The sequence below is a fragment of the Lepidochelys kempii genome, chromosome 1 (assembly GCF_965140265.1).
Source record: "Lepidochelys kempii isolate rLepKem1 chromosome 1, rLepKem1.hap2, whole genome shotgun sequence".
NCBI lineage: Eukaryota > Metazoa > Chordata > Testudines > Cheloniidae > Lepidochelys > Lepidochelys kempii.
The window spans coordinates 64,150,519-64,222,607 of NC_133256.1; the positions used below are offsets into that span (position 1 = coordinate 64,150,519).

Consider the following 72,089-nt stretch of genomic DNA (forward strand, 5'->3'; position numbering starts at 1 on the left):
ATGAAATATACATATATAACAAATATAAACTTTATAAGAAGTTGATAGTAATGAATATAAATCATTTTTTGGGAATTATAGAAAACTGATAATGGAAACAAAGGGGCACTGAAATAAATCTATGGCCAGCAGAGTTACAGACAATAAGAAGTAGTTTTTAAAAAATATATTAGGAACAGAAGGAATCATGGAATATCAGGGTTGGAAGGGACCTTAGGAGGTCATCTAGTCCAACCCCCTGGTCAAAGGAGGACCAATCCCCAATTTTTGCCCCAGACCCCTAAATGGCCCTCTCAAGGACTGAACTCACAACCGTGGGTTTAGCAAGCCAATGCTCAAAACACTCAGCTATCCCACCCCCACAGTGGATTGGCCTGGCCTGTACCACCCCGCACCGCTTCCTGCAGCTTCCATTCTCCAGGAACGGCGAATCGTGGCCACCAGGAGCCGTGAGTAGCTGTACTTGAGGTCGCCCAGGTAAACAAAGCATCTCGCGGCCTGCCAGGGGCTTACCCTGAACAAGCTGTGAACCAAGTTTGGGAACCCCTTATCTAGATCATCCTCGACAGCTGTTTGTCTAACCTGGTCTAAAAAATCTCCAGTGACCAATACCTCTCTAGGCAACATTTTCCAGTGTTTAACTACCCGCACAGCCAGGGAGTTTTTTCTAATGTCCAACATAAACCTCCCTTGCTGCAATTTAAGCCAATTGCTTCTTGTCCTGTCCTCAGAGGTTAAGGAGAACAATTTTTGTCCTTCCTCCTTATAACAACCTTTTATGTACTTGAAAACTGTTATGTCCCCCTCAGTCTTCTCATCTCCATACTAAACAAACCCAGTGTTTTCAATCTTCCCTCATAGATCATATTTTCTAGACCTTTAATCATGTTTGTTGCTCTTCTCTGGGCTTTCTCCAATTTGTCCACATCCTTCCTGAAATGTGGCGCCCAGAACTTGGCACAATACTCCAGTTGTGGCCTTCTCAGCGTGGAGTAGAACAGAAGAATTACTTCTTGTGTCTTACAACACTCCTTCTAATATATCCCAGAAACATGTTTGCTTTCTTTTCCACAGTATTACACATTGACTCATATTTAGCTTGTGATCCATTACGATCCCTTTCCACAGTACTCCTTCCTAGGCAGTGATTTCCCATTTTGTATGTGTGCAGCAGATTGTTTTTTTCCTAGGTTGAGTACTTTGCATTTGTTCTTATTGAATTTCATCTTATTGATGTAAGATCATTTCTACGGTTGGTCCAGATCATTTTGAACTTTAATCCGATCTTCCAAAGCACTTGCAACTCCTCCAAGCTTGATATCATCTGAAAACTTTATAAGTGTACTCTCAATGCTATTATCTAAATCATTGATGAAGATAGTGAACAGAACCAGACCCAGATCTGATCCCTGCAGGACTCCACTTGATATGCCCTTTCAGCTTGACTGTAAACCATTGATAACTACTCTCTGGGAATGGTTTTCCAATGCATTATGCACCTACCTTATAGTAGCTCCATCTAGGTTGTATTTCCCTAATTTGTTTATCAAGTTTCAGAAGACTGGAAGAAAGATAACATTGTGCCAATTTTTAAAAAGGGTAAATGGTAGACTCAGGTAAGTATAGAGCAGTCAGCCAAACATCAATCCCAGGCATTAAAATTTAGAGGCTGATATGGAATTTAGTTAATACATAATTAAAGGATAATGTAATTAATGCAAATCAGCATGGTTTTATGGCAAAATGATCCTGTCAAACTAACTTGATACCTATTTTTGATTAGATTAAAAAATTGGCTTATTAAGATGCTTGACTTGGTTCTGCACCACTTTTTTATTACAAAACTTGAACAAAATAAAATTAACATGGCCCACATTTAATATATTAAAACTGGCTAACTGATAGGTCTCAAATTGTAAATGATTGTAAATATGGAATCATCATCAAGCATATGTGTTTCCAGTGCAGTCTGTTACCCATTCTTGGAACAAGCCAAGAAATAACCACAAAGGTGAACTAGAACAGCACTGAGGGCTGATTTATTGCTTCCCATATTTGTGCAATTATACTCACACACACACACAACTTATTAATTCTGGCAGGCTGCAGGAGTGGATGTTCATTTCGATTTTACAAGTGGCTGGGACTGGCCAGGCCACAGCTGCCCAGAGATCGGCTGTGGGGCAACAAGAGTCCCTGAAGTACTTCCGGATCTGTAGGAGGGCTCTGCTGCTTCCAGGCCTTGTTGTTGTTACATTCCCTTGTTGGTAACCCACCTGGCCACCTGTCTCGAGATTTATACCTTCACCAAGATAATACCATCGTTCCATAAAGGCGATATTTGCTTCTTTGCTTTGCCATTCGCTGTCACTCACACTATCTCACTCATTCCTTACATAAATTGATTACATGTTTGTAAGCATGAATACAATTGGTGATATAGTGCAGTACAGCTTTAAGCAAGCATCTAACATCATTGGGGACTTCCGCTGCTTGTGGCTTTGTAACAGCATAAAAGGAAACTGTGCAAAGTGCACTTGAAAGGGAAACCGTGCAGGCTGTACTTGAAAGGGCAAATGGGAGAAGGGGGGTGTGTCTAGCTACAGGGTCCAGTAGGGATCAGTTCTTAACCCTAATTCTGTTCAACAATTTTGTTAATGACCTTGAAAAAAACCCATAAAATCATCACTAATAAAGTTTGCAAATGAGCCAAAAATGGGTCAGTGCTAAATAACAAAAAAGACAGGTCACTGATTCAGAGCAATCTGTGTCACTTGGTTAACTGGTTGCAAGTCTACAATATGAATTTCAGTAGAGCTAAATGTAAATGTATACATTTAAGAAAAAAAAATGTAGGCCAGGCATACAGGATGGAGAACTATATCCTGGGAACCAGTGACTTTGTAAAAGATTTGTTGGTTGTGGAGGATAATCAGCTCAGCATGAGCTCCCACTGTGATGCTGTGGCCAAAACAGCTACTTGCATTCCTGGGTTGCATAAACAAAAAATCTTGAGTAGGAATTGAGAGGTTATTTTATCTCTGTATTTGGCACTGGTTTGATTGGTGCTTGAATACTGTGTCCATTTCTAGTGCTCATAATTCAAGAGGGATGTTGGTAAATTGAAGAGGGTTCGGAGAAGAGCCCTGAGAATGATTAAAGGCTTAGAAAACATGCCTTTTAGAGGTAGACTCAAAGAGCTCAATTTTATAGCTTTACAAAGAGAAGGTTAAGGGTGACAATTACAGTCTTTAAACATCAACATAGGGAACAAATATTTCAGCTTTTTAATTTATTAGAGAAGGTATAACATGATCCAATGGCTGGAAGGTGAAGCTAGAGAAATTCTCACTGGAAACATGGTGTACGTTTTTGATAGTGGAAGTAATTAATATTTGGAATAATTTCCTAAGAGTTGTGGTGGACTCTCCATCACTCACAATTTTAAAATCAAGATTGGATGTTTTGCTACAAAATATGCTCTAGGAATTATTAAACTTGTGATCCACTTTCGGGAAGTGCTATGTTCTGTGTTATAGAGGAGGTCAGACTAGATGATCATAGTGGTCCTTCTAGTCTCTGTAATCAATGAACTTATGAATCAATGAGCAGGGTTATACAGTGAAAACATTTTGTAATTTTCCCTGGTGTTAGCTGCGGGTTTTTTTAACAAATCACTAAAGCCAACCATGATAACAGAAACCTACTGAAGATGGAAAGAGATCAACTGAAGGGATATATAAAACACATGTACAAAGTTATACAAGCTTGGGATTTTTTGGTGGGGAGAGGGTATTTTTCTTTTTGCTTCCGTCATAATTTACTTTAAATGTGCAGCATTTTTTTCTCTATCATTGGTTTATATACGTTAGGCTATAATTTTACACTACTGACAATATTTTTCAACTTAAAATATATTTAACAAAAACTAATTTGTTTGTTTAAAAATGATCTGTCTTAATTTCCTTCATTTCTCCTGTTTGAGGAGCTTGCTTGTTTTCAGGCAGGTGCTTTTCTTGGCAAGGATTGATGAGACCTGCTACAGCCAAGCAAGAAGCCCTAGGTGACTAGTTTACCCTTCCCCAGTAGAGTACCAGCTGGCAATTGCCCCCATTCTGCGATGGCTTGTCCTTCTTTTCACCTTGTCATCAAGCCAAGATTGTACACTGTAGGAGTACAGGTAAGCATCTGCCTCTATAGTCATTGCCAACAGTTCTCCATTATCAGCTGCCGGGGTGCTTCAAAGAATCATGCACAACTTCCTCCAGATGCAGATCCTGACTGTTTTATGTCTGCAACTAACCCTGCCTTTGCTGGCTGGGGAATCCCAAATGTCAAATAGTTTCCAGAGTTGCATCCCAGCTCACCCTTAAACATAAAGCGTGTTGGGGTATCTTTTTTATTGGCAGGCATTCCAGGCTGGACTTTGTACACATGCTTCATCTAAATAATAGAAATATTTCCTCTGATGAGACAATCTCTTACAATGCAAAATTAAAGGGAAACTGTTAACTACCTTGGCCACCCTCACAACTTGTCAGTTTTGCCTGTGATAAATCGATAAGGTTCCTGCACTCTCTGCACTGCCCCTTGTACTTACTCTACAATTTACCTAAAATACGGAGGCAATTATTTAGTTATCCAAGTTGTTCTTTGGGGTCACGATTTGGCAAGTAGATGAGCTAGTGCAGTGTCCCCTCTCATGGCTTCACACAGTCCCATTGACTCTGTTAGGGTCTGTACTTGTGCTTGGGGATGCCTTTGCAGGCTGGAGACTTTTTTGGCAAGATTTTAAAGGCACATTTTAGGCAGCTACTGCTGTTTGAAAAATAACCAGCAGCTGCAATCAGACATCCTCAATTCTCCCTTTTGTTGCTGCTGCTGGCATTATCCCTCTGATGACTTAGAGCCTTGTATTTCAAACCTTGCTTATGGAAATTCTCACATTAAGATTTTCAGGGTCAGCCTTATAGATAGAACCTCTCAGCAGAGGGGTGGGTCTTCCAGGGAAAAGCCTAATAGTCAAATTAAAATAATAATCTAATTAACCCTTATTTAATTTGTCTGCAGTATGCTAGCAACTCCTGAAGGATAGAAGAGAGCCCTTTAGGAGGAAAGGGAGATGGAGAAAACACTGATGCAGGAAAAGAAGCTGTCAAGGTTCCTCCGCCACTCTGAACTCTAGGGTACAGATGTGGGGACCTGCATGAAAAACCTCCTAAGCTTATCTTTACCAGCTTAGGTCAAAACTTCCCCAAGGTACAAAGTATTCCACCCGTTGTCCTTGGACTCGCCGCTACCACCACCAAACTAATACTGGTTACTGGGGAAGAGCTGTTTGGACGCGTCTTTCCCCCCAAAATACTTCCCAAAACCTTGCACCCCACTTCCTGTACAAGGTTTGGTAAAAAGCCTCACCAATTTGCCTAGGTGACTACAGACCCAAACCCTTGGATCCTAAGAACAATGAACAATCCTCCCAACACTTGCACCCCCCCTTTCCTGGGAAATGTTGGATAAAAAGCCTCACCAATTTGCATAGGTGACCACAGACCCAAACCCTTGGATCTGAGAACAATGAACAAGCATTCAGTTTCTTACAAGAAGACTTTTAATAAAAATAGAAGTAAATAGAAATAAAGAAATTCCCCCTGTAAAATCAGGATGGTAGATATCTTACAGGGTAATTAGCTTCAAAAACATAGAGAACCCCTCTAGGCAAAACCTTAAGTTACAAAAAAGATACACAGACAGAAATAGTTATTCTATTCAGCACAATTCTTTTCTCAGCCATTTAAAGAAATCATAATCTAACACATACCTAGCTAGATTATTTACTAAAAGTTCTAAGACTCCATTCCTGGTCTATCCCGGACAAAGACCAGCATATAGACAGACACAGACCCTTTGTTTCTCTCCCTCCTCCCAGCTTTTGAAAGTATCTTGTCTCCTCATTGGTCATTTTGGTCAGGTGCCAGTGAGGTTACCTTTAGCTTCTTAAGCCTTTACAGGTGAGAGGAGCTTTCCCCTGGCCAGGAGGGATTTCAAAGGGGTTTACCCTTCCCTTTATATTTATGACAGAAGCTCTGTCTTCTGTCAACAGAAAATCGCTCACAGATAAAGAAACCCGCTACATAAGAGAGACTCTCCCTCACAATACAGCTTAAAATAGCCTGATCAACAATGTCATGGGTGGCATGAAAAATGTCAAAAAAAGACTTTCCCATCAGAATGTGGGTTTTCATCAAAATTGATTTTTTTCTGTGGGAAAAGGTAGATTTTGGAAGATTTTTCCATTCATAAAATTGAAACAAAAACATTTCAATTCAACTCGGGTTGACTTTGATCTCTGCCTGCCTGATCCGTCAGAGTGCCTCTTGGGAGCTATAGTCCTGGGCCCCTCATGTCCTCATTATCCCTTGTGGGTTCTGCTCTTCTTACAGATTATATCTCCCATGATACACTATGAACTCTCCCTGTGTCTGAGCTACCGACTCCCCTGATGCCCAAGGTCTATGAACTGAATTTTTATGTTTGTCAGTATTCATTTCAACATTTCCAAACTGAAACTGGCTGTGATTCTGTGATTTCAACTTTCCATTCCACTGTGTGTGTGCGGGGGTGAATCCAAATGTAAAGATATTGGAATTTCCCAAGGGAAGAAAATTCCATTTTTCAATTGGCTCTATCCAATGTGCATTTAACTTGTGTTCTGATGTCAGCACTGAACGTTTGCTACTGTTCCTGCAGTGATAGCTAGGGTTTGTGCTTTACAGGGAGATTACTTTCCTGTGTGTAGTGTGTTTCCTTATCTGTTGGAGCAGAAAAAAACACTTCTTGTAACCTTTTGAAATCTGTCAGTGTCAGTAGAAATGACGTGTGGGCGTGAATATATGGTTAAGAGATGTCTCTAAATTTGGTACTGGTTTATTGCTTCTTATTATGGGGGGCGGGAAATTACTTATTTAACCAACTTCCATCTTTTAAATAACATTATTGGTTATAATTGTAAAAGCAGTTTTGTCTGCAGAACAGGTAGAATGGTACTGTGCTACTAGGTTATGTATTAACTATTTTTATTTCCCATTTGGTTAGATAGTGAAGTGTGTCTTTTTTTGTAAAAGCCTCACTCTTATATATGCCAGATAATGAGCCTTTTTATTAGAGTGTCCCCAAACCCTTGTCTCAACTTGTGCTAATATCCTGTAAAAAATCATTTGTATGGATTGGTAGCCAGGTGCAATGTCTCTGCTGGAAATATTGATAGCAGGATATATTACTCCCAACTAGACATTTCAGTTTGTTCCCAGGGGACAAAAATGGAGTTTGGAAACAGCTGGTCCGTCTTTGTTACTTCTGTATTCCCTGGATGAATTGTTAGAGTTCTCACCACCTTCCATTTTCTGAGAGCTCTGCATAAGCTTTAGTCAATTGGGGAAATAAAGCATCTATTATATTGGCCTTCTTGAGAACCATCTTTTGTATATTAATCACATTACGGATAAAGAGATAAAGAGGCAGAGGGATTCACTGTTTCTATTTTGTTCACTGGAACAGAGTTAAAGTGTGAGCTGTCTAAAAGAGTTTTCTCTGACTACCCTGCAGGCAGTGGGAGGAAGTATTACCTGCCAGCTATGGTAGCCCAATGCTAATGTGTATCTCTGTGGTGACCTGGTCCCTACAAGAACATACTGTTCATTCCTCCTTGGTTGGTGTAGTTCATAACACCCTCTATGAGTCAAATGGCATCTTCTGATGTGTACATGTTGCTCCCAATGATGTAATTTGTCTCTAAAATGTTATTCCTAAGGGCTAGTAAATTATTCTTATTTTAGCGTCCTCTGAATAGAGTAGAATATATCTGGTCCTGCTATACTACCTCTTCTTATTAAACAGAATGATAGGGATATAATACAAGAGGCATTAACCAATATCATGTAACAGATTATTTTGATCTTTGTGACTGTGATGGGTTGGATCACAGAAATCCCCTTGGGCTTGCCAACTGATGTGCTAAGTCTACTTCTGCCCCTGCTTTCCCTACCAGCTTGGGACTCCAGCACCCTGTCTTGCTGAGCCAGACACACCAGTCTGCTCCAACAGAGACCCAGAGTCTGAACCATGTGCCCCAAAGCTGCAGACTTAACTGAAAGCAACTTAAGAAGTGTTCCTGTCTTTAACACTCAGATGCCAAATCCCAATGGGGTCTAAACCCCAAATAAATCAGTTTTACCCTGTATAAATTTTCCACCCTCTATAACACTGATAGAGAGATATGTACAGCTATTTGCCCCTCTCCCCAGATATTAATACATACTCTAGGTTAATTAATAAGTAAAAAAGTGATTTTATTAAATACAGAATGTAGAATTTAAGTGGTTCTAAGTAGTAACAAACAGAACAAAGTGAATTACCAAGCAAAATAAAATAGAACATGCAAGCCTATGTCTAAGAAATCTAAATACAGCTAAAAACCTCACCCTTAGAGGAATTCCAGTAGGCTTCTTTTTACAGACTAGTCTCCTTCTAGTCTGGGTCCAGCAATCCCTCACACCCCCGTAGTTACTGTCCTTTGTTCCAGTTTCTTTCAAGTATCCTTGGGGGTGGAGAGGCTATCACTTTAGCCAGCTGAAGACAAAATGGAGGGGTCTCCCATGGGCTTAAATAGACTTTCTCTTGTGGGTGGAGACCCCCTCCTCTCTCCTATGCAAAGTCCAGCTACAAGATGGAGTTTTGGAGTCACATGGGCAAGTCACCTGTCCATACATGACTCAGAACTTACAGGTAGCAGCCATTACCCACATGGTATCTTGAATGTCTCCAGGAAGACTTCTTATGTGGATTGGAGCCTTCCAACATCCACTGTTTGTTAAATGCTTCTTGATTGGGCACTTACTTTGCACATTCCTTTCTCAAGAAGCTGACCCAATGCTTTACAAAGGCTACTTAAAAATCAAGCCAGTACACAGCCAATATTCATAACTTTGAATACAAAACTGATACATGCATGCAAATAGGATTAATAGATTCAATAGATCATAACCTTTACATAGATATGTTACATGGCATATGTAGCATACAACATGTTCCAGTTATGGCAGTTATGGAAATATGGAAATATATATGCAAACGCATAATTCCATAAAGCCTTATAGGGGGTACCTTCACAGTTACTCATACCCAGTTCTTGGCAGGTGCTTAAAAGGTGACAAAGGAACATTACATTGGATAGTTTAGCCAGGCAACATTCCATGATATCAGGAGAGGTGGAGAGTCTGGCTAGTTACACTCCAGAGGATGGATACCGGTGCCTGGGGAGGAGAACAAATGTGTGTCACAAGATCAGAAAGGCAGAAGGGCAGTGTTAGACAAAGCTTGGTGAAAGAAATTGCCATGGCAGGGAGGCACTGACTTACTTGCGTGAGGCACAGGCTGCGTTTTTTTGGCTTCCGTACACGTTTCAAATACCTGGTGCCCTTGTGAAGAAAAGCAAACAGAAGAGAGATCACAAATGCAAAACACAATTCATAATAGGAATGAAGTGAGAAATTTTGATCTGGGAAATGCCGCTTCTCTGTTACATGATTTAGAGAGCATATTTCTCTCCATTTGTACCTCTGCTGGCCTTTTTTTTTTTTTTGGTGTGGGGAGGGAGACAGGGGAGAACTATAGGGATAAGAATAGCCTGTTTGTTTTGTTCCATTAGTCTCTGAAGACCATCCCAATCCCTACCTATTTGCTTCTTTTCATTATTCATTTACTCAGTCATTATTGATATTACCATAGCACACAAACTCCTAATCAGACGGGGTCCCCTTTACCCTAGGTTCTGTACAAACACATATAAAGCACATCCCCTTCTCTGAAGAGCTTACAGGCTACAGATCAGACAGACAAAGGGAAGGGGAAGGAAATGGGACATATCTTAGCTCATTAATCAGTTAAAGGGGGAAAAAAGCACATTAAAAAGTGTTGCTTTCTGAAAAGATTCTCGCCATTGCATGAGTGCGAATTATTACTTGCCCGGTTTTTTGGACACAGTATAAAAACCTGTTTCAGTTCCCATAGGCTGCCTCATTCTGGAAGGATACTACCAAGAAGAAATATGAGTGCAGTCAGTAGCACCTGGGCAGATAGGAGCTGATCTATGTTATAAAATTCTCCCATGTCTTGCTGTAGATTTTCGAATAAGACTTCCTACACAGTACCTTTTCCAATGTTCTACTCTGGTTTTATGTTTGTTCTCCCTTTGTGGCAAGGCTATAAAAATGTTTATGTATTGACAATTTACATTTTGAAAAGGAAATAAACAGGTTTGCAATTGTTTTTTTAGAGAGTTTCTTTCATTACACAGATCATCAAAATAAGAATCTCCCTTCCCCGCCCTTCCCCCCTCCCCAAAAAAAGACCCTCATTTCACTTTTCATAAGAAATTTTTAGCTGTTGATTGATATTAGGTTATTGTATCTCCTAATAACTATGTCTGTGAAAAGAAATTGTTGCTAATCTCAGGCCTGAAGGTTGTGGCTTTAAATATAGATATAGATATGCAAGCATACTTATCACTGAAAATCTGAGCAAAGACAGTGGGATCGAGCCCAAAAGAAATATAGAAATGTATTATGGGAGGGAGGGATAGCTCAGTGGTTTGAGCATTGGCCTGCTAAACCCAGGCCCAATCCTTGGGGGGGGGGCATTTAGGGAACTGGGGCAAAAATTGGGGATTGGTCCTGCTTTGAGCAGGGGGTTGGACTAGGTGACCTCCTGAGGTGCCTTCCAAATTTGATATTCTGTGATTATGCAACAGGACCATGCATAATCATTATCCCCTTCAAGAGAATATCAGAGGGAGTTAATGGGCAGTTGGTGTGTTGTGAGTGCTGCGGACCATACCAAACACAGTTGTTTCACTGTTGTCTTGCTCTCCCCCATCTCCTTGTTTTTTAGTATTCACCTGTTGTGTCTTGCCATAAGCTAAGGCCCCAATCCTACCACTTGTTATGCCTGAGAACTCCACTGACCTCAGTGGGGTTCCAGACAGACACAAGTTCCCAACCATAATGGAGCAATTGAAGGACCAGGGCCTAGGCTTTTTGGTGCTGGGGCTGGCTTTGTTGTTGTTGTTGTTGTTGTTATATTTGTCTTCAGTGCCTGGAACAACTTTTAAATTTTGAAAAGAAAATAAACAGAAATAGTCAGAGAGTATTGATCTCTGACTGGGAGCTCCACTAATAAATAATAGAATAATACATTCTTTCTAAAGCAGTAGAAAATTTGGTAAGGGGTGATGAGATACCTGAGTAATGTCTATATAGGAAGACCTTCCTCAATAGGATATCAGATGAAAATAGAAGAATTGTGCCCTTCCACCTATTCAGAACCAACTCCCCAAACAACAGCTTGATCCAAAAGCAATTCTACTAGAGAAAACCTGAGCAAATAAAACCTATTATTTAGTCCTGGGTACTGTGGCAACGGATCTATGATGGAAATGTTTAAGATTACAAGTGACCCTGGTACTGATAACAATGGAACCTGTTCCAGTTCCCATAGACTATCTTATTCTGGAAAGATGCTGCCATGTGGAAAAAAAGAGTGCAGTCTATAGCAACCGGGACAGATAGGAATGGGGCCATGTGATAAAACTCTCCCATGTCTTGCTGTTAGTGATGCTTTAGTAATGATATTACAGAATAACAATGACTAACCTTTCCTGCCAATTGCACTCAGAATCTGCTATATGCACACAGATTTCAAATGCTATGGTTTTCACAGCTGGCTCTCTGACAGAAGCTGTTGTCAGGACCTCCGGGCAAAAACCTCCAGACAATAGTGACAGTAACCGCTACAGAAATGGCAGTTACTCGTGCTTTATGCATGTGTGACTCTCCACCTCACCAGGTTTCTCAGAAAGCTACACCCTATACCCTATTCTAGGGATACAGTCAACTTGCGTACCAATCACAGAGTCTGTGGGCCTCCTCTCAGTGTGAGCTGGGTTGTTGCGACTGTGCCCTTTGCTCCTGCCAGTTTGTCGCTGGCTGCTGTATGTAAAATAAGGCATTGCAGAGGAGCTGGTGTTGGCTGTTCACCTTGCTAAGGCAGCTATGTCCCAAATTTCTAGTGCAAATTATTTGAATCCCAAATAATTAATGCCTAGATGTACCCCTTGGAAAATTCCATCATGGGTACATTTCACACTCTGCTCCTGTCAGGCTCCAAGTTTTGCAGGCCAAATTCCTTTGCTCCCTAGTTGAAACTTCTTTTGAAATTGCAACTATTGTATTTGCTATTAAGTGTGCAAATATTTAATTTAGGGACTTCAAAGACTTTGAATAAAATATAACCCTAATTTGCTAGCCTTTTTTCTTTTCATTAAAACTGTTATTGTCACATTTGTTTCCAAAGCTGTTTCTTCTAAGCTGCTAATGTGCCCTCTCACCATCCACTTCCATCCTCTTCCTGAAATCTCATCAAAGAGCACTATGTTCTACTTTCTATTAAGCACCACAGTAGGTCACTTTGACAGATTATTCTTTTCAACTTCTGCACAAAAATAAATTTTCTATAGTCTTAACATTTTCAATCTTTGCTCTTCCTAAGTTACAAAAGTAACTTTAAGGAAAACGTGAAATTGAACTTGGCATTCTACAATTATTTCCACACTTCCTTGTCCTTGATGAGTGACTGAAAAAAAGGATGTCACACGGGATTGGTAATGGGATATAAAGTCTTCAGCTTTAAGTTACCAGTTCCAATTTACCAGGGTTTGGTAGTGAATACAAGCTGTTAATTATAACTGGCTATTTCACTTCCTGTGTGAAGTTAGTTGACTGTCTGAGTCCTAGTGGGCAAGTCTCCTCATCCATGGTATGCATACATGCACAACAAATAGGACCATGTTTCTCCTGTGCAATAGTGTACAAACCTTTGCATAAAAATGACCATACTAGGTCAAACCAATGCTCCATCTAGCCCAGTTTCTTGTCTTCTGACAGTGGCCAGTGCCAGGTGTTTCAGATGAAATGAACAGACAGGGAAATTAAAGTGATCCATCCTGTGTCATACAGTCCTGTGATTAATATGAACAAAAGTATTGTCAAGATTAAAATGTACAAAGGTATTGTCAATGTTAGGCCTCAAACTTCCGGAAGCTTCAGAAAGCAAGCTTTGCAGAATTAAACTGAAACTTGTGGTCAGGATGCGCTACAACTAGATAACACTTTAGGCTGGCTCATATGTATGAAGATAAACTATGCACCCGTGCATAGCTTATAATATTAAAGCAACCACATTTGAGATAATTGGCTACATGAAGATAAACTATGCATCCATGCATAGTTTATAATATCAAAGTAACCACCCTAACCACCCTAAGAATTTGGCCCACCCTGATTGGTTGGTCTGTTTTAAAACATGGCCGATAGAAAAGATAAAAAGTACGAAGGCACAGGACTAAGGTGTGTGTGTTTGATCATAATGGGACCCCTCTTTGATCAGAAAACCTGACTCACACCCCCTGAACCGAAGGGATGTGCACTTCTTGCCTGTCTGTACCTGGCCAGTGTGGAAAATGGCCGACTGAAGGATAACGTATTTTCAGACGAATACAGGGTAAGATTATGGAGTAAAGAAGTCTGGTTGCTCGAGCTGAATTGATCTGAAGTTTGTATTGATACTATAGTGTTAAAAATAGTAGCAGGTAGTTGATGAATAACTTTACATGTACTTGTGCTTGTCTTCAGTATAACTTGCCATTTATAAAAAGAAAAGGAGTACTTGTGGCACCTTAGAGACTAACCAATTTATTTGAGCATAAGCTTTCGTGAGCTACATCGGATGAAGTGAGCTGTAGCTCACGAAAGCTTATGCTCAAATAAATTGGTTAGTCTCTAAGGTGCCACAAGTACTCCTTTTCTTTTTGCGAATACAGACTAACACGGCTGTTACTCTGAAACTTGCCATTTATATTAATCCTTATTCAGTGCTGGTCTTTAATCTTTCTTTTCTTGTTTTGTCTGTGTTGCTTTTATAGCCGGAAGTAATTAAAAACCTTTTTGGAGGAATAATTAGTAGTTTTCTTTTGTCTTACATGGGCACTACTCAACCTCATTACATCTGTGTTGGGGTGGGAAGTAGCGATCACCCAGGGCATAGTTAGGGCCCTGATGCATGTCCCCTTCTTCCTTCGTCTCTGCAAGTCCCAGATTCTAATGGTTGAATTTTTAGAGACACCAGAAGCATGGGATTGTGTCCCTAACCACTTTGGCTAATAGCAATTCATGGACCTATTCTCCATGAATTTACCTAATTCTTTTTTGAACCCAGTTATACTTTTGGCCTTCACAACATCCCATGGAAACAAGTTTCACAGGTTGACTCTGCATTGTGTGAAGAAGTACTTCCTTTTGTTTGTTTAAAACCTGATGCCTATTAATTTCATCGGGTGACCCCTACCTCTTGAATTATGTGAAGAGGTAAATAATGCTTTCCTATTCACTTACTCCATACCATTCATGATTTTATAGACCTCTATCTTATCCTTTTTTAATCATCTCTTTTCTGAGCTGAACAGTTTCAGATTTTTAATCTTTCCTCATGTGGAAGCTGTTCCACACTCCCACTCATTTTTGTTACCTTTCTGTTTACCCTTTCCAATTCTTATATATCTTTTTTTTTTTGAAATGGGGAAACCAGAACTGAACACAGTATACAAGGCGTTGGAGTAGATTTATATAGTGGCTCTATGGTATTTTCTGTTTTATTATCTATTCGTATCCTAATGGCTCCTAATATTTTGTTAGTTTATTTGACTGCTGCTGTATGTTGAGTAAGTATCTGCAGAGAACTATACACTATGATTATAATATAGAAATAATTTAGGCACCATAATTTTGTGTATAGAGTTGGGATTATTTTTTCCAACGTGCATTACTTTGCGATTATCAACAATGAATTTCATCTGCCATTTTGCTGCCCAATTATTCAGTTTAGTGAGATCCTTCTGTAAATCTTCACAGTCAGCTTCTGACTTTAGTATCTTTAGTCATTTTGTACCATCTGCAATTTTTGCTAATTCACTGTTCTCCCTTTTTTCCAGATAATTTATTAACATGTTGAACAACATTGATCATAGTACAGATCCTTGGGGAATCCTGATATTTACCTCTCTATCCACTAGGAAAACTGACCACTTATTCCTACCCTTTGTTTTCTATCTTTTAACCAGTTACTGATCCATTAAAAGACATTTCCTCTTATCCCATGGCTCTTTAATTGGCTTAAGAGACTTCAGAGAATGTGTCAAAGGCTTTCTGAAAATCCAAATACATATCCACTGGATCACCCTTGTCCATATGCTTGTTGACATCCTCAAGGAATTCTAATAGATTGGTGAGGCATGATTTCCCTTTAGAAAAGCTGTATTGACTCTTCCCTAACACATCATGTTTATCTATGTGTCTGATAATTCTGTTCTCTATTATAGTTTCAGCCAATTTGCCTGGTACTGATGTTAGGCTAACTGGTCTGAAATTGCTATGATCACCTCCGTAGTCTTTTTTTAAAAATTGGCATCGCATTAGTTATCCTCCAATCACCTGGTACAGAGGCTGATTAAAGTGACAGGTTACATACCACTGTTATTAGTTCTGTAATTTCCTTCCTAAATTTTGGATGAATACCATCTGGTCTCATGACTTATTATTTTTAAATGTATCAATTTCTTCCAAAACCTCATCTATTGATACCTCAAGCTGGGACAGTTTCTCAGATCTGTCACCTAAAAAGAATGTCTCAGGTGTGGGAATCTCCCCAATATCCTGTGCAGTGAAGACCAAAATAAAGAATTTATTTAGCTTCTCCACAATGACCTTGTTTTCCTTGAGTGCTCCTTTAGCACCTCAGTAGACCATACCGACTATTTGTCAGTCTTCCTTCTTCTGATGTACTTTAAAAAGGTGGGGGTGAGGGTTTTTTTGTTTTGTTTGTTTTTAACTAGCTACTCCTCAAAGTCTTTCTTGGACTGCCTTATTATATTTCTACACTTGACTTGCCATACTTTATGCTCCATTCTATTTTCCTTGGTAACATTTGACTTCCAATTTTTAAAGGAGGCCTTTTAACCTCTAACCACCTCTTTTACTCTGCTGTTTATCCATGGTAGCATGTGGGGGAGGTAGTGCTCTGTTTTAAATTTGGATTATACATTGAGATTGAACCTGTATTAGAGTGTTTTTAAATAGTGTCCATGCAGTTTGCAGGCATTTCACCCTTGTGTCTCTTCCTTTTAATGTCTTTTTAACTAGCTTCCTCATTTTTGTGCAGAAACCCTTTTTGAAGTTAAATGCTACTATGGTGGACTTCTTTGGTATTTTTTCCCACAGAGATGTTAAATTTAATTATTAGGGTTGCTGTTACTGAGTGGTTCAGCTATCATACCCTCTTGGATCAGAACCAGGCTTACACTGGCCAGTCTCTACCACATGGGATTTTTACTTATAGCTGATCAAAATTTTACATACAAACCTTTGTTTTAAAACAAAAAAAAAATGTTTTATTCAAGCCTAAACACTAAAGTGCAAAAACTTTTGGGTGGTTTCTTTTTGTTTTGTTTCAGAATTCTAGATTTTGGTTACAACCAAAAAAATTCAAAATTTGGAAAAAGCAAAAATGAAATGCTATCTCTGCCATTCTCCAACTTTTCCAAGGTTGGAGAAGTTTTGAAAAACTACAGAATTGCAAAATGAAAAATGAGTGAGAACAAAACAAAAAACAATAACAGAAAAACCTCACGAATATCTCATTCATCTTATTGCACTCGGAGGAAAAAAAGAGGAAAGGGGAAAATGCCAAAAAAATCCAAACTTTTGAAATTTTGATTTTTTTTCAAAGAAAATCATAAAACAATGCATGTGTTTATTTCAAACCCCAAGACACAGAAACCATACTAATTGTAACAGGATTTTTTTTTCAATTTTTTGACCAGTTCTATTTTTACCCTTTAAAATTTTGGGGAAAAAATGTCAAGTGGGTACTGTAGTCAATGTGGGTATTAAAAGTATCCAATGGTCTACAGGAGAGCTGTGTAAAATATTCAGTAAAAATTAAATTCCCTTACAATTTGTCAATATTTAAATTCACCCGCCTTCCAAAGTCCCAGGGGAAAGTCCTGGCTCCAGTGAAACTAATGGGAATTTTGCTAGTGATTTTGATGGAGCCAGGATCTGACCTCCAGTGCTTTGGATAAAATGTTTATTTTCAGTGTTTTCCCCCCAAAGATTGGCATTACATTTCAGCACTATCTGAGTGCTCATGGGAATTTTGAGGCAGCTTTTTTATGGTGCATTTCGGTTTCAAACTAGGATAGGTTCTACGGTGGAATTTGAATAGCTGAAGTCACATGATATTTCTTCTAGTTAACTTTTTGAATGATTAGATGAGCCTTCTCATATGCTCAGAAGGATCAACAATTTTGACTTGTTTTTCTAGGGAAGTTGCATTTGGTGTTCTCCTTCTGAGCCAATCCTGAATTCTGGGATTTCCCAAATTGCCATTTATAGGACCTGTCTGGGTACATTTCTTCTCTACATCTCTGAGAGCTTTCAGCTGCTTCAGAGAGTGGATCTTTGCTGTTCTCTGCTCTAATGGGGGGCACAGACTATCAGTGACTTGTCTGGCAGACCCTCAAAATACCAGAGGATAAAACAAGCCTGCAGCCCACCAGAAAATCCAGGAAAAGGGAGATTGGGCCATTGTTCCACTTCCTTGAATTTAAGGAAACAGCCCCAGGTTGGAGTGATGTGGGAGTCTGTCATAAGGTCACTATGGAGGGAAGGATTTTGTAATGATAGAGTTCAGTCCAAACTCCAAATCTGCAAATATTTCCCCATTATTTTGTTTGTTCTGTGGTTTGCTATATTGAGGCTGAACTTAAGAATCTGTCCATACAAATCCTTACCTATTCAAGCAGACCTTACTACAATAGGTCAAACTGTTCATAACAAATTATTTAGCCAAATAACTTAGCTTTTCTATTTTCACAGTGTCTACAGAGAGGATTTACAAAATTATTGGTTATTCATATCTAAGAAAATGCTTTGCTATGGAGTGTTTGCTAAATGATTCAGTCTGTGTGACTGGTTTCCTACGTTACATAGTATTGTTTCTGTTCCTTATTGGATGAACTGCATAAACATGCATGGTGCAATTGGGACTGAGAAGGCAAGTAGGAGAAGGGAGCACATTAAGAAGAGGGAGAGTGGGGTCAGGAGCTAAGCAGGTCGAAGGAATTGTAGATGATTTTCAATGTTTTGGACATTAAAGAGTATTATATCAGAGTATGTACATGCATCCAAGCCTTTAAAATATTTAGGTTTCTTCCTGACAGAGGGAGAGGGAGAGATACAAAGACCAGATTTATTTTCTGGTTAGCAGATTTAACATTCCAGTTTCTCTTGAAATTTCATTTGCACAGAAATGTGTAGTGTTTTTTGTGAACACAACAGCCAGATCCTTGACTGGCTCATTTAGTTGCCTGAGTGTCAAGCCTCCAGCCAGGGAGTCATATACAACCACACATACTATTTCATATGTTTGGCAACAGCATGAATTGAAATTTACCATTTTCTATTAATCATGTAATAATTCTCAAACTGTTCACCATGGTCATTAATGAGGTGTACATATGCAGTACACCTTGCAAAGGGTGCATTCATGTACCTTTCTCTGTGTAATCTTATTAACTCTGACAATGACAGATCTTTATAATTTCTCTCTTTATAGTCACTGTCAGTCACTCCCTTCAATAGATATGTGTGTGTAAGCCAATAGCCAGAAGCTCCAGAGGTCAAAGAGCTCTTTACTCTATTGATGAACAGGGAAAAGCACTGCCACAGAGAGCTTCATATGCATAGGCTTCCTCTGGTGACAATTGGGGGTGGTGGTGGGGGGATTCACCATAACTATAAATGGACTTGGATTTTCTGGCATATTGGGCTTATTGGAGGAAATGCTCATGCAAGGGTATGGAATGGCTTCCACATGAGGAGAGATTAATAAGACTGGGACTTTTCAGCTTGGAAAAGAGATGACTCAGGGGGAGATGACAGAGCTCTATAAAATCATGACTGGTGTGGAGAAAGTAAGTATTATTTCCTCCTTCTCATAATACAAGAACTAGGGGTCAGCAAAGGAAATTAGTAGGCAGCAGGTTTAAAACAAACTAAAGGAAGTATTTCTTCACACAACGCAGAGTCAACCTGTGGAACTGCTTGCCAGAGGATGTTGTGAAAACCAAAACTATAACAGCATTCAAAAAGAACTAAATAAATTCACAGATGATAGATCTATCGATAGCTATTAGCCAGGATGGGCAGGGATGGTGTCCCTAGCCTCTGTTACCAGAATCTGGGAATGGGCAACAGGGGATGGATCACTCGGTGACTACCTGTTCTGTTCATTCCCTCTGGGGCACCTGACATTGGCCACTGTTGGAAGACAGGACACTAGATTAGACAGAGCCTTGGTCTGACCCAGTTTGGCCATTTTTATGTTCTAAGGATCCTAAATGTTCTTTTAGCTTATGCCCAAATAAAATTTTTAGTCTCTACGGTGCCACAAGGACTTCTCATTTGCTGATACAGACTAACACAGCTGCCACTCTGAAATCTAAATGCTCTTGGCTCCTGTCAAGGTTCCTTCCCCACTCTGAACTCTAGGGTACAGATGTGGGGACCTGCATGAAAAAAACCCTAAGCTTATTTTTACCTGCTTAGGTTAAAACTTCCCCAAGGTACAAACTATTTTACCTTTTGCCCTTGGACTTTATTTCTGCCACCACCAAGCATCTAACAGACATATAAAAGGGAAAGAACCTGCTTGGAAATGTCTTTCCCCCAAAAATCCTCCCCAAACCCTACACCCCCTTTCCTGGGGAAGGCTTGATAAAAATCTTCACCAATTTGCATAGGTGAACATGACCCAAACCCTTGGATCTTAAGAACAATGAAAAAAACAATCAGGTTCTTAAAAGAAGAATTTTAATAGAAGAAAAAGTAAAAGAATCACCTCTGTAAAATCAGGATGGTAAATACCTTACAGGGTAATCAGATTCAAAACATAGAGAATCCCTCTAGGCAAAACCTTAAATTACAAAAAGACACAAAAACAGGAATATCCATTCCATTCAGCACAGCTTATTCTCTCACCCATTTAAACAAAACAGAATCTAACGCATATCTAGCTAGATTACTTACTAAGTTCTAAGACTCCATTCCTTTTCTGTTCCTGGCAAAAGCATCACACAGACAGACCCAAACCCTTTGTTTCTCCCCCCCTCCAGCTTTGAAAGTATCTTGTCTCCTCATTGGTCATTGTGGTCAGATGCCAGCGAGGCTATCCTAGCTTCTTAACCCTTTACAGGTGAAAGGGTTTTTCCTCTGGCCAGGAGGGATTTTAAGGTGTTTACCCTTCCCTTTATATTTATGACAGCTCCCCTCCTGTGGACTTTGAGAGAAGCACAAACTAAGACTTTGTGATGAGCAATGGTGCGGAGAGCTGCAGATCTGAATGACTCTGGTGAGGCTCACCTACCCAGTACCTTAGTAAAACAAAGCCACTAAGCTTGGTTGGTTGGTGGTACCTCCAAGGCTCCCTTGGGACCAGGGACAGAGCTGCATGGAGACACTTGGACTGCTGCTACTCACTCATCCAAATCATGAACAGAGTTGGTGGAAGGGTGAAATTGTGCAGCTGAAAGACTTTTACCATGGAACATTCTCACTACCAGGAAGGAAGTTAGACAGACTACTGCCAAAGTTACTGGAAGGAGGAGGGTATTTTACTCTCTATTCAACTGTTGTTTTTTTCCCAGTTTATGACTGTGGTTCCCTTCCCCTAATAAAGATGTCTCTGTTTGTACACAGTCTCAGAGTACTTGCAAGTGGGGATGTTCTGCCTGTTAAGTGCATTCAGGGAATGTGTGTTTAGTTTTCCCAGGTTCCTGGGTGACGGCTCAAACTGGTTTTATTATTTGTTAAGAGGAACCCTAGATATATTGAACTGGGCCTTTTTTGATGTCATGAACCACCTGTGAAGGCGGTAGTACACTAGTCCTGTTTGGTTAACTATTAGTGTGCAAGATATTAGCCTTGTGGTTTGGGGGACTGCTCTACCACTGATTAATTGTACCATAATACCAAGGGTATTTCAGAATTCTCTCACACAAGCACACTTATTGGATATACCTGTTTCTATCACCAAAGTCATTTTGTCACAGTAACCAGATGACAATTCTGGGCTTGGGGGTGCAGTGGAGGAATAGCCCAGATAATCTCATGGACAGCTGAAAACCCGGATGGTCCAGGCAGGTGGCTGGTCCACAACCGAGGCCCATGACGCCATGACCAGAAACCTAGGGGAAGGCATATGTTTTGAGCTGATTGGCATGTGCCCATTTTAGTTTGTCTGGTAGCTGAAGCTGGTACACTACCAGGGAGATGTGATTCACAATGGAATACGGACCCACTCACTCGGTGTCCAGAGTGTGGGCCGCCTTCCCCCGCATTTGCAACATTACCATATCTTCAATTTGCCATCCCTGGATGTCTTTAATGATGATCCCCTTACGCTTGGCCCTTTTCTTATCTAAAGCAGTCTCTACAGCTTCATGGGTGTCACATAGCTCCTCCCTCAACTGGGCAAAGCTGAGATTTTTTGGTTGTGGCAAATAGTAAATGTGATTATTGGTAAACACAGTACGTACATTACATTTACATATGTCTACTAGTGGGTTGCTAATGCTTCCATCCTCCCCAAAACACTTTTCCCCAGGAATTAAAACATACACAGTGCACATTATACAGTACTTTGGTCTCATTATCCAATTCATCCCAAATACAGGATTCTAATGAAATGTCTTTACTACAGGGCTCTGGAGCAACAGGCAAGGACAAGCACACCCACTTTTGAGGAGTCCACTTGGTACAACCCTTGGTGTCCAATAGTTTCCCTCCCTCCCCAGCCCACTGGCTCGAGCTCTGGGGTAGCCAGAACGATTCCATGTGCCATATGAGGAGTGGGCTAACTTTCCATATCCTTGCTTCCAGAGCTTGTTGGTGTGCGTTTTTAACAACAATTTCCCCAATTAAAAGGTCTCTCCTTACTATGCTAGAAACATACGGCATCCATTCATATTTATAACTATCAAACGGTGATCTTTTTCTTTGCTTTAGCAAGTGTATCAATACCATAGTGTTTCCTGATATTATGCAAAACATTTTGTGTTCCAAATTGAACAAAACAATTATCTGCATTTCAGTACATCCCATAGCTATAGCAGTATGTTTTTTTTTTATTTCCATTTGTTTCTGTATTAGGCTGTCCTGTAGCTGGGACAGAGAGCTTAATTTATTCTTAATCACCTCCAGGTCTACAGTATTTATAATCCCTGCTCCAAAACTAATTTCTCCTAATATGGTGTCTGCTACCTGAGGAGGTTTTCCTACAACTTTTGATACACAACAGTGCTAGCAACAAGACAAACAACACAAGACAAAACATACATAGAACACAAAACACAATTTCTATTGTCACAGTGGATTAATGGTATTCTGGTTGCTTTTCAGCTGGCATCAGTTTTTCCTGTTGTTTTGAAAGACAAGAAAAAAATATTTCTACCCCTTTGGGGTTGGCAGATTATTGCTTAAAATATTCCTTTTTTTTACAAATACCCTTGCTGGTTGCAGGCAAGCAGAGGAATTACCCCCATATTTTCCTGTGTTTGTTCTATAGGCAGGCCAGATTTCAGTGGTGTCTACCTTTATCAGTTAGGTAATTTACATTAACACAGACGCTTTCTGGCTTACTTTTGGATTCAAAGCCATTAGCAGCTCAGCAATTCTTTTTTACAAGGGACACAATCAACTTTCACCAGAGTTCTGATTACTGTTCACTTTCAACTCCTGCTTTTAAAACATACAGAAATCTGAAAAAGAAAACACAACCTATTGTGGCTCCCTTTGGAGCCCTAATAGGATTTTATTTAAGTAGCATAGTATGTTTCCATTTCTTTTACCCCTTCTACAATATACACTGCTCTGTTTTTACATAACTGCACCAAATGTATAAAGTGAATGTAATTTATATACAGCTAAGTTCCAATGGAACCCCCTTATATTCTTTTTGCAAATTTGATTATATTGTCCATAATCAAATGATTTCAATTATATAGTCTCTTTGCCTGGATTATTTACAGACATTCCTTTGGAAAAGGGCCCATTTTTCCTTCAGAATGGCTGCAAAGAAACCAAGAATTTTCTTTCAATAACACCTATCCTTTTAAATGCTGTTACAACATTTAACTGCTTAATTCCCTCCAGCATCTGCAGAGTTAACTTCTTACTCTCTTTCCTTAAATCACTTGCTTATTTCCCAAAATGACACCTTCATCAACTCAGATTTTACCATTCCAAGTACTATTTCAGGGATCTGAATTTCCCATGTCTATACTTACTACTTCCCTTACTCCTGCCACTATGCCCTTAGGGCTTCCAACCTGTTTTCCAATTTCTTTACCTGCTGCCTGCCTTCTTGTCTGGGCCCAATCCCTTTTTTCTTGCAGCACTGTCCCTTTCCATGGGCACAGGCTTTGTTCCATTACCAATTTAGCAAGGAAGGTGCGCTCCTTAATTAGCCCCCACCCCTCCTGGTCCTTTTCCTCTGCATAATCACCCCACAGGGTGCTCTCCTTGTAGTTGGGAGTGCCGTACATAAGACCTTCTCCTTCTTCACCCCCTGGACTTCTCCTCAGTCTTAATGAGGGCCGCTGTAGGGGTGCAACAAGGTTCCACCCAAAATTGATCATCCCCTGTGAGGCTCGCCACCTGGACTGAACGTACGGCCAACCGACATTTTAACTGTTCAATTTCCTTTTCATGGTGGGCACACTGCCGTTGCAGCTTATGCTGAGCATGAATGGTCAAATCTTTGACAAGCCCCTGAAGGACCGCCACTTGCTTAGCCAGTGGTTCCAGGTAGGTACATTCTGCTTTTTCCGCCTGGAAGTCCTGTCTCAAGGCCTGCAACTTGTCCTGGACATAGGCTTCGGTTGCTGTTTGGTTAGTAATTTGTGCTGTCAGTTGCTCAATTTCCACCAGCTGTCGGGTACTTGCCTCATCCCTTCTCCCCAACTCCTCTTTCAGTCCTGACAACATTTGATACCACATGGCCACTGCAGTCCAAATTAATTCCACAGCTGCCCCTAGGTTCTTACCCTTCTGCTTTTCATACTCGGCATATAGGTTTAACAAATCCTGCCACGTCTGCACTCTTTTCTGAAGCTCTGCCACCAAACCCTAGAGATTGTATCCCACCTTGGTGAGAGCCTTCTCCAGCTGGGAGAGGTCTTCACCCGCCTGAGAAGGAGGCAGCAGCTTCCCTTCCCTCTTTGCTGCCTCCCCAGTGGCTCGGCCATCAAGTCCACCAGCCTCCCATGACACCAGCGGGCTGGGCAGCTGGACTTCCACATCTGCGCTCCCTAACTCCATGTGTACAGCCTTGAACCCATCACTGATGCCATTGCCCATGACTGCAGGACTCCTGAGTCTGCAGCTGTACCCTTCTGTTTCCTGAACATGCTGACACAATCCCCTAAGGTCTTTTAATCACTTGAGATGTCACGCTCCCCACACCGGCACTGGGGCTTACAATGTTACCCTCCTGGGCCAGAGGGAGGAACGCTAAGCCACCCTCTGTATTACTCAGCCTCTACCACTGCAGGCCCATACACCCAATACAAACCCCTCTTTCCCCACAGAGGCAGAGCAAGAAACTCTAAGTTCTCCTCTTCCACTCAGTCATGCTGTGGTTGAGGGTGTATGCACAGAGGATTTTTCCTTTCGCTTGGAGCGAGGATCTCTAAGTCCTCCTCCTTTTGCCCAGCCCTTCTACAATGGGGGATATACCCACCTGCAACTGTGGCCCCCGCCGCCCACCATGGACCGGGGTGGGGAGAGGAATGCTAAACCCCCCTCTGTTTCTCAGCCCTTCTACAACTGAGGGTGGGCATACCTTTCTCACAAAATCCTCAACATGAAAGGCACAGTGCCAGGCAGGTCAACATGAAAAATCTAGGACAGAACAGTTGGTATGCTCCGCAGGGCTCCCCCCTTCCACAATTCACCACCAAAACTGTGACAGATTTCTGTTACCAATCTGCCTGAGGTGTCAGGTGATCAGGCTGAGGCCACAGGATCGTTAAAGAAAGAGATGATGGAACACACCAAGAGTCTAAGTTTTAAAGCTTTATTGATAAAATAATAAAATAACAGTGGAGAGTGATGGGTGCTCCTCACGTTACTCATGGGAAGGAAGAAAGTGTTAGTGCCCCAAGCCCTAACCCACTTTCATACTCACACCTGCACTACCCAAGGCTGGCAGGGCCTGGGTGTAATGTAAGAAGAGGGGGAGGGGTGGACAGGAGTTCTGTTCTGTGCGCACAGGTCATTCAGGGTCCGCTGCCAATCTCCAATTTGCTTCAGATCTCAGGAGGGTTTTAAACCTTAGGGTCCTTTGGGGGCATCTCGGTCTGGGACTTCTTCCCCCCTTGCTCTTTGTACTGGTCCGAGCTGGCCTTTCACGGCTTCTTTGGTTTTCCCAAAACACCCTGGCTTTAGGGACACTACATCAGTTGTTTTCCCCCTTGTCGGCCTTCACTGTCTTGCTCGGTTTTGCAGACACTGCAGGTTTATGCAGTTGAATCTTCTTTTCTCGCGGCTGGTCAGAGTTGGAATCTAGACCCCCTCCCCTCCCGTCTTTCTTGTCAGGCCGCCGAGCATCGATCATGTGCTGTGGCCTTGAGCTGGAGCCAGCGTCTTATCTTCTGACTGAGCTAGCCGAAGTGTTGAGTTAACTTGTTCTCTGCTGTCTTTCTCCATCCCCCTTTGGCCTCTTGCAGCCTGCAAAAGAATCTTCCACTCCCCACTCACACCTTTGACCCTTCCCAAATTGCCGTGCAATGTTTGCAACAGCGTTAGCAATATACAATGCATAATGACTGCTGATCTGCCTCCCCCAGGGGACCCCCTGGGGGGCCCTTGGGTGTGACACAGTCATATACGCCACTCACCCTTGTTTGAGTGGCACACTATCCCAGTTAAAGAGTTTTGATAACTGTAACCCTCAACTTTCCATTATTACATTAACAGACTCCCTACTTCTGCCAAGTGTGTTTATTGAGAAATCATAAAACTTCTGCTATTTTTGTGAATAAACGATCATGTGTCAGTGAACAATAAGCTCCAGCAAAGGTGCTCATAGGATTTGCAAGGCCCCTCAGAAGGAATAAGTTTGAGACCCCATAGAACTCCTATTGGGGTGCCAGCCACCAGAAATGCTAAATGGAAATAGGAGTTTGTTCATCTGGGACAGGGTTCATCTCGGACAGGAAAAGCGAGAAGCAGTATGTACTTCTGGATCTCCAAGAAGCAGTACATCTATAATGGCCTTTGTCTGATGCTCCATATGAATGTAAAGCCACCAAAACCCTACACAACTCATTCCTTTTAATAACAAATTTAAGCCCCAGAAAGTAAGTATTTCTAAGTGTGAAGGTTCCAGAACCAGGAGACCCGAGAAAGTTAAATTGTAACATATTGAATCATACTAGATTACACTTAATCACCATAAATCCAGCCATATCCTGGCTTCTTAAAAAGAATTTACGTGGATGGATCACATCAAAGTAACAATCCAAAATGAAGATTGATCAGTGTAACTGTGATCTCTGTACTTTTCTGCTTGTCATGCTTTAATCTTATAAACTAAGAGGATTCAGGAAACAGATCAGCTGTCTAGTCACATTTTACCTGGTTGTATTTGTTCATATGATCCTCCTTTCAGCTTTACAGAAGGTGGTCTCCAATTTTATTAAGAAGGAGAATATGTAACAAGTAACACCAGGGGGTTACATATTTTAAAATGAAATGACCTCTTTATTTCTCATCATACATTTTTTTCCTATTCTGTTTTAAAAACTTACTACTCTCCATGTTAGGAAATGAAGTAGTCAGCAGACAAATCGTGCCGCTTGCAGGTACTAGAAATAGATATATTTGAGATGTGAGGTTATTAGAATGTCTGCAAAAAGACTGAAAAATCATTTTACACACATAGGCTGGTTAATCAAAGCCTGGGTTAATTATTTTAAAGGACTAACCATGTATTGTTGGTATAAAAACCTTTACAAATTGCAAAGCCTACTTTTGCTCTTTCACGTGCTGTATTTCTTTCCCCAGTAAAGCACCAGCAAACTCATCAGCACTATAGATCATAAATGGGATGACTTAGAGGTATTGAAATATGATGAGTATATACACTTGAGATGTCAGGTAATTAATAAATCCTGCAAAATGATGCGCCTGAAGCCATGACTACTACTATTCACTGGTTTGGGTACATACGCCTTTTAACGCACCTTCTCTCACTTGTGCACCTGCTAGCCTTCTAATTTGTACATCTGGCTTTTACCCTCTGCAGGCAGATGCACTGATACTTTTCACTTTCTCTCTCCAATCCCCTTTTTTCTTAGCTATTTCTTCCTTGTTCTTTATCTTTTTTCTCTACCATTTGCTCCCTTTAATGTTGAAAAAACAATTCCATTCCACAAATTCTTTCCACCTACCTTCTCTCCTACATCAATAACTGAACCAAAAAAGAAAAGGTGTTTCATTTTTACAGCTAATTTGCTACGTTGCTGTGCACAGAAAAAGGTGAAACTTAAACTACAGCTAAGGATTCACCAATGACAGAAATGGGTTATTTTTGTCAATTTTCTCCTTTACTCTTTAATGGATGCCCACACAGCTGCCTTCCATCTCTGAGATCTCTGCTTTGCAAGAGCCAGTGCAGTGCTGCTCATCTCTTAGTGATGAGTGATTTTCACAATGTTCTGCGATTCTAACAAATTCTAAAGATTTTATTATTATCTAAACAGAATCAGATCCTGCACTGGAAGAAGAATTGACTAGATAAAACAAATAGTATTTTCCCTCTTTTCTATATGTCTTTATTTCATTCCAGAATCAACCACCTGTAATGTCCAAATTAATTTAGAGTAAAATTCACCCCTTTACAGAGGATGAGAGCAAGGGCAGTGCATCACTTAGGTTCTACTTAAGCTCTCAGGTGCACAAGTCCTGTGCTGGTCCTCTGGCACAGAGGTGAATTTCACTCACAGTGCAGGGATTTTGCCTTTATGCTGCCACAATGTGATTGCTCAAAGTAAATACACTATTGTGTGATCTAATTTGTTTAATATACATGAATGACTAAGGTTTTTGGAATGATCCCACTATAGCAACAGGTTGAATGGTGCTCTACTTTAGGTGCACACTAAATACACACAGAGCCACCCCACAAGCCGATGGCTTTTTCCAGTGTTGCTCTTTTGTTGTAAATCTCATATCAGTTAAAAATGTTGGGAGCTTTGGGAGGTAGGGAGGTGGTTGGTCTCTGGTCTTCTTGCTTGAGGTCGGCCTTGTAACAAAGGTGTGACATACAGGAGTGCTAGCGAGAAACTGAAGTTTGTTTCAGGCCTGAGTCATCTGATATGCTCGCATAAGTATCCACTCACTCCAGTGGGCACTGCTATGATGCAAACCTCCAGCTCCAATCCCAGTATGCATGTTTGAGGAAAACAAGTAATTGAAAAGCCAAAGTGTATCATGATCAGTGAAAGTAGCATCAGAAGGTCCATGTCTCCTAGAGGGACTGTTATTGAAGGAACACCAAGAAAACACAGAAAATCAGGGAGTTAGACTGGAAGTAACTCAGCCACATGGACAGAGCCATCCAAAGGGTTTAATTAAGTTTTACTCATGCAACTAAACCTGCATTCAGCATCAATCTTTGCTAATGTAACACTGTGGCAGCATCTCAGCTGTGAGTTCTCTGCCGCTGGCAGAGTGAACCTTGAAACTCAGTCTGAAGCCCCCCCAGAGCCCTGGATTTTGCAGACACAAACACAGCCTCGCAATGGACCCAGTGGAGGGAAGAGTTCAAGCTGTACACATACCTGGCAGTGCAGGAGGACAACAACAGCAGCACCAATAGAGGTCAGTACAGCTTGGTTATGCAGCATGGTGGTGGTACAGAAGCCATGAGACAAATTACACATCTGCAAAGACCCAAAGCCACTGAACTGGGCATTGGAAAGTTGTCACTATCCATTGCCCACAGTGGATGATATCTTGGCAGAACTTTCCAAAGCCAGAATCTTTATGGTCTGTGAAGTGAGGAACAGGTTTTGTTATATAAATCAAGACAAAGAGTCCAGTATGCTGACAACCATTGTAACACCATTTGGTTGCTACAGATGACTGATCATGCTGATGAGCACAAGCCCAGCACCACAAGTGTTCCAGAGAAGTGTTGGAAGGACTGTGTGGGTTGAAAACAAATGCAGATGGCATCCTCATTGTAGGTAAAGGGAGCAATGATATAGAAGCTGAACAAGACCATGACAGTGATGCAGGGACAAGAACATCAAATTGAGCTCAGAAAAAAAAATGTGTGTGGTGACATACATTGGACATCCTTAAAAACCAGAGGGACTAAAAGCAGATTCCAACTGGAAGGTTCTCTCATGGATTGATAACTGTTTAAAAGATAGGAAACAAAGGGTAGGAATAAATGGTCAGTTTTCAGAATGGAAAGAGGTAAATAGTGGAGTCCCCCAAGGATCTGTACTGGGCTCAGTCCTATTTAACATATTCATAAACCATCTGGAAAAAGGGGTAAACAGTGAGGTGGCAAAATTTGCAGATGATACAAAATTACTAAAGATAGTTAAGTCCCAGGCAGACTGCAAAGAGCTACAAAAGGATCTCACAAAACCCGGTGACTGGGCAACAAAATGGCAGATTAAATTTAATGTTGATAAATGCAAAATAATGCACATCGGAAAACATAATCCTAACTATACATACACAATGTCTAAATTAGCTGTTACCACTCAAGAAAAAGATCTTGGAGTCATTGTGGATAGTTCTCTGAAATCATTCACCCAAAGTGCAGTGGCAGTCAAAAAGGCAAACAGAATATTGGGAATCATCAAGAAAGGGATAGATAATAAGACAGAAAATATCATATTGCCTCTCTATAAATCCATGGTACGCCCACACCTTGAATACTGCATGCAGAAGGGGTCACCCCATCTCAAAAAAGATATATTGGAATTGGAAAAGCTTCAGAAAAGGGCAACAAAAATTATTAGGGGTATAGAACGGCTAATGTATGAGGAGAGATTAATAAGACTGGGACTTTTCATCTGGAAAAGAGGTGACTAAGGGGATTTATGATAGTGGTCTATAAAATCATGAGTGGTGTGGAGAAAGTAAATATGATAGTGTTATTTACTCCTTCTCATAATACAAGAACAAGGGACCACCAAATAAAAGTAATAGGTAGCAGGTTTAAAACAAACACAAGAAAGTATTTTTTCACGCAATGTACTGTCAACCTCTGGAACTCCTTGCCAGAGGGTGTTGTGAAGGCCAATACTATAACGGGGTTCAAAAGGGAGCTAGATAGATTCATAGACGATAGGTCCATCAATGGCTGTTAGCCAGGATGGTGTCCCTAGCCTCTGTTTGCCAGAAGCTGGGATTGGGTGACAGGGCATGGATCACTTGATGATAACCTATCCGTTCATTCCCTTTGGGCACCTGGCATTGGTCACTGTCAGAAGACAGGTTACTGGGCTTGATGGACCTTTGGTCTGACCCAGCACGGCCATTCTTATGTTCTAACAAGATCAAGGCAGTCAGAGACATGCCACCTCATATGAAAGAGAGACAGTGTTTCATAGGAATGATGCATTTTCTGTACAAGTTCTGTCCATCCCTGGCTGCAACAGCAGAACCCATATGTGAGCTCACAAGGCAGGAGGTTGAATGGGACACAGCAGGTCCCCAACAACAAGCATTTGACTCACTGAAACAAGTGATAATGGGTGTCCTGAAGTTCTAACAGCCTGGACAGTGACTGACACTCCAGGATGATGCATCAGAGAAAGGGTTGGGTGTAGCTATTTTGCAGGAGCTGCCGGTAACTTAAATCAGCAGAGTTCTGATAGAGCGTGAAAAGGGAGATGCTCAAATAGAAAAAAAAGCATCTGACTGTTGTATTTGGAATGGAGAAATTCTACCATTACATCTATGGCCACTCAGTAATAGTGCAAACACACCACAAACCCCTAGAGACAATCATGGCAGAGCCCTGCCTCGGCGCTCCAGCGAGATAGCACATGTTGATGCACCTGCAGCGCTACCAAATAGGGATCAGACATTGTCCAGGATGACTATTGGTGTTAGCTGGCACCCTGACAGGGCATATATATCCAGTATGGGGGAAAGGGATTAGATCATTTAATCCATTAACATGCTATACTGTCTCCTAGTTTCAACAAGGACCCAGATGTAAATCAAAGAGGCTATAGTAAAGAACATCCAGCAATAGGCAATCAAGAGATTGATATTAGCAGGGTGACTGGAAGATAAAAGACAAGTATGGATAGGAATAGGTCAATGTTTTCAATGAAAGATGAACCGAGAGTGCAGGAGGGAATTATATTTTGAGGCCAGAGAGCTGTTATACCTGACTCATTACATACGAATGGTATGCAAAAAATACATGCCTTGCCCTTGGTTTTGACAGCTGTGTTAGACAGGCTTGAGAATGTACTTTCTGGCTGGGGATGAAAACCCAGCTCAGCTCCTTGATAGAAGGTTGTGACACCCACTGGTCATGTGATAACTGCAAGCAGAAGCAGAAAGCGACCCTGTTACCATTTGAGCTGCCCACCTGACCATGGGAAAATGTGGGAGTGGATTTATTTACCTTCCAGGAAAAGCAGTACTTGATCACAGTGGACTATTCAGATTTCTGGGAGGTTGATACCCTGCCTATTACAAGAAGCCAGTCAGTGGCTAGCAAACTGAAATCCCACTTTCTGAGATATGATATTCTAGACACTGTATTCACTGACAATGGATCCCAATTTGTCTTTGAAGAATTCAAGAAATTGCATGCAAATTGGGACTTTGACCACCACACTTCCTCCCTAGCATACCCACAGCATACTTATAAGGTGGAATCAGCTGTGAAAATACCAAGAAACTGGTATTATTTTTTTCTGGTTTTTGTTAGCATTTTTGGTAATCAGGAATACCCCATCACAGAAGTGCCAAAACAATCCAGTGCAGGCATTGATGGTGATGGAGCAAAACCATGCTACCAATAAGGGGAGACCTTTTGCAGCCAGAAGGATGGAGCAGATGGCCAACAATCAGAAAAAGCAGAGTATGACAGGCCAGTCAAGAACCCTACAAACTCTGGAGACTGGTATTGTTACATCTGAACAGCAGTGTCAAGAGACCTTGAAACTGTTCTAAATGGGTAGTCAAGAAATTCCCTGATGTAGAGGAACTCTAATTAGTGTAAATCCGATATAGCTGTCTCCATGTCAGCCCTGCCTGGATTCATCACTATAACATTGTGTCAAAGGCCAGAACTCACCCCATGCTGATGAACTTCAGAGGCTGAACAGCCTCTTGGGTCCATTACAAGCTATCACAAGCTTTTAAGCTTCTCTGACTGGTTAAAATCCATTTCTTGGCCAACCCTAAGATCAAGATGAAAGTGCTTACAGGTATCTCAAAACCACCTTTGCATCTCCTAAATTCATCTGAGTCAAGCTCTACAATGCAGCAACACAAGTTATAAACTAGTGTGTGTGTGTGTGTGTGTGTGTAGGCCAATTCTACTTTCAGATGAGCATCTGTAGCATTCGAGCAAGTGCACATTCACAATCTGCTTTCGTGGCTGGTCTACCATTATTATTAGCTGATGGAGTTACCTTCTCAGCTCAAGGGGTAGTGATCTGTGCTGTGGTGCCAAAAGTCCCAGGTTAACAGTCTGCAGATGGTTCATGAAGGGAATCTTTATACATGTACTTCTCCCACTGACTTCCATGGGAGTTTCACATGCACACCAGATGCAGATTTGAGAACATAATATTTCCTATCAATTTACACACCAGTTTTGTTTGTCAAAAATAGCAGGGGTTGGTTTGTTTGTTTGTTTGTTTTTCGGGGGTAGGGGAGAGAGTTACTACTTAAAATTCACTAAATATACAAAAAGAAAAGGAGTACTTGTGGCACCTTAGAGACTAACCAATTTATTTGAGCATGAGCTTTCGTGAGCTACAGCTCACTTCATCAGATGCATACCGTGGAAACTGCAGCAGACTTTATTTATACACAGAGAATATGAAACAATACCTCCTCCCACCCCACTGTCCTGCTGGTAATAGCGTATCTAAAGTGATCATCAGGTGGGCCATTTCCAGCACAAATCCAGGTTTTCTCACCCTCCACCCCCCCACACAAATTCACTCTCCTGCTGGTGATAGCCCATCCAAAGTGACAACTCTTTACACAATGTGCATGATAATAAAGTTGGGCCATTTCCTGCACAAATCCAGGTTCTCTCACCCCCCTCCCAAAAAACCACACACACAAACTCACTATCCTGCTGGTAATAGCTCATCCAAAGCTCATGCTCAAATAAATTGGTTAGTCTCTAAGGTGCCACAAGTACTCCTTTTCTTTTTGCGAATACAGACTAACACGGCTGTTACTCTGAAACTAAATATACAGTGAGTGTTTAGAAGGCTCAGTGAAAATCAGGTCTAAGACAGACATATTGGTCTTTTGTTTCTCCATTGTTAACTGCTCTGTAGTATTCTCAAGCAGTCAGCAAGGTGTCTGGCTGTCTGCAATATGAATGGCTGAGTGTTTCTTGCAAAAAATGGAATACACTACGTTGCTGGAATTGCATACAAAAAAATCTTTAGTGATATGGAAAAAGGCTTTGGGACCTTGGATGTCAGTTCTAGGAAAGATGAATTTATAGGGAGAACAATATCTCTCCTAGAACTGACATCCGAGGTCCCAGAGGCTTTCTCCATAACACTAAGGGTTTTTTCATGCATTTCCAACCATGTGATATATGGTGCACGTAGTATTTTGAACTATTTCACACTCAAAGTGACACCAGCAAACTCTGGATCAGAAAATCAGTTCCCCCTTCCCCCAATATTGTTTCAGAACTTTTGTTTCTAGCAATTATTTGCTTAGCAAAATGGAAAGTAGCATTTTGCAATGAAAGGGAAGGTCAGAGCTCAAATTCAGCTTGCCTTGACACTTGCTTTTCATCTAATACCTTTCTTTGTGTTCATTAGGGATATATGATCTGGGAAACTCTCTGGGAACTCTGGGAAACTAAATGGCAAGGAATCCATAGGTACAAACTAAACCAAACCTCTTTCAAGTTACATATTTTGTATAAGCTTCTTTTGCAGCCCACTCAATTGCAGCAATCCTTCTATCTGAATACTGCAAAGATGGCTCTCCAGGTCTGTCTCTCTTTCTTTTTTATAGCCAGCTGATCCCCTTCCTAAACACAGCTGAGCCAAACACAGACATCAGTAAGACAATGGAAGTTATGCCATCATGTCAATGGAGGCCTGGCTTAGTCCCTACAGTTCTGAAATAAGAACTTTCCCATCTCACAGATTCATAGATTCTAAGGCCAGAAGTGATCAGTGTGATCATCTAGTCTGTCCTCCTGTAAAACGGGGGCCAGAGAACTTCCCCAACATAATTCCAAGATAAAATCTTTTAGAAAAACATCCAATCTTGATTTACAAGTTGTCAGTGATGGAGAATCTGCCACAACCCTTGGTAAGTTGTTCCAATGATTAATTACTCTCACTGTTACAAATTTAAAGCCTTATTTTCAGTGTGAATTTGTCTACTTTCAACTTCCAGCCATTGGGTTGTGTTATACCTTTCTCTACTAGATTGAGGAGCTCATTATTAAATATTTATTCTTCATGTAAGTACTTATAGACTATAATCAAATTACCCCTTAACTTTCTCTTTGCTAAGATGAATAGGTTCAGCTCCTTGAATCACTTTAAGGAATGTTTTCGAAGCTTTAATTATTCTCATAGTTCTTTGAGGAATCCTTTCTGATTTATCAAGATCCTTCTTGAATTGTGAGCATCAGACCTGGACACAACATTACAGTAGTGGTTGCACGAGTGCCAAATACAGAGGTAAAATATCCCCTCTATTCCTACTCGAGATTCCCCTGTTTATGCATCCCAGGAGCACATTAGTTCTTTTGGCTACAGCATCACACTGGGTTTTCATATCAGCCTACCTTGTCCATATCACTTATACCAAACATAATATCCTCAAAATGATCCTGCTCTATTATTTTAACTCCTCCTTAGATACAGGTGTTCTACCAATTATGATATATATGTTTTTATATTCTTTTTTTGCACGTCCTCTGTCTCTATAAAAACAACGAGGAATCCACCTTAATTGAATTGGTTCGTTAGCACTGATCCCCCCACATGGTAAGGCAACTCCCATCTTTTCTTGTGCTGTGTATTTATACCTGCCTATATATTTTCCACTCCATGCATCTGATGAAGTGGGTTTTAGCCCACAAAAGCTTATGCCCAATAAATTTGTTAGTTCTAAGGTGCCACAAGGACTCTCCTTTTTGCTGAACTCTGTCTTTATGTTTCACTGAAAAGGCACTCCCCTTAAATATGTGTAGGTTAGGTACTGATACAAACTGAGGAAAGACCTTCAGTACTTGCTTATAGAGCCCTTAACAAGTCAAAAACTCTGATTCTATAATGCCATTCTTGGAGAGTACAACTTTTGAAGAATGTAATCTTGGAAATTACAGCAGTGCAGTAAGATGAAAGTGTCCACCCACTATTTTGACAAAAACAACACAAAACAAATCAGGGAAAAGGAAGAAAAAAAATCACCCATATTATTACAGTAGTTTGTAAGAGTGTGGGGACTACTGTTAGAAAAAATAGAAATAAAACTCAAAGGGTAATATGTGGTCCTACAAAGATTTTTTGGATTTTTGTTAAAGTATGTCCTAGCCCAGATTTTCCAGACAAACTGGTATCATCTTAGTGGCAGTTTTGGGATAAACCCATCAGCACCTTGTTTCGTGTCTAGAAGCATATAGCAAGCAAGGTAGAGCTTGGAATAGAGATGTTTTGTGATTGCCTTGCACATAACCATATTCTGCACTAACTGAAACATCAGATTGTCTGTTTGAGTAGCCCGCCAAAAGTGCATTAAAGTAGTTCAGTCTTTTCCTTTTTCTCACTGATTCCCCCATGCCCCTCCCCTATTGACCTTCTTTTGTCCTCTCAAGCTCTGTATTTCTTTCTTTCTTTTTTGAACCCTAAGGCCAGTTCATAACCCTCCTTCTGTGAGATGTTGTTCTTCCATGAAATCACATCAGTGGGTAATTACATTGAAACACAATGACACAAAACAATCACATATGGACACATCACAATGTAATATGAAGATCTAGTGCTCATTAACACTCTGTGGTCCTCTGCAAATGTAATAAGCAACAAAGTGGTTTTCTAGCTGTTGAAGTCTGACTACCTCCATCCTCAATAGAGGGTGCATGGGAATCAAACCTATTTTATGTATATGATAATGAGTGAATGTACAGTTTTAGATCAAATACCAAATTCATCTTTGGTGTACCTACTTCCAACTCACTTAAACCATGGTCCAATTTTATTCCTGATTGGTATAAGAATTTGATTTTCTTTGACCTCACACCTTCATGTTTCTTAGCAGTTTGGACAGTTTTGTGTTCATATGCACCTGCACATAACATAATAAACAAACAAACAAACAAAGTCTTCTCTCTTATACTGATGCAACTCCATTCACTTCAATGGTATTGCACTGGTGCAACTGAAAAGAGAAACTAGACAAGGATTCAAAGCTGCAGAATAGACTAGGATGTATATAGCCTTTTGTTTATACTTGCCTGTGTCCGTATATTTACTAGTTTCTGTAAAACTCATAAAAATGTACAGCATGCCAGTGAGTTATATATAGTGTCATTTTAACATAGTGCTTTTCACTTTGTATTCCTCCCCCTTCTTCCTATTTAGGTGGCAATCACGAGACTTGGATTCAAGATAAGAAAGAGATTTTATTGGCAGCAATGCCCAGTTATTAGCAGATTCCATGAGTAATTGCGTGGGCAACTTTCAAGCTGCTTGAGGGTCACACCCATGATTGGACTGCTGAAGAGATGTCTGAGCTACCTTCTCCTTCTGTCTGTCATCCCCTTTTAATTCATTTTTGATTCAGGGAAATGTATTTTATTTTGTCTAGTTGTGAATAAAAATAAATATACTCTCTCACTGAAATCAGAAACAAACAGGCCCTCATAAGACGATACAAGGAGAATATTTATGTATACTGCGGTGTATGTACTCCATGTACGAGTTTAGGTATGACCCCCTTCGATCCCTCAACACTTTTGTTCATCAGCAGTTGTTTTTTTCTCTTTGCATTTATGAAGGCATTTATATATTTTTCATGAGTAGAATTAGAAGTATTTTCTTAGTGAGAAGGCCTTACAATATGGTGTGGAAGCTGTAATTTGGAAAGGTCACAAACTTATATTTTGAAACACTAAATTTAAGTGGATGAAGCTCAATTTTCATCTCCAAAGTTTTCGTTTGCTGCTTTCAAAAATAATATTTGCATTTCCATTTTGGTGAAACAATCTTATTTCTTCCAGTAAAACAGACAGAGATAGCAAGCTAGATAAATGGCACTTCTACCTAACAAAAGAGGGACAATAAAAAATGTGATCTTTTGGACTGAATACAAAATCAAATCTAAAAAATATTGTTGTCAGGAGGCGGCTGCAGGTTGGTTGCTGTATTTGTGTTCTGAAATTGTCAGTTTTCAGGGCAGAACAATGGTTGTATTTGAAAAAGCAGAGGTCTCTGCCTGCGGCGCACGGTGGGTTTGAGTGATCTTAGTCGTTTTTGATACGTGATTTATAAATGGAAAACATCTTCAAAAGACTGGCCTGATGACAACACTGCATTCTGTGGTGCCCCATGGAAGGCCCAGGTACCGTAAAAGGAGGAGTCACACACAATGCCCTCCTTTGAGGAGAACATGTGCCCATCAGGAAAGTGATACTAGGGTGCTTAATCTTGGGGAAAGCATGGACATGTGGATGAGGGGAGGCTAAGGATATTGAAAGGAAACCGTACACACATTCCACCCACTGAGAGCAATAATAGAGAGGAGGGTGGGAGGAAAAGATGGGTAACCCTAGGTTCAAATATCATCCCTCTGATATCAATGGCAGTTTTGCCATTGACTACAATGTGAGCAGGATTTGGCTCCTAGTTTTCAAAGGCTACTTGTGACAAGGGAACTTTGGTAGAAGTCAGTGGTTCAATTTCCTCTCTTCCAGCTCCATCACATTCTTGGATGGGCAGATTCCGTGCTTCAAAATGACTTAGCCCTTTAGCCAAATCGTGAAGCACCTTCCCTATTGCCTTCTGGGGTAAATAAAAAATTGCAGAAAAAACAAACAAAATCTTTTCAACTCGTCACCCTCAGCACAAGCTTTCCTATATACTTTTGATCCTCCTCTGTGGCACAGGGTCTCAGCTTAGAACATAAGAATGGCGATACTGGGTCAGACCAAAGATCCATTCAGCCCAGTATCCTGTCTATCGACAGTGGCCAATGCCAGGTGCCTCAGGGGGAGTGAACCTAACAGGTAATGATCAAGTGATCTCTCTCCTGCTATCCGTCTCCACCCTCTGACAAACAGAGGCTAGGGACACCATTCCTTACCCATCCTGGCTAATTGCCATTAATGGACTTAACCTCCATGAATTTATCTAGTTCTCTTTTAAACCCTGCTATAGTCCTAGCCTTCACAACCTCCTCAGGCAAGGAGTTCCACAGGTTGTACAGGTTGACTGTGCGTTGGGTGAAGAAGAACTTCCTTTTATTTATTTTAAACCTATTACCTGGATATGAGTCAACAGTGCGCCCTTGTTGCCAAGAAGGCCAATGGCATTTTGGGATGTATAAGTAGGGGCATTGCCAGCAGATTGAGGGATGTGATCGTTCCCCTCTATTCGACACTGGTGAGGCCTCATCTGGAGTACTGTGTCCAGTTTTGGGCCCCACACTACAAGAAGGATGTGGAAAAATTGGAAAGAGTCCAGCGGAGGGCAAACAAAAATGATTAGGGGACTGGAACACATGACTTATGAGGAGAGGCTGAGGGAACTGGGATTGTTTAGTCTGCAGAAGAGAAGAATGAGGGGGGATTTGATAGCTGCTTTCAACTACCTGAGAGGTGGTTCCAGAGAGGATAGTTCTAGACTATTCTCAGTGGTAGAAGAGGACAGGACAAGGAGTAATGGTCTCAAGTTGCAGTGGGGGAGGTTTAGGTTGGATATTAGGAAAAACTTTTTCACTAGGAGGGTGGTGAAACACTGGAATGCGTTACCTAGGGAGGTGGTGGAATTTCCTTCCTTAGAAGTTTTTAAGGTCAGGCTTAACAAAGCCCTGGCTGGGATGATTTAATTGGGGATCGGTCCTGCTTTGAGCAGGGGGTTGGACTAGATGACCTCCTGAGGTCCCTTCCAACCCTGATATTCTATGATTCTATGATTCTACCCATTAATTTCATTTGGTGGCCCCTAGTTCTTACCTTATGGGAACAAGTAAATAACTTTTCCTTATTCACTTTCTCCACACCACTCATAATTTTATACACCTCTATCATATCCCCCTTTAGTCTCCTCTTTTCCAAGCTGAAAAGTCCTAGCCTCTTTAATCTCTCCTCACTTGGGGCCTGTTCCAAACCCCTAATCATTTTTGTTGCCCTATTCTGAGCCTTTTCTAATGTCAGTATATCTTTTTTGAGATGAGGGGACCACTTCTGTACACAGTATTCAAGATGTGGGCATACCATGGATTTATACAAGGGCAATAAGATATTCTCCATCTTATTCTCTATCCCCTTTTTAATGATTCCTAACATCCTGTTTGCTTTTTTGACCGCTGCTGCACACTGCATGGACGTCCTCAGAGAACTATCCATGATGACACTAAGATCTTTCTCCTGATTAGTTGTAGCTAAATTAGCCCCCATCATATTGTGTGTATAGTTGGGGTTATTTTTTCCAATGTGCATTACTTTATATTTATCTACATTAAATTTCATTTCCAATTTTGTTGCCCAATCACTTAGTTTTGTGAGATCCTTTTGAAGCTTACTCTCAATTTCACAGTTTCTCTAAGCAAAGAAACTCGGTCAGTCCCCCTCCTGACCCTGGGCATCCCCAAGTATCTTCTCAAATTGTTCAGTCTGTTTCCTAAGCCTTCTTTCTGGCCTACTGCAGACAGCCTTCTAGCACTTCCTGCCATTCATCTGGCTCTGCTATGAAGTGTGTTTCTACTCGCTATAGATCTCTCGTCCTTCTGAGTGTCTGAACAGGTTTTCTATTGTAGGAAGCACTTTGTCTGGTTTACTGTCATATGATACTTGACCCACCTGACCCAAACACCAGCCCAAACTCAAACTATCACCTGAGAGCTGGATAATTAGGCACTTAGGCACTGGTGTGGCTGAGTCCAATTTCCTTAAAGGACCAGCCAACCCTGTGACACTACTTCTGTGCTGAATGTACTTATATAAAATTATATGCATGTGTGGTATCCTTGTATGGTATCCAGTAATGACAGGTGAACTACAAAGTATCCTTGGTTTCAGCTGTATTTGAATACCAACTGGATAACATCAGACAAGCAGCACTTAAAATATAATAATCTTACATACAAATCTTGAAATAGTTTTAAAGGAGTGGCCTGCATACTTGCTATATGTAAGGATCATGGATATTCAATACTGTGATTGTTTCCATATTTAAATGTAATATTTTATTCATAGAAAATCTGCAATCTGTCAGTGGTGCAGGAAAGGATGAGCTGTTGTTTTGTAAGTTTTTCTTTTGGCAGCTATTAACAAAGTTTCCCAGCATATATTTGAGAATCAGGGAAGGTGATCATGCACATCTAGAGACTCTGCACTGCAAAAAATACAATGAAAGAAGAGAGAGAATAGGGAGACAAGAATGAGAGAGGGGGTAAAAAAACAAAGAAAGAACCCCATAAATATTCACTCAGTAATTCTTCTCGCTACCAATGAGAGGTGAGTGCTCCTGAATTCTGGGGTAGGCAAGGCAAAATGAGACCATACCTTCACCCATGGGATCTCCAGGCACAAGAAGAATATATTAAAATTTAAAAAGACATTGTCAAATACATAACACATTGGCATCCGCTCTTGCCTTCAATTTGTGTTGTGTACTATAGGCATAATCTTACTGCAGATCTGAAAATTCCACCAAATAGCACTCAATTCTTTTAAAGCTGGTTTTAATGCTGGCTCTAAATCTCACTAGCAGCTCCTGACAAGAGGGGCACGGAACCACATTAATTGTGCATCTAATGTGGGATACAAAAGATCAGACAATATGTGGGAATGTCCACTGAATGGAATGAAGATGAAATAGTGGCAAGCCTACCTATCTGTGTCTTAGTCCCTCTGTTAAAAGAAAAGGAGGACTTGTGGCACCTTAGAGACTAACAAATTTATTTGGGCGTAAGTTTATGCTCAAATAAATAAATTGGGTAGTCTCTAAGGTACCACAAATACTCCTTTTCTTTTTGCAGATACAGACTAACACGGCTGCTACTCTGAAACTTAGTCCCTCTGTTGTCAACCTGCATTCAAAGTTAAGCAGAATTAATGGAGATTCCCAAAATCTTATTTTCCTTTGGAAAAATATTAAATATCTAGAGCACAGGCGTATGTTTGCATTAAAAAAATCTTCTCTTGAAGTGTGTCTGTAAAATTGTACTTTATGGGTATTATATTGTATACATTTTATCTAGCCCAGACAATTAACTTATTTTAAAAACATTGTATTTCATACATAAAATAGAGTGTTAGCTATTTAATGAACCATGTGAAAATGTGAAATTTCTGCTTCTCTAACAATTAGCCCTTCCAATTGCCTATCTGAAAGGCAGGGAACAAGAACAGTCAAGAGAAAGGGTTAGTACTTTTGACTGAAATAGTCTTGAAAATGGATATTTCTATATTTAACTGGGTGGGAAAATAAACCAAATAGGAGATAGTGATCACACACAAGAATTGATTATGAAATAATGTATCTGACTGCCTGACAAGGCAAAAATTTCTATTACAAAACCATCACAGTAATGTGAATGCCAGTTTAGGCAGAGGGTAGGAGCTCATTGCAGAATTATTATTAATTTTTAAAAAGCAGCTGTGAAAAAAACATTTAATTCACTACAGTATCTGATGAAATTTGTCTCATCAGCAATAGTCTCACTGGAGATGTACCATCTTGTTTCAACATGCAAGCCTGGTGGGGGTACTAGGTCAACGTATATACTATTTCTGTATAATCTTTTCACTTAAAGCTGTATGCAATTACATTAATGTGACAAAATATACACAAATATATGGCTCCTACTGAAAATAAAGTAAAACAAGCACCTGAATTTGCATTTTGGAAGGGAAAGGTTCATACTGAGATCTGAGATATACCAGTGAAAATATGTAATGACTCAATTTACATTCTGAATTATTTCACTTGAATTAGTCTGGATTTTCATGGTGCATATCAGAATAGAATATGGCCCAAACACTTTTTAAAAAAATATTAAATTACATGTCAGCGTATTACAGTCCTCTGGAGTTACAAGTTCAAACTCTTTTGTTATCATTTTCACAACAGTGCAAATACTTGAGACAGTAAATTTCAATATGCAGTCATAGAATCGTAGGGTTAGAAAGGACCACAAGAGTCATCTAGTCTGCCAAGATGCAGGATTATTGCAGCTAAACCATCCAGTACAGATGGTTATCCAGCCTCCTTTTGAAAACCTCCATTGAAGGAGCTTCCACAACTTCCCTAGGTAATCATAACCACACTTATTAAGCATCACTTTATCTCAAATAAAAAATAATATATGATCATAGTAGGTTTTTTTCATTATTTCCTATAGCTTAAGAAGGATGAATAAAATAATTTACCACAGAAATGCCTATTTGTCCTATAATCCAAAGCCATATCAAATGTATAAAATTGTGAAACAAATAATAAGAGGAAACAAATCTACATGCACGCACCAAAGTATAAAAATGTCAAATAACCTTGGAATTCTTTGGAACAAATTATAAAATTAATGGGAATTGAATTTTATATATATGTGTGTGCATGCAAGTTCATCTACCAGTTAAATACCTATACCTACTATTAAAAAGATGTAATATATTGATATCTATTAAAGTTTGTGCATTCATTCATTTACCTACTAGTCCACTCGTCTACCTATAAATTGTCTAGTGGATACTGTGATACAGGAGGGCCAGGGAGCAGTGGGAGAATGGTAGAGGGGAAATATATAAGCCCTAGGCTAATTAAGGCATGGTTCACTGTAGACTAGGGAGGGTTACCACAGGTTAATTGGAGCACCTGTAATCACCTGCCAGGAAACTAATAAAAAAACTCTACTTCAGGCAGACGGGGTGTGTGAGGAAGGTCAGAGAGGACAGGAGTTTGGAGGTGTGTTGCTGACAAATGAAAGGGAAAGGTTCATATTGAGATCTGAGATATACCAGTGAAAATATCTAATGACTCAATTTACATTCTGAATTATTTCACTTGAATTAGTCTGGATTTTCATGGTGCATATCAGAATAGAATATGGCCCAAACACTTTTTAAAAAAAATATTAAATTACATGTCAGCGTATTACAGTCCTCTGGAGCTACAAGTTCAAACTCTTTTGAACTTGTAGGAAAGGAGACCCTGCTCCAGCAGCGCAGGGAGACTTCCTCCCACAGCGTCAAGGACTGAGGGTAACCCTACCCAAGGGGGAAGAGGGGAAGAAACCCACAGGGGTTGAGAGGGGCTGGGGCTCAGAGTGAGGAGCAAACCCTTCCCTGCTTCCTTCCTCTACCACCTTCCCGGGCCACTAACGGGGCCCTTGGCACCCCAAGAACAGGAGAAAGGGATGGTGTCCTAGGTATCCCCCACCCCCACCAAGAAAAGCGTGGGACCAACCATAACAATATCAGCCATTTTGCCACAATATTGACAGGCAAGTGAGAAGTTATTAACTTTTTGTGATCCCGACCCAGTCAGGTGAGTAGGGCCAGGGCCCCAATAATATCTGTGTCTCCATCACATCCTTCTAGAAAGTTCAGCATGGTTAATGTATTAATGTTTACAGCAGTGTAACATAGCTCCTAAAAGCATATCTTTCCGAGCCCCAGCATGGTATGTCACCAGAGTTAATAGTATGGCAAATAAGCAGCAAAACATACATGCCTCCCTTAAAATGAGGAGAAAACCATGTGATCAGAGGGATCCAAATCCCTGAGAGAATATACCAGGAAGATCTCCCATTTTTCTTATCTTAGGAAAACAGATTTTAACACAAATTGTTAAGCTTCAAATATAAAAATTCCTCAGAGCCCCCATGCAAAGTGTAATCTAGAATCTGTGGGTGACATCATAAATCAAATGTAATGAAAATTACAAATACAGGTAGACAGAGCTGTGCAGATTTACATCAGCTGAAGATCTGGTCCGTACAATTCATGTGTTCACAGTTAAAGGTATTCTTTTTCTCAGGTGACATTCAAGCTACGTTTTCCTTTTATTCTCTCACCTGGAACATGTCACCTCCACACAAACCTCTATAGGCACTTTCACCTGAGGCTGGCCTGTATGAAGATGGATATTCATACTTGGCAAGCAACTCCAGCTCCTTTCAGAAATAGTCCCAGCTTCTTTGTAAATGTCAGAAGAGGCCCACAAAACCAAACAGTTGCCAAACCCAGAATGTCTGCATGAATGTCACAATGATGCACGCTACATGCAGACTGTATGTGTAGATTGTGTACGTGTCAAATTTTGACAGGTTTACCTTAAAGAAATGCTGTGTTTTAGAAACAGTTACCTGCGGCCGAGGATGAAATCATATTCGTGCTTTGCATGGGTCAGTAGTTACTGGAGTTTGCTGCCAGTGGGAAGAATAAAAGCATGTTGCCTCACCTCTACTTCACTGTGCATTTCAATGTCTCTAATCACACAACTCTCTGATTATCCTTGTTTTAACCACATATACTTCAATAATCAACTCTCTATTTTATTTCAAGATACTGTTGCGTATTTATTGTTGTTGCTATTTACATTTACTTTGGTGATAATGGTTAATTTCATACCTATCAAGAGAGATCTTGGCTGGTGTTCATCATGTTTCCATGGCAGCAAGTTATTATTTCCAGGGGAATAAAGGACCTGCTCTCTCACTCACTATCGTGGATGTGGGTATACAATTAACCTCTGCCACCTGTGAATCAGTTAAATTTGTGAATTTTCAGACAGCAATATATAGCTATAAAAGACGGGTTTTCTCCTGAAACCCTTACTTATTCATGGAGCCTTACTGACATCAATATCACATGAGCAACACCTCCTCATAGGTGTCAAGAAGATAGGTTTGTGCCCATTTCTAAATATCTCCCTCTCGTGTTAACTGAATCCAGTAAAATTTAAAAAAAGTTATTACAGTCCCAGTTCTTTACTGGGAATAACATTTTTTGTGTCCCAGCTTTCTCCTCTCTCTTTAGGTCACATGATTGCAAATTATTATTTCATTTCAGAACTCAAGTTGACACCAGCAAAAAGAAAAGCTGCCAAGTAGGGACATTTTAAATGAGTTATCTCAACCACTCCAGTTCCTCCGCATATAGGAACACATTGTATTTTGAGAACGGCTGTTTGACTCACTCCGTTCTCAGTTGCACTGACCCCTCCGTTCTGGGTGTACCACCTCCAGAAATACTAATTCAGCAATAGCCTATCAGCCATTTTTGCAGTTCTTATACATCCTTTCTGCAAAACCGCTTTTCAGAGATGTAGCCACTGGAAACAACTCTTCTTTGTCTGCAGGCATGGGGTCAATATATACTGTATATCAAGTATTTTTAAAGGGTTTTATCATTCATGTAGAAGAATTGTATGAATGGTGTACACAATCATGTACAATGAAAGTTACATTTAACTCTTGAGGTAATTATATTCATTAATGAGCAAATGCTGCCTTAAAATATGCATACAGGTTGCCCATTTACTTTGCTGGAAGTTATGCACACATTTATTAGGCAGTTGACCTAATAGCATCATTTAATTTCTTCACCATGGGGAAATTATTTTAACAAAGGTAGATATTGAAAAGCATAACATTCTTACCTCTAAATGATGGCTAAGAGATTAGCCTCCAACAAACCTTTCAACATTTTTTTAAAAAATGTAAGAAACTTATTGTTTCCCCACTTTAAATTGGTGAAGTTTTTAAATAAACAGAACAGTAAATGAAAATGTCACCAAAATGCCCCCCCCCCAATATGTGATACAATATGACGTTTTCATCTGGTTCTGTCAGGTCACATCATATTTTGTCACATCACAGGATATGTTTAACCTAATGCAATGTGATATATGTGCAATGTCTATATAAAAAATTTAAAGGGATACCTTTAAAAAAAATAAACCTGAATGCTGGATCTGCTACAGATTACAAATATACTTCTGCTTTCTGATGATAGACAGGTGCCTTTATGTTCTCAGAGTCTGAACCTGAGTCAGTAGCAGGTACTTCATCCCCAGCTACTTGCAAATAATAATAATAACAATAATAAAAAGAGTGGACAATTTCATTGAAATGCCACTTACTTTTTTCTTGTAATGGGTCTTGACAAGAAAATGTTCATGCTGTGTGACTTTGAAAATGCCCTTTTCTGGCAGCCAGCCTTTCTGCCAGCACTACTGTTTGCTGGCATTAAATAACAGGAACAAGGGCCAATTTAAAGTCCAGGAATAAACCGATTTGTGATGCACAGACTCCCCATGAAGCAATTATTCCCTTGGATGGGCAAATTGCCTTTATTATTCCATAAATTTTGCACAACTTAAATATTCAGTTGCTGATGTACATTACTTGTACGGTAATAACATATTTAGTACAGTTGTCTCAAAAAGACAAGTAGTACATTACTGCTTTAGCTTGTTTAGTGTGACATTCCAGGGGGTAGGAAGTGTGGGTAGAGCAGGACTGTAGTATGCCTTGTGGAGATGAATTGGACAGGTTTAAAACAGAGCTTTCTGTTGTCTTTGAAGGTATATGAAGGTCCAAGGCAGAGAATAGATAGTTTATTCTTCTACTGTTCAAAACATGGAGCTGCCCTCTCTTTTCCCAGTATTTTGAGGTGTGTTCATATTTTCTACAGTCCCCTATAGTTGATTCTCCGCAGAATTTTTGGGTAGCCTCAGGGCCTCGCTGTCATATGCAGCTTCTGTAAGTGTAGTAATAATTCTTGCTATCTCTGCAGTAAGTCTCACTCTCTTGCCTTTCTCAGTTTGAGAGCAATAGGAGGCAAGGAAAATAGAAGCAGAAAAAGACAGCAAGCCCTTTACGTTCTATAAAGTGTGCGGTATTATTGTCTGAAAAGTACTTCCGCAAAAAATGATTCACAATTATTTTGTTTTCAAATTTGTTCCATTGATACATCCAAGGAGATTTTTTTCCTGCTGCAAACAGCTGTAGGTTTCTAAAGTTGGACATCCCTAAAATTGAGACACCTGAAACAAAAGGCCAGTTTTGAAAACCTGGCCCACTATTAACAACAGAGAGTTTATAAGGAAAGGGATGCCCACTCTCTGAGGTTAGATTACAAAAAGATTATGGCCTGGACCTGGACCATTTAAGTCAATCAGAGTCTTGCTATTATTTCAGTGAGAGCAATATCAATCCAGTGAGAATGGAACAGATATTAGTAACTGGACATTAACTTTACTTTTTGGTTATTTTACCTTTGGGATTATATTTTAAACCATATTTTCTCATCTATGACAGTAGGATGGGCAGCTGAAAAAGATGCAGTGAAATAGAAATGCAGCTATTTATAGCAAGTGTCTTAGTTATTCTGGTAGAATAAAATAGAGAATTCCCTCTCACAGCTATGCTAGATTCTACAGGCATACTTGTTAATCAGAAGGAGGGAAAGAGAAATAGACAGACAAATGAGCTGGTCTGTCTGCCAATTCCTTCCTGAATCCTTTAAAAGGACACTTAAAAGTAATCTGCTTCCTAGGTAACAGTATTCCATTCCATTCCATCATTTTCTCTATAGGTATAGAGAGAACATATTAAAAGGATGAAATGTAAAATTGTTGTTCTGATCAGCTGTGGCTGATAAAGTTTCCTTGGCACTTTTTTGAAAGTGTAGGAGTGCTTAGCCCCAGATTCCTGGCCAGATTCCACCTGGGTAATTACTGGAGCTGGACAGAGAACAGTAATTCCATTTTGTAGAGGACTCTGATTTTTGGAAATTTGTTTTTGTTCCATTTGGAAATAAATAATAAATAATAATAATAATAATTTTTAAAAATCATTACAAATTTGAAATGTTTTGTTTCAATCATTTTGAAACAAAGTTCTGCCGGATGGGCTGATGGAGTTCAGAAGCCCAGAAGCCAAGGAGCTTTGTCTGAGTAGGAACCTCAGTGCTTATTAAAGCATGGGAGCTTGTGTTTTTGACATAACACTGCCTGATTTTCAACCTTTAAAATTAGAATGCTTGCTCTGTGCCAGCACTGACCACCCCCCGTCCACAACATGCATCTCTTAGGGCAATAAATGTAGCTTCTCCCAAGCCCTCTTTGTGGCCTTTGGACTATTCTGTTGGTTAGTACCATATGATTGCTCTATCTCATGTCAAAGGTCTCTCCTTTGCTCCCCAGGATGTGCAGACAGCAGTTGTATCCTCCCCAATTTAGCAGACCAACCTTACTTGTAGTTAAACAGAACACTTTTTATTTAAAAAGGAGGAGAAACAGAGAAAAATAAAGACAAGAATTCTCCCTCTCTCTCTCTCCTAAAGCACTGTCTGAGGAAGCAGAACTACTATGGGTCACCACGAAACATAAGGTACAATGGTTAAAGTTTGAGAGTTTTATTTTTACACGGTGGTAAGTATCTCAGTTTACAGCTGCTTCATTTTGCAGACAGTCTCTCTGGTGTTTGCCCAAAAAGTCTGTGTTGTTGCCCATCATAGAGGATACATCCTTGGTGTACAGACTACCTCATAATTGTTCATTTTGGGGGTCTTTTTGTATGCCACCCACCCCGCAGATACACCTGGTTCTGGGAAATGCCAGAGACAGGGTACTGGAATGGAATAACCTACTGAACGTAGGTAGGCTTGGCTACACCTTTTCACAGGTGTAGGAAATTATGTGTGGTCAGACAATCAGTGGGGATCAGAAAATAATTATCTCATGACAGTAGACATGGAAATTTAAAAAGTTAGACCATAACCATTAAAACACAAAAAACTGTCAAGATCACATCAAAATATGCAAAGTAAATATCCTGATATCAAACAAATCAAACCAAACAAAAAAACAAAAACTTCTCTCACAGAATTTTTCCGATTTTGCCTGTCTATACATATGATTATTAATATTGGAAATGTTGATTCTTCAGTCTGTGTGAAATTGACATTTACGAATATTTTCCGATCATCATCGAGTCTGTACATAGTCAAGTGTGGCTTTTTGTCCTATCTCAAATATAACACAAGTATCCATTAAGGCCAGTGGACACTGAAGCCAAGACATTTCCTGGGGTTTAGTGACCAGGGGAGGGGTAGATAACCCAAGTCCCATTCAAAAAGTACAATTAAACTTAGGGCTACTCTACACTAGAAGTGCTACAGCAGTGCAGCTGTACCACATCTGGTGAAGACGCTCCATGCTGACAGAAAGAGCTTTCTCATCAACATAATTACTCCACCTCCGCGAGAGGTGGAAGCTATGTTGGCAGGAGAATGTCCCCTGCTGACATAGCACTGATATGGCCAGCGCTTGGGTCTCTGTAACTTGTGTTGCTCTTGGGGTGGGGGGACTTTTTCACACCCTGAGTGACATAATATCGACGTAAGATAGTGTAGATCTTCCCTTAGCCTTCCATGACATTAAACCTAGGGAAATGTCTTTAATGAAGTTGTTATTGCTATTATAATTTGAAAATAAACCAATGTGTAAATTGTTAGAGACAATATAATCAATAACATATTGTATATCCTGCCCCGCCCTCCACCCCCTTTTTTAAAAATCAGTGTTGATACACAAGGGGAAAAATAAAACAGCAGCAAGAAATCAAATATAGCACTAAACATCATTACTCCTGTTCTTAATTATGCTGGCATGTACCTGTTTGGTTATTTGCTATATGATGAAGTGGTCAACGTAATGAGGTTTACAAACCCTGTACTGGGCATAGGCAGATGGGAGACTAGGGTCTTCCCTGCTTACAAGCAATCAGGCAGACCGCACCCCCATACAGCTGCCAGACATGGAAGTATGCATCCAAAGCTGTGACCAATAAAGACATTGCATCCAGTTATAAAGGGGGGGAGGGGATATAGAGATGGAAAAGGGAGGCAAAAAGGTCTGGGATAGCAGAGAGGCAACAGCCCCATGCCAGGCTGCCTCTGAGAAACTGACAAGGAGACCAAAGGAGATGGAAGCTGTGGAATTTAAGGGCTGGTTCAACTGAAATTAAGAGTTTATAGACTTGTCTAATTGTAGATTAATTGAAGGAGGCCATTTAGGAAAAAGCTAGGACTCCTAGAGACTCCATCAAGAGCATCTGACAGTCAGCCATGTTAACATTGTTATAAGTGAAATAATTTGGAAGGATGTTTTCCTAATGCTAAGTAATTCAAAAACAATTTTTTTTAAAACATACTTTATTCTTCTATTAATTGAAGTGAACTAATAAGATACCTCCCAGTTTTATCTTTAATGCTAAGCAAAGACAATGCTTGATAAGATCATCTCTCATCGATTCCATTTCTTTCTAATGAAGAGATGGTAAATCATATTTTTAACCAATTTTACCTATTTGTCTTGTGTCATAACCGTGTGATTCTCATCAATATAAACTTCTTTGGTTCTTTCACCAGTGCTACAGAGACAAAGAAGATGTGTTTATCTTGAGTGGATATTCAGGGTAAAGTCACGATACTGTTGATATTTATAGACCTAATCCTGCATTCTTATTGACTAAATACCCATCAACATACTACTGATTTCAATGGACAATAACCTGTCTGAGTAAAGACTGCAGGATTAGATCCTCTGACATGACATGTGAGACTGATGTTTTAATGGCAAGTAGGCAGACTAGGTGCAATTTGAGCTATGCCAAATAGAATGACAATCTCCAGTAGGTTCAGCCCTTGTAATAATATCAAATGAGGAAAGGAATCTAAGCTAACAATGGCCTTAGCTACCAAATGCATTGAGATTCAAACCAAATCCTTCAGGGTTAGATTGCAATATCATAAATACTTTACACAGAGTGTAGTTAACCTGAGGAACTAGCTGCCACAAGACATTGAGGTCAAGAGCAAATATACAAAAAAAGGATATGAACACTGAACTTCCAGAGTTCAATAGAGTTTTAAAAAATAGGGCTACACACCTTCATTCTTCAACATAAACTAATTGCCAGATAAAAGGGCTTAAGAGGGTACATCCTCTATTGATGTATCCAGAATTGCTCATTCAGGGCGTGGTGGAGTGGGGAGGAGTTGTACACATACACCCCAGATATATCTGGTTCTGGACAATGCCAGAGACAGGCTACTGGAATGGAAGGACAACTTATGTGACCCATATTCAATTAAGAATAATGGTATCTTAAATTGCAGAGAGTCCATGACACAATAGTGTGTTAACAAAAAGATCTTGAGGCTTGAAATAATGTTAATTGTATAAGGGAGGGGATAAAAGGGACAATGCACTCACATTGCTCCTAAGGCTCTTTAAGAGGAAGTTATGGCCATTTTGTATGCCAAAGCTGAACAGTAGGCTGGAAGGACTATTGAAAGTAACTTTGAATGACTTTTTGAATAAGTGCACTGTAATCTCTGACTGGCAACACAGAGTTGCTGATGAGACAACATTACTGGGGATTTGTTAGGAGGATCTGATTCTACGCGGGGCGGATGGCATCTGAAATCAGTGCTCATTATTTTAGAAACAATATTCAGCTAAAATACCTAGCACACAACCCAAAACCTCCCCAGGTGCCAAAACTTCCATCTGCCAAAACTTCCAGCTTCTCCCTCAATTAATTCTCTTGTGCAATTATGTATTGTCTATATGAAGATGTCAGCTATTCAAGCTGAACAAATTAGGGGTAGAGTAGAATAAATTGCATTTACTAGCAAAAAAAAGAGGACATAGTAGGAATGCCTATTTTTCATATTAAATAGAACCAAAACATCTGGCTGAATTTTCATAAAGCTGCCACAGCATTTCCCATTTGCCACAGACACCAGAGGACCTTGCAACAGAATTTAGGACCAGCTACCTGTGAAGTACACCACCCTTGAGTATACATCTCAGACTTATGCAGATTAATTAGATTTGTCTGTATACAACTATCATCTGGAACTATAATGCATGGGACAGATTAGAAATAACACGATAGAGTCGAAAATTATTTACAAAATCAGATGAAAAGAAAATTATGAAGTTCCAGCCAGTGGATGAAAGGACTATTTGTTGTAGATAGGAATCTGGCAGAGAGTTTGTAGAGAAGAAAAAGATGAGTCATTCTACAGCTGGAAGCCTTCCAAAGTGAGATTGTTGGGCATTTTCAATACCCAATTTGGAATATTGTTTGCCTTAATCTTTTTTAGAAAAAAATACTTCAGAGATAGGGTAAACTAAAAGTTACAATATGACTTTTAGAAACAGTGAGCAAAATGAATCCCACTTAGTTATATGTAGCAGATCTTTTACCCATCTGTTTGTCTGGAAACCAAAGTCTCAGAGGCCAACAAGCTAAGGAGATGGGGAAAGAATTACAGATGCAGGGCCACACCACTAAAGTCACACCACTGAATTTGAGGGATTTGAAACCAGAGATGAATTTAGCCCATGAAGTTCAAAACTGAAAAAGAACAAAGAATGTGAAGTTTCTTAATAAATATAAAAGTTTTCTGGTATGAGATGGATGAGGAATGAGTGAGCCCACACAAATTTTGGCCTGGTCTACTTAAAATTTAGACTGGGCCAAACTTAAACATTTAGATTGACATGGGTATGTCACTCAGAAGTGTGAAAAATCAATAACCCCAAACAATGTAGCTATGCTGACCTAACTCCCAGTGTAGACACAACTAAGCCAACAGAAGAATGCTTATGTGGACCTAGCTACCATTGCTCACAAAAGTGGTGTTCCTACACTAATGGAAAAAGCCCATCAATCAGTGTAGGCTGAGGTTACACTTTGGGGTTATGCTAGTATATTTACAGCACTGGAGCTATGGTGGTATAGTCCCATAGCGTACCTATGGCGTTTGCTTCAGGAAGTGATTTAAATTGAATAAAAAGACTGAAAAAGACTCGAAGAAAGCCAAAGAGATAAACAGCATTGAGGGGGAGGGGGAGGAGAACATCCTGCTATCAGGATACACCTACGGTTATATTTACACTACAGAGCCTATGCCATCATAGCTATGCCAGCACAGTCCCCCTAGTGTAGATGCAACCTACATTGACAGAAGGTCTTTTTCTGTTGGTGCAGGAAAACCACCTCCCCATATGTGGATAGCTATGGCTTTGTTCACACTGGAGATTTTGTCCACATAGCTATGCTGCTCAGAGATGTGTTTTTTCACACCCCAGACCCCACATTGCTATGTAGTTACAACTTGTATATGTAACCCAATTCTATGACTTCCATTGCTGGCAAGCTATGCTTGGGTCTTAGCAATGAAAGTGTGAGAACACAGCCAAGTATGTAAGGTGTAGTCTGTACTTAAAATGTAGGTTGACATAGCTACATTGTGTAAATAATCTACACCCTTGACTTTTGTAGCTATTTCAACATACCCCCTCCCCCCCAGTGTAGACATAGCTATGTCAGTGGGAGAATGTTTCCATCAGCCTAGCTACCATTGTTTGGAAAGATGGTGTTTTTACATGGAAGGAAAATCCCCTTTCATTAGTTTAGGCTATGTCTGTACTACAGGGTTATGCCAACATAGCTTTGCCGGTACAGTCTCTGTAGTGTAGATGTACACTACGTATTGTTATACTGGATCAGACTTTTGTCTTATTTAATCCAATATTCTGTTTCTGATGCTAGCCAGTACCAGCTGCTTCAGAGTAAGGTCCAATAACACTTTGTGGTTTTCAGATAAAGATTTATAGAATAATTTGTCCACAAATTAGAGGTTGCCTTGCATAGCTAGTGCCTGGTTTAAATGCAGAAGTGGAATAGGCTGAAAAAATGGGGATGGAACTGGGGAAATCAACAGAAGATATCAATTAAATTAAAATTCATTTTCCAGTGAATTTGCAGGAGAAAATTTTGACTTTGTTGATTCTAATATAGCAAGAATTTCCTAGACATGCCATCTACATGAAGGAGCATTAGAAAGAAATAAGGAAGGAGTCTTGCTATTTAGCTCACAAGCTGAGTTGAGGAACTAAATGGACAAAAGACCTCAAAAAGCATTTTAAGGAATAAGAAATGACCCTAGAAAGGAAAGAACAGTGAATTTGATACAGACAAGAACAGACATGTGGACTCATAGGGATGTGGAGGAAGTTGAACATATGTAAGTAGAACTTAAAGGTACAGGAAAAGCTTTGTTATCCAGCATATTGCGGGGATGGGTGGTGCCAGTTAGTCAAAAATTCCAGTTAATTAAGAGAGATACTTACCAATGGAATACCGGTTTTCAAAGAATTGGAATACAATAAAATGAATCAAGTATAAAATAGTATACAGGTACTCACCAATCCAGTACTAGTACTGCCCTGCAGAGTGGTTGGTTTCTTGAAGCACTTAGGTGTATACAGGTAAAGTTTTCTATATAGTAGGTTATCTTATGACACTACATATCACCATGGGCAGTGCATGCATAGACCCGATCCCTAAAAAAATACACTTAACACCAAAACTATATTGATCATTTAATCTTTCTTTGATGATTCAGAAGGCACTTCAGGATCTTGCAGTGCCTCAGGGTCATCATTATCAACATCAATTATCACAGAAAATGTAGAAGGTGTAGGAGATAAGGTCATTACAGATTCAGCCCAATGACAGACCCTGGAAGCTGCTTTTTTGAATAAATCCCTGATATTAGCTTGCTTACTTCTCGTCTGCCTCTTTTGCATAAAAGTAGAGTGCAGAATGTGCGATTGCATAGCCTTCTGGTCAGTATACTGGTCCCGGTTACTAGATTGAAGATTTGTATTGGGATTTATTAGAAATGCTGGTTAATAGAGCTTTGTGGTAAAGTGGTGGATAATACAGCTTTTACTGTATTATATTAGTGCTATCAACAAAAAAGCCCTTTTATATTTTCTATATTATTAAAGTTGGAAATAACTATTATTTATTTCACTATAATAGAAGACACATAAGAATATATGGGTATGCTGGGAATTCCCCAAAAGTGGGATTATGAGGGTAAGAGAACCAGAATTATTTTAGAAAAGCACATGGTTGCACTGACCAATCAAATACAGTAATACGATTTTGAGAAACAGAGGGATGATTTATGGACGTCAAAGAATGCATATGACTACTGTCACATTTGAGTGGATATGTGTATTATTTCTGCTTATATGTCTTGTTCTTTAAAGAAAAGCAAGCAACTCCAATATTTGTTTGATTTTTGCAAGGTAAAGACTGTATTGAGAGACAAATACATGTTAAAGGAGAATGTATAAATAGAATCCAAAATTAATAAATATCTGCTAAGAAAAACTGGAGTTCCAGCTTTTCTGTGACAAAGTGAGTAGATCTTACCTAGAGCTGCTCAGAAAACAGAAATCATATTTTTTCAAACATTGTTTCATTTAACATTCAAAATGAACTATTGTAGCCTTACCATATTTCCATCAGCAGCCATCTTGCAGAACAGAGAGTATTGTATCCTGTCTGCTTCCCCTCTCTGGCCTCTGTCCAGGCCACAGTCCCACTTTCTGCACGTTATAGCTGTTGCTTATTCTCCCTCTAGTATGAAAACATCTCTGTTGCTGTTTCAATTTGTATCCCAGTGGTCTGTTTTTCACAGGTGGTGAGTGTCCATAGATCCAATTGCCTGATAATAAATAAATTGCCAGAGTGAGAAGTAGAAAAGAGGAGTGAGCTCATAGGATTTCTGCAAAAGAGTGGGAGGAAATGAATAAAAGAAGGTAAGAAAGGAGGAAGAGAGTAATTCAAGGAGGTGGAAGAAAGGAAATAAGGGAGATAGTTACCATACCAGGTGGAGAGGAGTGGAATTAAGGAAAGGATTACGTGTTATTTATGTAGAGTTATGGGTTTACAGAATGCTGGTGTCCATATTGATGCAAAACCTGGCTTCTGCTAAGACTGATAATAACACACTGATAATTTCTTTATCATCAGTGTATTGTGATGTGAATTTTTGGGACTCTAGGAAACCAAAAACTCAGCACACACAGGCCAATGAACATCTGTCAAGTGGTAGAGACTTCTGATCTCTAACGTGGGCCAAAGTCTATTCACCACTGACCTAAAGATAAAAAGCATTATATCCCATTTCAAGCACACTTCAGGGTTACAACTCAGGCCACACAATATAGCCCAAAGAAATAATTTAATCTATAAAAAGTCAGTTTATATATTTCCCTGTGCTTTCATTTTACTGTAAACAAAGCTTTAAATATGAAGCACTAAGTAATCCCAGGTGATCAGCTTTAAGGAGTTTAGAGGCAAGCATGGCTCTCTCTGACCCATGCAGATTTCTTTTTCACGTCTACCAGGAATATCAGTTAAGGACTTTCAAAAGTGATTTTCCGCTCATTGAGCTGAACATGCCGAAATCTAGCTAACCCTCTAAAACTGATTTGACTGGCACTTTAGTGGCACAGTATAAACAAGGTCAAGTTAGTAATTATGTCTTTGGAAAAGGCTAACAGATTTTTATACCATTTCATTTGCTTCTCCCATCCCTAATTTTGTATGTCATCAAACAACAAACTTGTCATATCAACTGTCTAGTGGCAGCACAATGACAACTGGAGTCCAAGGTTAAGTTTTGATCTCTGCCATTGGGTTTCTGATCCCTGGAGAATGACAGAGCTCTGGAGGAAGTGTGCTCAGTGCCTGGTTACGTGAGCAGTTGAGGAATGTGCTTTGACTGTATTTGGAAGCTCACTGAATGAGTCTATAGGGAAACCTGCCCTTGGTTGAAAGAACATTTGCCACAATGTGAAGTCTTTACGAGGTTGGGGTAGGAGCAGGGGCACAAGGAATGAAGGGATTCTGGAAGAACAAACCTACCTAGCCTGCATTACCCAATCATAATGAAAGTCTACATTTTCATTCTTTGTCAGTGTGCACTGAAACAGGAAAGGTTGGTTTCACAGTCAGCGTGGAAAAATTCTCTCTGCACAGCTCACTTATACCACTGATCCTGATTCTGCCACATGATCATCCTAAAAGTTTCTGTTTCGATTTCCTGTGCTCTTGGTGCAACTGTGCTCTCTCAGCCAATAAGCAAACGGAAAAACTTTGAATCTTTATGTTACAAGATCTGAAGAAAAAAAATCCATAAAACCCCAAATTTTAAATGTAGGAAGGTTACTAAGCATAACCAATGGTTCTCCAGTGCTTAGCTAATAAAATAAAGAACCTGAAAAAGAAGGCTGTGGAATGAGAAGCTGTACTACTGCACTATTTCATTGCTCAGACTAGAAAAAATTGGGAAACAAAGAAGTGAGGAGAAGTGTCACAAATTGTTTGTAGAATAAGAAAGGAAACGTGCCTTAAGTTGATGGAAACAGTGTCTATGTCAACTATGTTGGAATCATTCTTTCAAGGAAAGTTTACCCTTGTGAAAATGGTTTGGCCGTGATGTTGGCAAGGTCAATGTCAGGTTGGATTAGCTGTTGCTTAAGTATCATTCGGGCAAATTAGTTTTGCCTAGGGGCTAATCTAACCTGAACACCTAGTTCTCTGAAACCTTTCCCTTCCTGAATCAGCATTCCTTTTGTTCATGTGCCACAACCATTATGTTTTTCTTCTTCCCCTTACTAATCTAATTTTTAACTTTGGACCCTCTTCTGACTGTAAACCACAGCTCTGTATAGCACTGTGGTTCCTATTACTATAGTATGTGAGTGTATTTATCCTCACAACACTACTGGAGAGATAGAGAAATGAAGACTAAAAAACAACCTTGACCTTAGCTAGGCTGCTGGTGTCCAGAGACCACCACCTATCCCGCTGACTCACATGTCTCATTATTTTTTATACTGCCCTGTCAGTCTGTCTATCTGGACCCATCTGTTTTTTGTCATCCTCCTATCCCCCTTGTACTTAGATTGTAAGCTCTTTGCGGTATGGCATATCTTTTTGTTCTGGGGTTTTAGAGCACCTAGCTGTCCTGGTCCCTAAGGCCATACACATGAACTCTGTGGGTGCTCTGGGGCTCCAGTACCCATGAAAGAAAAAATAGGGAGTGCTTAGCACTCACTAGCCACAGAGGTTCCAGCCCACAGGGCTCGTCATCAATCATCTGTTCGGTGGGACCCTGGGGCTGGTGGGAGCGCCTCAGGGGAGGGGGCAGAGAGGAGCTAATGGTGGGTGGAGGGGGGTGAAGTGAAGAGGGGGATGAGGCTGAGTGAGTGAAGGGCATTGGGGGAGGGGTTTGAGCCCCCCCCCCACGGGAAAACCAAAAATCAGGGTCTGTGCTTAGAATGCCAAAATGCTATGACAAATCCCCATTTTATGGATGGGTGATTGAAGCGCAGAAAAACTAAGCCCTAGCTCCTTAAAAGGTATTTTGGCACCTAAATCCCACTGAAAGCAAATATCTTTGAGGACCTGGTCCTAAGTGACTTTCTCAAATCAAGGCCACACAGGAAACCTGAGGCAGAGCAGAAAATTGAGCCTGGATATCTTAGGTCCCAGCATAGTGACCCTAACCACTAAACCATGTTTCTTTTATTAGCGTTTGAAGATAATGCTATAGCAGCAACACAAAACAAGGTGTGCGCTAGTTGGCTATTGTTGCCCAATTTTGTATTTTCAGCATTGTGCTTTCAGCCACCTCAAACATATTATTGTTAAGATGAGCATTAAAAAGTGCTTGTAGTTAGATGTGCTCCTTTAAACCAACTACTACCCACCCGATAGTTTACTAATATTAGGGTATCACTTATTCATTTTAAATTACTTTGAAAAATAAACCAACCAAAAAATAAACCATGTGAATCAGCAGGATAGGTGGTGGTCTCTGGACAACAGCAGCCTAGCCAAGCTCAAGGTTGTTTTTTAGTCTTCATTTCCCTATCTCACCAGTAGTATTGTGAGGATAAATACACTTACATACTATGGGGGGGGGGCGGGGATAGCAAGTGGGACAGGGGGATGGGAGAAATTATAACATTCTTTACTATTTATTTGCCATATTTCTCCCATAAAAATACAATTCTTTGTAGAAAGATGAAGAGAAATTACGCAATATTATGTTATTATGAATATATTTGTAATATTTTTATCCCAACTCTCATGTTCCCTGGACTATCTTAGATCTATGTTCCCTCCATCTATCATCCAGAAGCCTGGCTGAAATTTCAGCAGCAGTTTATTGTCCAGCAGGCACTTTCTTTGAAAATCAAAGACACAGGTTTTGTTGTTGCTTTAACTGAAAACAGAAAAATGTTAAACATTTGGTTTTCAGTCACCAGGTTTTTTTTTTTAAAGAAGTTATTCACAGGATATTTTTTTGGGGAAAAAGAAAAACATCAAAATATCTGGTGTATTATACAGAATAAAGAAAAAAAGAATTTGCCTGATCGTACTGGTAATATTAGCAATTGACCCCTGATTCTTTAGCTTCAGTATGGGAAAATAATGACTGGGGGCGGGGCGGGGGCAGAAGACACCACAGGAATACATCCAGACCTTTGACCAAATGACAATCAAGTACAGAACTATTTATAGATTCAAAACAACTTAGATGCATACTTCATGTCCTTGACACCTAACAGTTCTGTCAACTTTACTGAAATCATAAGGGCTCAGTTCTGCTGGGCCATTTTTAGCCTTAGATGTCATGAGTTCCAAAAGTTATGAGGTTAGAGAGGAAAATGCTTGGTATATACACAAGGCTGGTATAAAGCAGTAGGTTAGAGTCTAGCATAAAGTGGGTAGATATATGATGCTTAAAATGAAATATCACTAGGGATGGAGGATCATTCATACTGAATAAATGTATTAAATGAATTTGTCCCCTTTGTGTGTGTTTGAATGTATTCACTCTTTTTTAAAATCTACAAAGGAGGCAGTGTGACCTAGCATCTAGAACAGTAGACTGGGACATAGGAGTCCTATGTTCCATTTTTCACTTGGCCACTGGGTCTGCTTGGGCTAGTCACCTCACTGCTGTGTTCTTTAATTTCCCCATCTATAAAATGAGGACAATGATAATTACCTTCTTTGTGAAAGCACTTTGAGATCTATCAGTTTCTTCAGTGAATTATTCTTGGATGACAGATCATTCATAAACTGTAATCAAGAGTATCTGATATTCAAATTTCAGCTTAGGTAAGTCACGTGGCATTTTTTGTACCTTCTGATCTATGTATCTTACCAAACAATGTGAAATCCAAATTTTAAATTTGAGTATAAAAATCAAAATTAACCATTCAAACTGTATACCGTTGTTAAGTGTGGAATTTGAAGCTTGATTTTGGTGAATATTCAAGCATTTGAGTTCTAAACTTGCTTTTTACAAATCTTTGCACTAATGAAGTATGTTCCATATACTATTCAAGACAGTGTTCGAGTGTTTGCCTAGGCTGGCCACATTCACATTTGGGGTCATTCTTCAACTTCAACAGCTTCATATTGTCACCAATCTTTGCCACCCAAGCTGTCACATGATTTAGAGTTCAGTGTTTTCATTTGAGATCAGTGCTGGGAGGGAGTTGTTCTGAAAGTACCAAGTTCTCTGAGATACCTGACTCCTCCTGAAGGTTGAAACAACAGACTGGACTTCTACATACACTGCTTCCGTCGATGTGCATGGGCTGAAATTGTGGAAAAACAGCATCACTTGCCCCATAACCTCAGCCGTGCTGAACACAACACCATCAACAGCCTCAGGAATAACTCTGACATCATAATCAAAAAGGCGGACAAAGGAGGTGCTGTCATAATTATGAATAAGTTGGAATATGAACAAGAGGCTTCTAGGCAGCTCTCTAATTCCACATTCTACAGGCCATTATCCTCTGATCCCACTGAGGATTACCAAAAGAAACTACACCATCTGCTCAAGAAACTCCCTGAAAAAGCACAGGAACAGGTCTGTGCAGCCACGTGCCTAGAACCCTGACCAGGGGTATTCTATTTGCTACCCAAGATCCATAAACCTGGAAATCCTGGACGCCCCATCATCTCAGGCATTGGCACCCTAACAGCAGGATTGTCTAGCTATGTGGACTCTCTCCTCAGGCCGTACACTCTTCGAGACTCTATCTTCGAGACACCACTGACTTCCTGAGGAAACTATAATCCATCTGTGATCTTCCTGAAAATACCATCCTGGCCACTATGGATGTAGAAGCCCTCTACACCAACATTCCACACAAAGATGGACTGTAAGCTATCAGGAACAGTATCCCCGATAATGTCATGGCAAACCTGGTGGCTGACTTTTGTGACTTTGTCCTCACGCATAGCTATTTCACATTTGGGGACAATATATACCTTCAAGTCAGCGGCACTTCTATGGGTCCCTGCATGGCCCCACAGTATGCGACATTTTTATGGCTGACTTAGAACAACGCTTCCTTAGCTCTCGTCCCCTAATGCCCCTACTCTACTTGCGCTACATAGATGACATCTTCATCATCTGGACCCATGGAAAAGAAGCCCTTGAGGAATTCCACCATGATTTCAACAATTTCCATCCCACCATCAACCTCAGCCTAGACCAATCCACACAAGCAGTCCATTTCCTGGACACTTCTGTGCTAATAAGCGATGGTCACATAAACACCACCCTATACCAGAAACCTACTGATGGCTATACTTACCTACATGCCTCCAGCTTCCATCCAGGACACACCACATGATCCATTGTCCACAGCCAAGCTCTAAGATATAACTGCATTTGCTCCAACCCCTCAGACAGAGACAAACACCTACAAGATCTCTATCAAGCATTCTTACAACTACAATATGCACCTGCTGAAGTGAAGAAACAGATTGACAGAGCCAGAAGAGTACCCAGAAGTCACCTACTACAGGACAGGCCCAACAAAGAAAATAACAGAACGCCAGTAGCTGTCACCTTCAGCCCCCAACTAAAACCTCTCCAGCGCATCATCAAAGATTTAAAACCTATCCTGAAAAATGATCCCTCACTCTCACAGATCTTGGGAGACAGACCAGTCCTTGCTTACAGACAAACCCCCAACCTGAAGAAAATACTCTCCAGCAACCACATGCCACACAACAGAACCACTAACCCAGGAACCTATCCTTGCAACAAAGCCTGATGCCAACTCTATCCACATATTTATTCAAGTGACACCATCATTGGACCTAATCACATTAGCCACTCCATCAGGGGCTCATTCACCTGCACATCTACCAATGTGATATATGCCATCATTTGCCAGCAATGCCCCTCTGCCATGTACATTGACCAAACTGGACAGGCTCTACGCAAAAGAATAAATGGACACAAATCTGACATCAGGAATCATAACATTCCAAAACTGGTAGGAGAACACTTCAACCTCTCTGGCCACTCAGTAAAAGATTTAAGGGTGGCAATTTTTCAACAGAAAAGCTTCAAAAACAGACTCCAACGAGAAACTGCTGAACTTGAATTAATATAAACTAGATACCATTAACTTGGGTTTGAATAGAGACTGGGAGTGGCTGGGTCATTACACATATTGAATCTATTTCCCTAAGTTAAGTATCCTCACACCTTCTTGTCAACTAAATGTCTAAATGGGCCATCTTGATTATCAGTACAAAAGTTTTTTTTTTCCTCCTGCTGATAATAGCTCATCTTAATTAATTAGCCTCTTACAGTTTGTATGGCAACTTCCACCTTCTCTGTACATATACATTATGTACATATACATATACATTATATCTTACTACATGTTCCATTCTATGCATCTGATGAAGTGGTCTGTAGCCCACGAAAGTTTATACTCTAATAAATTTGTTAGTCTCTAAGGTGCCACAAGTACTCCTGTTCTTTTGGCATTTTTGTGGTTTTGTTACTCTGTATCTTTCCACGGTGGTATTTTGTGATACGAGATTTTCAGAAGCAAAACCCTTTCTGGATTTCAGCCTCTTGGGTGGTGGAATGTGTCCAGCTATTTGGTGTCTTGAATTATGCACCTGTTTTGTCTCTTCTTTGTCTCCTGCTTCCTTGATGGTAGTGCAATCCCTGAAAAGCAGTATAGTGACAGTGTGAGTCGGTTTCAAAGTCCCTGTGATGATCCTACAGGATTAAGTTCAGTATTAAATTGTGTGTGCCTGGCTTGCACATGACCATACTGGGGCACAGTACACTGCAGCTAATAGCTCAGGAGAAGACTGATTGCTCAGGACATTTTGGGGTCAAGCTCACCATCTTCTTTGGCCAGTTTCTGGAGTACAGAATTCCTGGAGTTCACTTTCTTTTACCTTCTTGATGTGATCTTTGAATGTCAAAATTTAGTCCAACATGAACCCAAGAAATGCCAGATTATACCATCATGTGGTCAATGAATATAATTGAAGATGGCTTTGAAACATGCAAAATTTTAGGGGTTGTATTGCTCTATTGGCTGCTTTTGGCCCTGTGACTCATTGTACACTTAAATGGAAATTGGCAACAATTTTGAAAAAATACCAAGATACTCCAGGTCCTCTCTTCCCTGCTTGAGAATCAACATTTCTTTGTCACGACGGATGGTCAGAGAAGTAGATAGCTTAACTCAGTAGAATGGATTGCCCCAAAGTTCAGTATTATCATACTTGCTGTTTAAGGTTTATACAAATGACTGATCAGAAGTCCCTGGTGTGTGAAAATTCACATATGAAAATGATCTTTGCATTGCCATGTAGTCATAGAATCATAGAATATCAGAGTTGGAAGGGACCTCTGGAGGTCATCTAGTCCAATCCCCTGCCCAGAGCAGGACCAATCCCCAACTAAATCATCCCAGCCAGGGCTTTGTCAAGCCTGACCTTAAAAACTTCTAAGGAAGGGGATTCCATCACCTCCCTAGGTAACACATTCCAGTGTTTCACCACCCTTCTAGTGAAAAAGTTTTTCCTAATATCCAACCTAAACCTCCCCCACTGCAACTTGAGACCATTACTCCTTGTCCTGTCATCTGCTATCACTGAGAATAGTCTAGATCCATCCTCTTTGGATCCACCTTTCAGGTAGTTAAAAACAGCTATCAAATCCCCCCTCATTCTTCTCTTCTGTAGACTAAACAATCCCAGTTCCCTCAGCCTCTCTTCATAATTCATGCGTTCCAGACCGCTAATCATTTTTGTTGCCCTTCGCTGGACTCTCTCCAATTTTTCCACATCCTTCTTGTAGTGTGGGGCCCAAAACTGGACACAGTACTCCAGATGAGGCCTCACCAATGTCGAATGGAGGGGAACAATCACGTCCCTCAATCTGCTGGCAATGCCCCTACTTATACATCCCAAAATGCCATTGGACTTCTTGGCAACAAGGGCACACTGTTGACTCATATCCAGCTTCTCGTCCACTGTCACCCCTAGGTCCTTTTCTGCAGAACTGCTGCCTAGCCATTTGGTCCCTAGTCTGTAGTGGTTCATTGGATTCTTCCTTGTTGAACCTCATCAGATTTCTTTTGGCCCAGTCCTCCAATTTGTCTAGGTCCCTCTGTATCCTATCCCTACCCTCCAGCATATCTACCACTCCTCCCAGTTTAGTGTCATCCGCAAACTTGCTGAGGGTGCAATCCACACCATCCTCCAGATCATTAATGAAGATATTGAACAAAAACGGCCCCAGGACCGACCCTTGGGGCACTCCGCTAGATACTGGCTGCCAACTAGACATGACATGTGGTGGATCAAAGTTTGTCTGCAAACCAGGCGCAAGAAATATTACTGTCATCTTCCATCCATTACTCAGTGCGAGAAGTGAGTGTGCTGGAGATTAAAGAAGATATGGAGCTGGATCCAGAGGAGAACAGTACTGTCTTCATGGGGATCCTCATCAAAGGGCTGGCCAAACTGAAAAAAATCCCGGAGACCGTGAAGGCTATCAAGGATCATCTGGAACAGGAGCTCAAGCAGATTGTCAAGAGGTCCACAACACAAGTGGCGGACAGTGGCTACCAGAAAGGAGAGCGCCTTTCCTAGGAAAACCAGCCCAGGTTACTTCTGGAACTGCTTGAACTTCTCTTTGACAAATTCGATGCTGTAGTGGCTGCTCACTCTGTGGTGCTGGGACATCTTCAGCAGACCGTGGCCTTTCCATCCAGGCTGTATGATGGTGATGTCAAATGGTATGACATGGCGGATGTGTGGGTGAAGATCCAGGATGTCTTGCAGATGTTGCTGACAGAATACTTGGATATGAAGAACACTCGGACCGCTTCAGAACCATCAGCCCAGCTTAATTATGCCAGCTCTGGGAGAGAATTTGCTGCTTTCTTTGCAAAGAAGAAACCTCAAAGGCCTAAAAACCTTCTGTTCAAGTTTGAGTCGTCCTCCCATGCTGTTAGAATGAGTTCCTATTTGCTTGAGCAGAGAAGGGAGCTCTACAGCAGGAGTGGAGAACTTCAAGAGCTGAAGAAACAGTGATGGCGGCAGCAGCAGCAAATGGTATCTCAGACTGACAAGTGAGTTTTATCTGATAATGTCGGAATGAAAAGTTACAGTGACAGAGTAGTGTGAAGCTGGATGGAGCCCTGCTTTCAGTTAGGGTTAAAGCCATCTAGGAGGTCCTGATGATAATTTAATTGAAGGTCAGAAAGATTTGAGAATGCTGAGTGCATTCTAATTGGTTCCCTGAGTGTTCTTGGAGAATGCTGTTACTAGGGTTGGCATTCAGCAACCATGAGTAAGACAAGTGTGTGCCTCCCCCCTGAAATACTGTGAAGCTAAGAAAAAACTCCAGATATCATGGGATGGTACAGTCCTTCAGTACTATGAACAGCTGGTGTAGTGTGGGGTGACGTTAGACCAAACCACTCTAGGTAATCATAAAAGCAGCACTAAAACTGTGGTTCTCCAACTAGTGCATTCTGTTGGTCACCTTAAGAGAAAAATTCTTCTTTCACAGACAACAACTTTCTCAATACCCCAATTCCCTACCATGTAGTGCTCAAATGCTGGGGCCTGCTGGGGAAAGCTTCACTGGCCTCTAAGAACCAATGCACTTCAAGGGTACTGATCTATAGTAAAGAATATAATGTGCATATCTGTAACGTGATACTGATCATTCTACTTACCATGAGTCCAAAGTAGAATGAGGTTGCTTTTGACTGACATATTTGATTTTATTAGGTACATGTTACTTTATCAAAGATTTGAAGTATTTGAAACAATAAACTTTAACTTTCAATTTACATGTACCATACTGCTACATATAAAAGATGATAGCTAAGGTAGGTGAAATAAATAATCAAATGTGAATCTGAGAAACAATGCATGAATAGCTTAAAAGCACTGAGCAGTCTATACCCTTTCATAGTGTAATGCTTGTTGGCTATGGACAGTCCTTGTTGATGACTTTTGCTGGCATAGTAAATTACTTCATGTGCTGAGGTGAATCCCAAACTTTGAGCATTACAGAGGAACTATATATACCATTCCTATCCCAGCTTTGTTTCACCATTTTTGAAAATCACGGGAACAGCTACACATGTACAGCTATTCAGTGGGCACCTAACAAGGCATGAACTAAATGAGACATGGCAGTCTGCTTACCACCTTAGAAATTGCATGACTTCCCTAATGGAGTTTACTACAGTCTAGACAAATTAGAATTCTACAGCATGGGGGAGGGGGAAGAGGAACTTTTGACATTGCAAGCCAAATTGTTTTTGCTGAAAAAAAATACCTTACAGCCTCTATGAAACACTGCTAAACATATATGTCTGTGATAAGATTAATTCCTTTTTGGGGGCTAGTAAAATATTTCTTTGGGGGAGGGAATCAAGTCAGACATTATCAGATGAAAGAAACAAAAGTAGGTTATAGTTCCCATGGGATGAGGAAAGTTACTAATTAAATGCCAAAAGTTACCCTTAATGCAACATTAAGGGGTATGTAGTTAAATATATAAAAGCAAGGAAATGAAAAAAATTAAGGTACTCATACTAACATTAACTTACCTTTCTTGGATATCTAACAATAAAAACACTTTTGATTACTAGTTAGAACCTGAAAATGTATACCTAAAGGTGATAATTACACCTGTTTTACAATGGCAAAAATGCTGTTGACCAGTGTAGCTACTTCTAACTTACATCAGATAAAGTGAGACCAAAGTCAGGCCCAGTCTTTTTAATACTCAAACATGCAAGTGTTGCCTGAACCTTTTCCTCACTGTGGTAATAAATGTGCGAACATTTTTACTGTGTATTTTCATATAAAAAGATTTTAATGAAAACAGTTTATCTTTAGCACACAACCATCCACTTTTATGTGAACCAGAATGTACCATTTTAAAAGGGCATAACCACATTTTTTAACAAAGAGCCTATTTGGTTACTAATTATGCACATTAAATAAGCAGCCGTGAAATTAGTAAACAATGAGGAATACTCTGTGTAAGCCCTGGGGACCTTTGTGTGAGCTGGCACCTGGTCTACCAGTGTCACAAACCCAAGTGAAGTACAATCCAGCATCTTTTTTCAAGAATTAAACGTTTCTAACTCATTTTCTGTCCAATACAAGGGATTCTATTGGGAGCACAGATAGCTGATTTTTTATTTTGACAGCAACTCTGTACAAAATGATGCATAGTCTTCATATTTTCCTTACAAGTGGCACAGGTTGCAAAATACCAGTGACAACCTCATAAAACTTATTATTCCAAATACAGTTATCTTACGAGAAACTCTCTCTTGCCCCCTTCTACTTAAGATCTTTATGATATATTTTATGGATATGGACATTAAGAATGAAGAATAACTGAGAGGCAAACTCTTTGCATGGCACAATCGAGTATGGAATATTTTATAATGAAATCCTAATAAAGAAAGTGTCTAGAATGCACGTTCTCCTCCTTGCAATTACCAGGGTGCTAACTGCATAGTAGTTGCTTCTTTAAAGAAGTTGTTTTTGACAGCTACAAATAGAGACATACATTCATAATTACTTTTAATGTATATACCTAGGGCTAAATGGTGGTATTGAACCATAAATTTGTATAACCGACCCTGCTTGGGCCATCAGCAGAATTTGGATTCAGGATATTTTTTTGGATTAGAAGCGTGAGCATCTACTGCTTCCCATAAACAACTATGCCTCCTAGCTAGAAACAGTGGCATCACTTGAGCTAAAGGACCACTTACCCTAACTGGAAGGGATAGAACCCTTCAGCTATGGACCTAAGCATCTTAGCTCAGATTTATGTAGACTAGCCACTCTAGTGGGACAAAGACCTAAACTCTGCCAGAGTTTGTTCCATCTACATTTGTAGTGGTGTAGAGTGCATTATCACACTAGGAGTTTATGGGGGGCAATTTGCTTCGTGAAGGTCTAGTCAGACAAATCTGCCTAGATTATCTTGATACTTCGATCAGCTCTTAAGTGTCCAGGGACGTGCACCTGCTGACCCATTTGTTAAGGGAGAGCTGCATATGCTCACATTCCTGGTTTGTGGCTGGTTGGTGCAGAAGGTGAAGCATACAGTAATTAATGGCTTTCACAAGGATTGTAAGAACTACAACTGGGGCTAATCTCTGAACAGAAGCTGAAGTGGAGAGATAACTTGTAACTTCCTCATCTTTGTGCCCCCAAGAAAGGGCTGACCACACTATAATCCTTAACTTTATTTCGCAAAATAAGGTGGCCTGAAAATACCTTATCATTGGAAAACATGTTGACAATATCAACTCCAGAGGAAGGAAGATGGTGCTAAAATGTGGAAGGGTGCCAACATGTGGGTCTATCTTATACCATGGCCATCATCATGGTATCTGGGCATCCAAGGAAATTTTGAAAAGGAATTCTGTTCCTCAACAAGCACACGACTTATCAAGCCTTACCTCTTTTCCCCATCTAATACAAGATTGACCTTTCCTATGTTAGAAGGGGGAAATGTCAAAATCTCAGATTCTTGCAGGACAGGAAAATCATTTCTCATCTCTCGTGGTAAGTAAACTCAAACTCTAGTTTCAAGCAAAATAAGCCTGTATTATCTCCTTGCCTCTAGATTATTTGAATGTCTGGGCATTGTATTGAATACAGTGGACATCCTGTAAGGGCTAGATATAAAATTATACTATTACTCAGTATTTCTTTCCTGAAGTATGCTTGATTAATATATCCTTTTTATGAATCACTGAAATGCCTTCTTTCCTTCCACACTAGGCCATCACATTTGCTCAAGTCTGACACAAAGACGTTCACTGACCTCTATAATTACCACTACATCACAGAACAGTCAGGGTCATTAGGATGAGGATCCAAGTTGCTTTTCCACAGACACCAGCATGTCCAAGAGACCCATTAGTCATGATGAGGCCGCTCACATGCAGTTTTAAATCGCTACAGTTCCATTTGCTCAAGGAAATTAAAAAGAAAAGGTGGTGATTATAGTGTTGTCAGTGTGGGTTCCTACAAAGCTCTTAGATCAATATTGATCTAAAAGCCACAGGGAAGACAATTGGGGTGGCAGAACTGCCTGAATCTCTGAGGTGGAGAAAAGGTATGCAGCGGAGGAAGGATAGTCACAGCAGCGAAAAGTTTAATATAATATCACATTTAATATACCGTTGGTTTAGTCTGTGCACACATAGGCATCTCATGGTTTTAATACTAATTAATTGTTTTGGGTTTTTTTGGCCTATGTGTCAGCTGAACGGACAAGTTACTAATTACTGTACATGGTCATAATATTTTTTTTAAAACTAGTGAACGTAAATGTAAGAGCAAAGTGACAGTATATCAAGGGACTAGAGAAAACTGGAATGTTTCTTAAAAGACAGATGGTAGCATTTAGCTAACCATATTGGGCCAATTGTATGGGTCAAAAGCTCAGCAACATGTGCTGTAGATAACAAACTTTATTTTTACTATACAGGTGACAAAAAAAGATCAAAAACTTACTATTAACATATTCTGCTTAGCTTTGTGACCTAACCATGCTCTTTAAGTGAACATGTTTCTTTTTTAATTATAGGGGTTAATGACTTTTCAATTTAAGGGTATTCTTTTTATGGCTATGCACAGAGGGTCTGATTTTCTAAAGGTAAGGTATGCATTTGTGTACCTATTTTTTTTTAATACCATACACAATTCCCCCAAGTGAGTGTGAGTATTGGGCACTTAATAATGCAAGAAGACAGAAGTCACCTAATTGGACATTAGATCTTGTAATCATAGTAACTCTATGCTTCAAACCTGCTGGGTCTTGAAAATTGGCCCATGAATGTAACTGGTGAGATATAGTAAGATCGTTTGGTGAATTTCTTTTGTATAATGCAGACTCCTAAAGCAGAGCTCTAGGAGGCTCTTCTATCCATATGGAAGATCTGGATGGCTATTTGTTACACTCAGAACCCACAGATATCCTCTTAACTCTCTCATTTCCCCTTGATTAATATCACTCATCCTAGCTACATTACAGTGTTGCAGAAATGGATTCAGAGTTTGAATTCTTTCTCGAGAATTCAAAACATGTAAATCCAATGTATGGTTTATTACAATGATCTGACATCTTTCTTTTGTTAGAAGTTTCGTTTCTGACATATATTCACTATTTATAAGACAAAGGGTCAAATCCAAACACATATCCGAGGTAAGAGGCACTTTAAATTGCCTTTGACAACATTTTGTCTTCATGGTATTTGCTTTACTACATGGTATGATGGATATACAATAAAGTATCTAAATGTTGAGAGTTTAATTGCATAGAGGTTCAATATATATAATCAACTTCATATGGGCAACTAAACATTAAAGTGACAAAAGATTCCTAGATTAACTGCAGACTTTGTGTTATGATGGTGATTTATTTCTGTTGGTGGTACATAGTATGGAGAAAAATCAAGTTGTTGCCAAACAACAACGTTGGGTTAAGTTTAAAGATTAAAGTATCTAGGTAAAGATCACTAAGAAATTATACAGAAAGCTCTAGGGCAGTATAGCACCTCTGCTCTGAAACAATGTTGGAAGGTTGCTTTGGGAAACCATTTTAGTTTTAGAGGCTATTAAACTATGTTGCTATATAATTAATTTCTAAAAAATGTAATCCAGTAGAACAACAGGATTAAACACTAACTGCTGGTTTTATTATAAGATTATTGTTTTCTGAAATGGAAATTAGAAACTGTGTGTTTAAGGAATTCATCTACCCATGCTGCTGATTTCTTTATATAAAAATCACAATCTTTTGATCTGTGTAACATTCATACTTATGTACAGATACTAAAGTATAGAATCAGAGATGATTAACAACTGCCTTATTGCTGAACTATCCAAAGCATGGCATTTAGTCATAAAATCCAAAAGATCAGCACTGTGGTGAAGATTCAGTAAGGCACCTAGGGTACGTCTTCATGGCAGCTGGTGAGTGCAATTACAGCACGTGTAGGCATACCTGACCGAGCTTTGACTGAGATAGCTCATCAGAAGGAGCAGCATGGGCTAGCTGCCTGAATATCTACCCAGGCTCCCAAAGGGGTTTGTACTTGGGCAGCTACC

General features: G+C 40.1%; 1 long non-coding RNA gene across 1 annotated transcript; it reads right to left on the bottom strand.

The window, feature by feature from the left end:
- Window positions 1-9,174: 9,174 nt before the first annotated feature.
- On the bottom strand, window positions 9,175-56,151 carry LOC140903466 (uncharacterized). Its single transcript, XR_012156255.1, has 3 exons — window positions 56,062-56,151; window positions 9,417-9,476; window positions 9,175-9,311 (listed from the first exon to the last, which is right to left on the bottom strand). It is a non-coding gene; the product is annotated as an uncharacterized lncRNA (long non-coding RNA).
- Window positions 56,152-72,089: the final 15,938 nt, after the last annotated feature.